The sequence below is a fragment of the Chiloscyllium punctatum genome, chromosome 2 (genome assembly GCF_047496795.1).
Source record: "Chiloscyllium punctatum isolate Juve2018m chromosome 2, sChiPun1.3, whole genome shotgun sequence".
Lineage (NCBI taxonomy): Eukaryota > Metazoa > Chordata > Chondrichthyes > Orectolobiformes > Hemiscylliidae > Chiloscyllium > Chiloscyllium punctatum.
This window is the reverse complement of record NC_092740.1, coordinates 155,162,595-155,234,683: the sequence shown is the minus strand read 5'-3', so window position 1 is coordinate 155,234,683 and position 72,089 is coordinate 155,162,595. Positions and strand designations below refer to the sequence as shown.

At 42.1% G+C, this 72,089-nt stretch overlaps 1 protein-coding gene across 5 annotated transcripts; it reads left to right on the top strand.

The window, feature by feature from the left end:
- Positions 1-34,540: 34,540 nt before the first annotated feature.
- dmrt2a (doublesex and mab-3 related transcription factor 2a) lies at positions 34,541-45,649 on the top strand. Of its 5 annotated transcripts, none has more exons than XM_072590717.1 (5): positions 34,541-34,753; positions 35,378-35,507; positions 39,838-40,309; positions 41,454-41,556; positions 44,372-45,649. In XM_072590717.1, the coding sequence occupies exons 3-5, from the start codon at positions 39,962-39,964 to the stop codon at positions 45,379-45,381; spliced, it is 1,461 nt and encodes a 486-aa protein (XP_072446818.1). In that variant the 5' UTR covers positions 34,541-34,753; positions 35,378-35,507; positions 39,838-39,961; the 3' UTR covers positions 45,382-45,649. The 5 variants fall into 5 exon arrangements, with proteins under 5 accessions (XP_072446818.1, XP_072446801.1, XP_072446809.1 ...); XM_072590700.1 differs by having other exon boundaries at positions 34,541-34,799; XM_072590708.1 differs by lacking the exon at positions 34,541-34,753 and having other exon boundaries at positions 34,899-35,507.
- Positions 45,650-72,089: the final 26,440 nt, after the last annotated feature.

The window sequence follows — 72,089 nt, the reverse complement described above, 5'->3', positions numbered from 1 at the left end:
AATTTAAGACCTGAAATATCAGGACACTCACGAACAAACCCAGCAATACCAGGCTGGAACATTACATACCTTCATAGCCAAGGAATTCTGGGACTATTGGCTATGCTGAGTGTGACATGGATTAAAGGAGATGGCTGGATCATAAAATCATAGTATCCCTACAGTCTGGGAACAGGCCCTTTAGCCCAACAAGACCACACCACCTTCCGAAAAGAATCCCACCCAAACCCATTCCCTTTATTTACCCCTAAGTAACACATCCCTGAACACTATGGACAATTTAGCATGGCCAATTCACCTAAACTGCTCATCTCTGTGGGAGAAAACTGGAGCATCTGGAAGAAACCCATATAGACACAGGGAGAATGTGCAAAATCCACAGAGGCAGTTGCCCAAGGCTGGAATTGAACCCAGGTCCCTGGTGCTGTGAGGCAGTAATGCTAACCACTGAACCACTGAGCCACCGTGCCACCTGTTAAACAGGATGGTGGGACACATCTTCAGGAAACGTAAGACACAAAAACATTTACTCTAAACTATAAGGGCCCCTTCCATGGTCTCAAGGTTTTGGCCCAGCTATCAAAGGCATACAAGATATTATTGGATTTTATTCCACTAAATGTGGTAAATCTTTATTATACAGTATTACTAAGCATTAGGGCACACTCACAACGACACTGGGTGCTTAAAAGTCGCACGAGATATGGTCTGTCTCTGGTGGTCAATTGTCAAGAGATCATCCAGTATGTCTTTCAGTGTAGCCAACCTAACTCTTGCACCCACGTCAACAGAATTACTTTTGAAGCTTTTTGTTCTGTTAGTTTTTTGTCTTGATTGCATTATATATCAGTTTTGACCCATTTAATTGTATTTTAATTACATCGCTAGTTTCATGTTGCTCTTTATTTGTCTAAGGATACCGACACTTATGTGTGATGCTGCTATGCTAGCATAAGTGATGGCCCAGTATTATTCTCATTAGACTGGTAATGAAGAGACTTAGGAAACCATGGTGGATGGTGGAATTTGAATTCAATAAAAATCTAGCATTGAGAGTGTAATGATGACCATGAATCCACTATGAACTGTCAGGAAAACCCATCTGGTTCACTAATGCTCTTGCTTGTTTCCCATGTGACTCCAGACCCACAGCAATGTGGTTGACTCTTGACTACCCCCTGGGAAATGAATGCTGGCCTAGTCAGTGATACCCACATCCTACGAATAAATTGAAACAAAAATGCCGCAGTTGGTGGTGATTTGGGTTTTGTTATATCCGGGAACATTACGTTTTGCATTTCTGAAATGTATCATCAGCCACATTTTCCCTTCTCTCTGTGCAGCCAATTGCTAACTCTCTTTGTAGAGACGAAGATATTTCAGGAAGTCATGAGACTAAAGCATTCTTGGCAGCTGCCCAGAAAGTTCAGCACATGCTTCTATTATCATCTTTCAAGCTGCCTGTTAATGCATTGGAAGGACTTGTAGTTGACAAACACACTTGACAAATGGGATGCCTCAATTGTCACACTTGTTGAGTTAATGACAACCAGCACCCATGGATAACCAGCTAGAGTCATAAACCTCATTCTGACTGGTGTTATTGTCGGCTAAGTTGACATACTGTAAGTATTTGCCCTGACAAACACACTGGCAGGAATGGTGGTGGAAGCAAATACGATAGAGGCATTTAAGAGACTTTCGGATAAACACATGAACATGCAAGGAATGGAGAGATATGGACCAAGGCAGGCACAAGGGATTAACTTAATTTGGCCTCTTGTCAACAGCCCGTTCCTGTGATGTTCAATTCTATTTGAAAAGTCATAGAGTCATAGAGATGTACAGCATGGAAGCAGACCCTTTGGTCCAAACTGCCCATGCCGACCAGATATCCCAACCCAATCTAGTCCCACCTGCCAGCACCTGGCCCATATCCCTCCAAACCCTTCCTATTCATATACCCATCTTAAATGTTGCAATTGTACCAGCCTCCACCACTTCCTCTGGCAGCACATTCCATACACGTGCCACTCTATGCGTGAAAAAGCTGCCCCTTAGGTCTCTTTTATATCTTTCTCCTCTCACCCTAAACCTATACCCTCTGGTTCTGGACTACCCGACCCCAGGGAAAAGAGTTTGTCTGTTTATTCTATCCATGCCCCTCATAATTTTGTAAACCTCTATCGGGTCACCCGTAGGGAAAGAATAGGGCCCCTCAAAGATCAGCAAGACAGCCTTTGTGTGGAACCGCAGAAAATGGGGGAGATACTAAACTAATATTTTGCATCAATATTTACTGTGGAAAAGGACATGGAAGATATATAATGTGGGGAAATAGATGGTGACATCTTGAAAAATGTCCATATTACAGAGGAGGAAGTGCTGGATGTCTTGAAACGCATAAAGGCGGATAATCCTCAGGACCTGATCAGGTGTACCCTCAAACTCTGTGGGAAGCTAGGGAAGTGATTGCTGGGCCTCTTGCTGAGATATTTGTATCATTGATAGTCACAGGTGAGGTGCCAGAAAACTGGAGGTTGGATAACATGGTGCCACTATTCAAGAAAGGCGGTAAGGACAAGTCAGGGAACTATAGACCAGTGAGCCTGACCTCGGTGGTGGGCAAGTTGAAGGGAATCCTGAGGGACAGGATGTACATGTATTTGGAAAGGCAAGGACTGGTTAGGGATAGTCAACATGGCTTTGTTCACGGGAAATCATGTCTCACAAACTTGATTGAGTTTTTTGAAGAAGTAACAAAGAGGATTGATGAGGGCAGAGCAGTAGATGTGATCTATATGGACTCCAGTAAGGCATTCGTATGGCACTGGAAAAGCACAGCAGGTTAGACAGCATCTGAACAGCAGGAGAGTTGACATTTCAAGCATAAGACGTTAGTTGGGAATGCCCAAAAAATCGATTCTCCTGCTCCTCGGATGCTACCTGATCTACTGTGCTTTTCCAATTCCACACTCTTTGACTTTGACCTCCAGCATCTGCAGTCTTCACTTTCTCCTGCACAATTCTATGTTTTAACAACTGTGCGAGTGATTCTCAGGTAATTAAACAGCTTGGAACAAGTTAGAGAGAGAGAGAGAGAAGTGTTCAATTATTCCCCAGCTTGGGAGCAGTCTCTTTGTTCTCTGTCGTCAAAACTCATTGTGAACCTGAAGAAAACCAGATCATCTTTCCTGCAACAATTGTAAATTGTGACTTTTAAAGATAAGTCAGAGACATTTTAGAAATGAACCATCCACCTTGTATCTCTCACCAAACAGTGGAAGCATTCAACAGAAGGCGAGTGAAACAATGATCAGCACTAGAGTCATAAATATGTCAATGTGGAGTCTGCACATTCTCCTGCATGGGTTTCCTTCCACAGTCCAGGTTAGGTGAATTGGCCATGCTAAATTTCCTTATAGTGTTCAGGGGTGTGTAGGTTAGGTGCATTAGTCGGGGGAAATGTAGAGTAATAGGGGAGGGGAATGGGTCTGGTTGGGTTACTCTTCTGAGGGTTGGCGTGGAATTGTTGGGCCAAATAGCCTGTTTCCACACTGTAGAGATTCTATGATTATCTCAATAACAGAACCTAGGAATAAGGATTACTCACATGTCTTCCCAGTTTTTCCCCTCTGCCTATTTTTCTCATCTGTTTTCTGTGTGTATATGTGTAAGGGGCGGGGGGGGGGTGGTTTATAAGGGGGTAGGGCTTTAATTAGTGGTATTATGTGCTGATAGTTTATAATTGCTTACATGTAGCAATACCCTAATTACTGTAATAAATAATGATTCCTGTTCAGTATAGAAATCTGGCCTGTACTTTCTATCAGCCTGGGCCTGAAAATCAGGTAAACTGGGGAACTTTACATACTTTATAAAATATTTAATTTTTGCGATGATTCCAGGGATATTGGGGATGGATTTCCTACATACTACCCCAGGGAGGCAGAGCAACAATTCCAACCAGATTTCTCTTGAATTCTTTGTCTCACAGCTTTGACAACTGTTGTATGTCCTTGAAACATAGTTAAGTACATATTTATATCCTCCCTAATCGAGTTGACTGATGGAGGATGAAGCAATGAACTGGAATATCAAAGCATATTGCTACAAGAGAAGGAAGGTTGAATCAATATGGCATATTCTGTCACCCCTTGATATTTCCTATGTGTTTGTAGCATGCAGACCAGCATTTATTGACTATCTTTAACAAATGAGTGGTTTGCTCAGCCATTTCAAAGAGCAATTAAGAAAAAATTACATTGCTGGAGGTGTAGAGTCATATGTGAGCCATGCAAGGTCATTTTCCTCCCTAAAGGCCGTTCATTAACAAGGTTGCTTTCTTAAGCAGTTTTATAATTTCATGATTATCATTAATACAACAATACTTTATTTCAAACTTACGTTTCCCCACTGCTTCGGTGGGATTTGAATTCATTCCTCCTGCTCCAGGTCTCTGGATCATGAGTCCAAGCAAAAACTCAGCAGGTCTGGCAGCATCTGTGGAGACAAAGCAGAGTTAATGCTTCAGGTCCAGCAACCCTTTGAAAGTTTTCCAAGCTGCCTCACAAAAGACGGTCTTGCACAGAATGTGAAATGCAAATTGGAGGGGCGTGAAAACTACTCGCATGTTTTTCTGTACAATACCAGACACATCAACCGAGAAAATCAAAACAAAATCTGAAAAACAAATACAGGCTCTCAATTAAGGACTTAACAGTGAGGGAAGAATATCTCTATGAACTCCTGAAACAACACCCCAACCCTGTCCCTTCATTCATTTAACTCTGAGAAGACGGATATCTAAGACTCATCAACGCTGGTGATGGTGATGGAGGTGGTGGGTTGGCTGGGGGAATGTGGGTGCCTGGGGACAGGGGTGGGGTGCTTATTCCATGTGCAGCTGTGACAGAACATTTCCAGGTCATGTAACTGCAAGACGCAGGGATGAAACCATTCTGCAAGCTGTAGATTCCAATATGTAGGACTTTATCCCAGAGGATAATGAAGATCACCAAGATTCAGATTTAACTAATTGTCATGTGCAATGATCAAGACCACAAAGATCTTGCACATGGCAGGATTAGGAAGGGGAAAACCAGGCATGGGTCATGGACGATGCATCTCATTGGGTTGAGATGTCTGTAGGGTTTCACCCAATATTTATGCACTTTGGTAAGGACCTAAAGGGTAACTTGGTGTTTGATGGGTATCTAAGATGAGTAGATTAAAGGCTTTCTGAGTGGATGGCTGTCAATATCTGACCATTCCTTCAGCACAGGCACATTCTCCTTGCTCTCATGTTAGCTCACTGGCCTGTTCTGAAAGGGTCAAGAGTCTTACATCAGGCCTCCATGTCTCCTCCATACCCCAGATTGAGCACATTCATGCTTAATGTGCATGTGCTTCTCCAGCAGGAGTGAAGCAGTAAGAGTGATGAGCATGAGTATTATGCCTACAATATTAGGTACAGATCGAGATGTCAATCTCCAGAACTCTGATTGTTCACATGGCTACTAACAAGAAGAATATGGTGGAGGGAAGTTTCGGTGTTCTGAATTAAAGGTGGTTCAGTGTGAACAAATAGCTACAGATGATGATAAACAATGAAGTATTACATGATATGTGTCTGAGATACTTGTGAGGTGTTTGTGGCTTTGACTCATGCAAGCCCTTGGTTTAAATCTATTAGAGATTTATATTCTCGTTGTTGTGAAAAAAGGTCAATGGCCTTAAGATGCATGTTCTGCGATGTGTTGTAACTTCTTTTATAGGTAAGTGTGAACCCTGGCACATATGTGGGACACAGTATTACTGTAGAAATGGGTTAAAAATAGCTACAGGACTGTGAGAGCTAAAATCAACAATACTCAACAGAAAATTCAACAAACCTTTTTTTCTGACAAAACAATTGGTCTTTATTAACATAGAAGCTGCATGCAGAATGGCTGAACTTGCGAGAGAGAGAGAACTGATCGCAGCTCTGTTCTTCTTGCACAAGTTTGCACTTACAAAGAGAAAAGCAGGAAACTTTATACTTAAAACTTATCAATTGCTGTCAGTAATGATCCTAGTGAGATTTACTTACCTTCTCTACTGGACAGCTTTCAGGAGAACTACATCATGAAAGTGTGGCCCTGGGTTTTAGCCTTGTCTCTCGTATCGCGATGGGTGGCTGAGGGTGATGAACAGAGGTTGAGTTGTGCTCCTGGTGCATTTTGAATCTGAAGGTTCGAGTGCGGAAGGTTCTGGCAGGGAAGCAGAACTTCCTGCCCGCCTGTTCATCAAATGTGGCATTTTATCCACGGAGAAATGAGCTGAGAAGAATGTGTTTGTGTGAGAAACTCCGATCTGTCCCAAGTAGATCTACACTGCATTGTTAGGCCTGCCTCCACACCTAGCCTCTACAACAAACCCAAGATTCATATCAAAAACAGTCAACTTCTAGTCCTAAAACAGCACAGTAAGGAATAAAAATTACAAAGGAAATACCCTCTCTGTTATGTGGTACAATATAGTTGATTCATCGTTTCTTCCATGACACCCAGGGCGGCACGGTGGCACAGTGGTTAGCACTGCTGCCTCACAGCGCCAGAAACCCGGGTTCAATTCCCGCCTCAGGCGACTGACGGTGTGGAGTTTACACATTCTCCCCGTGTCTGTGTGGGTTTCCTCCGGGTGCTCCGGTTTCCTCCCACAGTCCAAAAGTGTGCAGGTCAGGTGAATTGGCCATGCTAAATTGCCCATAGTGTTAGGTAAGGGGTAAATGTAGGGGTATGGGTGGGTTGCGCGTCGGTGTGGACTTGTTGGGCCGAAGGGCCTGTTTCCACACTGTAAGTAATCTAAACCCAGTATTTTATCCATGCTTTCTAAGAGAAGTAGTGCTAAATAAACAGAAGGTGACAAAGGATGGTCAATGAGGAAAAGTCTCTCTTTCAGACCAAATCTTCCTCCATCACTTTTCATATATCATTTTCTTCAGATGTATGAATAAACTTGAGGAATTAATAGATTCAGGGCAAAAGGGTAACTAGGCAGAGAATAGGGCCCCTCAAAGATCAGCAAAGTGGCCCTTTGTGTGGAGCTGCAGGAAATGGGGGAGATACTAAACAAGTATTTTGCATCAGTGTTTACTGTGGAGAAGGACATGGAAGATAAAGAATGTGGGGAAATAGATGGTGACATCTTGAAACATGTTCATATTACAGAGGAGGAGGTGCTGGATATTTTGAAACACATAAAAGTTGATAAATCCCCAGGACCTGATCAGGTGTACCCTTGACCAGATGGACCAATGGGCTGAGAAGAGGCAGAAGGAGTTTAATTTAGATAAATACGAGGTGCTGCATTTGGAAAAGTAAATCTTAGCACTTAATGCTAAGTACATTTAATGCTAAGGTCCTAGGGAGTGTTGCTGAACAAAGAGACCTTGGAGTGCAGGTTCATAGCTCCTTGAAAATAGAGTCGCAGGTAGATAGGATAGAGAAGAAGGTGTTTAGTATGCTTTCCTTTATTGGTCAGAGTATTGAGTACAGCAGTTGGGAGGTCATGTTGCAGCTGTACAGGACATTGGTTAGTCCACTTTTGGAATATTGCTTGCAATTCTGATCTCCTTCCTATTGGAACAATGTTGTGAAACTTGAAAGAGTTCAGAAAAGATTTACAAGGATGTTGCTGGGGTTGGAGGATCTGAGCTATAGAGAGAGGCTGAACAGGCTGGGGCTGTTTTCCCTGGAGCGTCGGAGGCTGAGGGGTGACCTTATAGAGGTTTATAAAATCATGGGGGGCATAGATAGGGTAAATAGACAAAGTCCATTCCCTGCTGTTGGGGAGTCCAGAATGAGAGGGCATAGGTTTAGGATGAGAGGGGAAAGATGTAAAAGAGACATAAGGGGGAACGTTTTCATGTAGAGGGTGGTACGTGTATGGAATGAGCTGCCAGAGGATGTGGTGGAAGCTGGTAAAATTGCAACATTTAAAAGGCATTTGGATGGGTATATGAATAGGAAGGGTTTGGAAGGATGTGGGCCGGGTGCTGGCAGGTGGGACTAGATTGGGTTGGGATATCTGGTCGGCATGGACAGGTTGGACCGAAGGGTCAGTTTCCATGCTGTACATCTCTATGACTCTACTGTTGAACATTATTATATAGTGCAACATGCTTATGCCCATTGCAGCAAAATGTCTCAAGAATTATCCATATGTGTTCTCAAAATGTAGTCAGATTCAAATTTGGAAACACTTGCCTAACCGAAGATATTAGATGAGCCATTAGGACCACAAGACCAGAGCTAAGCTACCTTCTTTAGATTTGCAACAAACCAAATGTAAACAGAAACTTGAGAAGCTAGAAATTAAATGGGGACCCTTATTCAGTGATAATGCTTCATTTATTTGGATAGCATCGGGTCTCACCCCATTTGAAGTTGAATTCAGTAACAAGTCTAGAATTAAGAGCCTAAAGATGACTAAAAACCATTGCCGATTGTTGGGAAAACCAATCTGAATCACAAACTTAAGGAAGGAAGCTGGGTTGATTCCAGAGTTGAAGGGGTTTGCTTATGAGGAGAGACTGAATGGACTGGGATTATATTCATTGTCAGTTGGAAGAATGAGGGGGGACTTTATAGAAATATTTGAATTATGAAGGGAATAAATAAGATGGAAGTAGAGAGGATGTTTCCACTGCTGGGTGAAACTAGGACAAGAGGGCATAGCCTCAAAATTAGAAGGAGCAGATTTAGGACTGATCTGAGGAGGAACTTCTTCACCCAGAGGGTTGTAAATCTGTAGAATTCTCTGCCCAGTGAAGTAGTTGAGGCTTCCTCAGTAAACGTTTTTAAAGCTAAGATAGATAATTTTTGAACAGTAAAGGAATTAAGGGTCATGGTGAGAGGGTGTGTAAGTGGAGCTGAGGCCATGAAAAGATCAGCCATGATCTTATTGAATGTGGGAGCAGGCTCAGTGGGCCAGACGGCCTACTCCTGCTCCTGGTCTGGCCTTCATGTGACTCCAGACCCACTACAATGTGGTTGACTCTTAAGTATCCTCTGGGCAATGAGGGATAGGGCAATAAATGCTTGCCTGGCAAGTGACACCACATCCCATGAATGAATAAAGACAAATTTCGTATTTCCAGTGGGCTATAAAAGTTTCTAGAGAATGATAACAGCTCTCAACTAAAGGAAGCACTGTGAGGTGATGATGTATAATGTGGGATGGGGAGTCTCCATTTTCGTAGAATAGTACAGCACAGTACAGATCCTTCAACCCTCGATGGGGTGCCGACCTTCTATCCTGTTCTAAGATCAAATTAACCTACATACCCTTCATTGTACTATCTTCCATGTGACTATCCAAGAGTCACTTAAATGTCCCTAATGTACCTGATGTGGAAGAATAGAACCCTTCCTCTCTGTTAGTCTGGATTTATACATGTCCAACTTATGAATGTTGTTGCTCACGAAATACAATCCAATTTAAGGATGCAATTTTAAAGATCTGACATATGAATATTTTCTCGTACTTATGATTGCCTGCTTTATATTGTCCCGCACTGCGTTCCAACTTGGAAACAGATTGACTTGCAAACTGACTCCTGAACAGGATCCAGTCACATCCCGGGGACTCCCCGTGCAATTTAATAAGTGCTGAGTCATGAACTGGGGTATATTGGTGTTTAAAATGAGCCCAGCTAAAAGCACAGGAAATTAATGTATACAAAATATTCTGTTGTCAGTATATAGGGATGCACACACTATACACTTACATTAATATGATTGGCAGTGCACCTTCAGCTTGGAATGAGAACGCTCTTTCTGACCGAAGTACTGGGATGTTAGGAGGCTGTTTAGCATTTTAAAAAAAGACAGAACATGGTCTAAATTTTAATATATTTAGGATCTTCTTTAGCATTTAGAAATTCAAAATAATAATAAAATATAAATCAAAAATATGACCAAATTTGCTTTATTTTAAACTTATGGAATGTCTTTTATCATCTAACAAAACTCTGTCTGTGCATCATAGAAGAATCTTATAATTGAATTTGAAAAGGTGCAGGATGAGAGTTTACTCAGCTTCCTGAACAGTTGATCTACTGAGCATCTCAGTTAACTGTAAAACTGCCTCCTGCCCATGTTTCCAATACATACACTGTGGATAAATATATATGCAGGTGTGAGGCTGTGTGGTGTAATCTGTGATTCAGTGATAAAAGAAAAGGTCATGCTATGTTTTAACAAGCATTGACTTGGTCACTAACAGACTGAACCATCTGTTAGGAGCTGGCTAAGTAACACTGGGCAGCAAGTTCTGACAACCTATCAAATGAGAATGTAATAGAGATTGGAAACTAAATGAGGAAACAGCTAGTACTGACACAGCAATAAGTAGAATGCTTCCAAAAATAGACTTACTTTGAATACATGCTGCTCTGCTATTACAAAGTACTCCACCTAGTGGTCCAATCGTGATCCTTTTGTATTTAAATAAGGAGATAAAAAACAATCCAGATATGACGAAGGCAGAATTCAATCTCAGGTTTCTAGATTAGACTAGAACTTTATTGTTACAGATAATTGGCTCCCACTAAATCAAATAATTTAATTTATTGTAGGACTTAACCTGATCTTAAACCCAAAATTCAAATGCAAAGCAGACATACCTGAACTTTTCTCCATCTTGTTTTTTTCTGCGTTGCCCTTTTCCCTACCCTGCTCCATGTCTTTTTTAATGGTCCTATCTATTTTCTGTGCCACTGTTATCACTCTGCTTTGATTTTGTTCTGTGGGACTTGTGATCTTTAATCTCCCTCGCCCTCTAATGTTCCCCTGACCTTACCTTCCATTCCATTTCTTCCTCCTCCCTGCTCTGTTTTACAGCATCATACTCATCCCTTTTCCACTTCACTCTTCAATTCTGAAGAAGAGTCATATCAAAATTGAAACATTAACTCTGTTTTTCTGGCCAGAGATGATGCCAGACTCATTGAGTTTCTCCATTGCTTTCAGATTTTCATTTTTGATCTGCAACATTCACATTATTTTGCTTTTCTTTACAATTCACTGCCAGTTTTCTTTCCAGAATGCCTATTTTTAAGATATTCTCCTCTTCTCTCCATCTCTTTGATCTTCGTCACTTTCATTGCTTTCCATGAGGTATTTACCAGCCATGTCTCCCTCCTGAGTCATTGCCTCTGACTCTGACTTACTCCATGTGGATCCCACCTTCATGTTTCATGTTTCACATCCACCCTGGGATTACAGGTGTCTCCACATCATTCAACATTCCTTGGACTGTTGTTCTGACTATATCCTATCAAGAGCCATATGCACACAGTATGAACACACTCAACATCTTTCTCCATTGGCACTAATTTATACCTTGAAGCTGTCTCTATTCCCAATTCCATTTCATTTTTTATCTCATCATCTTACTAAGTTAAGTTTTTGTTTCCTTCCAGGCATTAAAGATTACAAGCTCCAACAACGTATGAGTATCGATGCCTCTTCAGATTCTTCCTCCCATTCTATTTCCTTTGACCCCACTCCATCTTGTAATCCAATCTCTCATCGTGCATTCATTAATTCTCTGACCTTTAACTCTTTGATGCTGTGCTCAGTAATGGACTGCTTTATCACTTTATGCACCTGCTTCGCTGAAGTTTGAGCTTAGCATGATGGGGAGCTCATCTTTTGCCACCTTTGCCTCTATGTTCATTTTGTTGGATGGCAATCCCCTCTTTTCCACAGACTCTTCCTCCATCTCCAATGCACTTTATCCATCAGGGTCACTCCCTCTGGCGTCTGTCTGCATTCGAGTTAGAGTGGGTAGGGGGAGCAGGGAATTCAAGGTGGTCAATGTCATACAGAATGTTCTTAACTCAAAAAGGCAGCCTGGACTGAGGTGATTGTCGAGGTCAGTGCCCATGAGCAACTCATGAGAGGTGGATTCAGCTCCACGAAAGCATTAATGACCTTTCCTTACTCTGCCAAGATATGTACTATTGTCCAATCGATATTTCTTGCTCCTTTGTGTGTGAGATAGCATTGTGAGGTTGTCACTGCACAGGACTGTCACACAGGAGGCTGGGTACCAGGTAACTCCATCAAATGTTTCTTGCACAATCAATATTTGTGACTTCATCATGGCTACCACAGTGGTGCTGCATCTCAGACATTTGCCAGGGTTCCCACTTGAAACATGAAAGAGTTACAATATTTATCAGCTCATGCAGGGTCAGTTGACTGGATATGCATCACAATTAAGAGAACATATATATCTGACAGCACTTCAGCAAACTCTTGCATGTGACAGGGTCACAATAACAGCAGATGGCCTTTTGAATCAAGCCTCTTTTTGACTTCAGGTCTGCCCCTTTCACGTTTGCAAGCATCAGCTAGTATGACTGCCTCACTTGGTGTGGCTGTACGATCCAGTCAGGCTTCACCCCTAACTTTCTAACTGTTTACACAAAGAAATAGTTTCTTTATGGAGGCAGGCAAGCAATGGAAGAAGTTTGACTTAAAAAGAAGTCTTGCCTGCCTGATACATCCTTCAGGTTTGTGAGCATGCTTTCTCTTTTTCTCTGCTGATAAGATTGTGCTGTGAATGTAACTCCAGTGGGCCCAAGCATCAATAGGTTCTCATGATGCATTTATGAATGCAAAATAGATAGAGCAGGGAAGCTCAGCTCCTTGAAAGCTTCTGAGAAATTATTAGCAAAACTTTAACCTATCATTGGGAAACTGTATTCCTGCCTCCTGCCCCATTACGTCTGCTCCTCTAAAGATTCTGGGTAGGCATGAAAAATTCTGCTCATTGTTTCAGACTGTCCTTCCCCTCTTTAATGTTATTTCTTCTTATCTTGACTCTTCTCAGCTTCCCTTGTCTGGTCACTTCCCACCTATATTTGTGAATCATTTAATGCCCTACATCATTTCAACAACTTCTAGTTTCCTGGCCCTAAGTGCCTCCTCTTCATTATGGATGTCCAATTTCACTACCACCTCAATCCCAGCAGGATGGCCTGGGGGCTCTCTGCTCCTTCCTTAAATGGGCGTACAACTCATCCCCATTCACCATCACCCTTCTCTTTCTGGATCAGCTTGTACTTATTGAACAATTTGTCCTTTAACTTGTCTCACTTCTTCCAAATAAAGTGCATGGCTATGGGTATCTGAGTCGGCCTTGTTATGCTCTGTCTTTTTGTGGGGTTTGAGGAACATTCTTTGTTTCAGGTCCTATACGCACCTCATCTAACAATTCTCTTTCCAGTTCACAGATGACTATATCAGTGCTGCTTCAGGTTCTCAGCAAGAACTGAAAAAATTACTCTATTTTGCTCCCAGATTCCACTTCTCCCTCTCTTTTATCTGGTCCATCTCTGACTTTTCCATTCTTTTGCTTGACTTCTCTGCCTCCTTTTTCAGGGCAATTTACTAGTGTCTAACATGAACCTATCAGCTCCTGCAGATTCTTTGACTACACCTCCTAACATTCATCTTCCTGAAAGGACACTCTTCTCTTCTCCATCACTGTCACATCTGTTCTATCACAAGCACGTCCATTACGTCTTCTTGTTGCCTCACGTGTAGATTACTTCAGCATTGTCATGGGCAAGGCTCTCAACAGTACCCGATCTATTTCCTGCACTTCTGTCCTCAATCTTGCCTGTCCCTTGATCTCACTTACCATTTTCCCAGCCTATGTAATCATAGCAACCTTCTCTGCCATCTCCAATACCATGATACCATCACCAAACACATCTTCTCTCCTCTTTGCCTGAGAGAGCATCCTGAATGGACCATTCTCTCTAAGATGCCCTGGTCCATTTCTTTATCAGGCTCAATATCTCATCCCTTTCCCTTCCTCCACGGTAAGTACTGGACACCATTCCTCAACAATAAACAAAAGGTATCTTTCACTGAGATCAGCATGAATACTGTTAGCATTTGCAGCTAACAAATCTAATGCCCCCTTTTGTTGAATTGGTCTATTTTGATTTGTGCCTGAGGCAGTCAGCACTAGCTCTATATGTCCAGCAACACAGAATTAAAGAAAAATTTTGTTTTGACAGCACCTTGATTTCATTTTTTCTCATTCTTTGGGATCCACAGCAAGCAATGTGAACTCATTAACTAAAAATCAAAAGCTGCTGGCAGTTGGGACTAGATTGGGTTGGGATATCTGCTCGGCATGGACGGGTTGGACCGAATGTTTCCATGCTGTACATCTCAATGACTCTATGACTCTATAATAAAATAATAATTTATTTGAATAATCAATAGAAATGAACATTAACAGGTGCCAAGCAGCAAAGTTTAATAATAAAACCACATTTTTAACCTTTGTGATGAAGATGCAAAGCTAGAGAGGGAGAAACAATCAGCTCCAATTCATAATTATCAAGGAAGAGGTGGTGACTGGGCCTGAGCTAAGGAGTTGTGTTTAACTAACACTGGTCTTACATCATCTCTGCTGGGGCACACTCTGAGCTGGCCTCAGCAGAAATCACATGCAAGTTGGGGTCAGACCATGAGTTGAAAGTCAGTTGCGAGTGTGGTGCTGGAAAAGCACAGCAGGTCAGGCAGCATCTGAGGAGCAGGAGAATCGGCGTTTCAGGCAAAAGCCCTTCATCGTGAGTTGAATTTCAGCCTGGAGTTCCCTCCTCCTTAGCCAGCTTTCCCTCTCTTCCTTGTTCATTTCCCTATCCCACATCTTTATCCCTTTTCCCTTTTTCTGGCTCACGACTTTCTCTCTTTTTCTCATCCCTTCTGCTGTCTCTACACCCCTCCCTGTCTCACATTATACCTCTCACTCTGTCTTACTTTTCCATCTTTAACTTCAGGGAAACAATCCATGGGACTTTGTGCTCCAAAGTTTCGAAAACTTTTAAAGAGAATTTCAAAAGAAAAATCAAATCTTGCTAAGGAAATGAATGACCAAACCGGCTTCAGAAATTTACTGAAAGTACATTGCATCCTCATCTCTGGGCCAGGGTAGTGCCCCAGGTCTCTGAGATGACAATCTTTGTTAGAATGTTAACATTTACCACCAAGCTAGCTAACCGCTGGTAGAATATGTAGGATCTCCCGACCCTTACCAGTGGTTCACTGGGCCGGTGGTAGCAGATTCCTGGCACCTTAACAGCTTTGTGGGAAAATAAAACAATCTCATGGTCTGAAATCTATTACCTGATGTCTGAAATTGTCCTTTATCATCTGACACCTGGAATATAGGTGTTGGTAGCCATTATAGGAACACTGGAACTGGATGAGGCCATTCAGCTCCTTGTTCCACCATTCAACGAGATCCTGGCTGATTTGTGACCTGACTCCATATACCTGCCTGTGGCCCAAATTCCTCAATACCTTTGCTTAAAAAATATTTATTTATCTCAGGTTTAAAATTTAGAACTGATCCAACATCCACTGCTGTTTGTAGAAGTGCTTCCAAACATATCTCCCTAATGGCCTGGCCATAATTCTCAGATTGGGCCCCTAGTTCTAGAATCTCCAACTAGAGATTCTAGAAATAGTTTATCTTTATCAGTCCAACCTTTTCCTGTTGCTATCTTAAAGACTTTGATCAGATCATCCCTTAACCATTAGGTCAATGCAATTACCATTTGAATGCTTAACAGACACATATAGTTTGTAGGAACATAAGAACAGAAGTGATTGATTGATCCAAGTTTTATAGATTTTGAAATATGTATCATTGGTAACTAAGGATATGGATTTAGCAGCTGGGTGTTGAATAACAATATTTGTCTCTATGTTATAAAAAATCAGGCTAAGAATATTAAATAGCAGAAGTTGTCAACAGCAGGTTAATCATGAGATTAAAATTTAATGGAATTACAATTATATGATGAATTATATAAAATTCTGTCGTCATTATCATGGTATATTCACAACCACAACACTCAAACAATAATAAAATGAATTAATATTACACTCGCACCTGGTTATGTGCTGATTCACTACCTATCCTAGCAAGGTCGACCTGGGACACCTTTCTGGTTTCCTATGGACTCATGAAGTCTGATCACACAGAGCTTTGCAGTACACAGGAGAGTTACATTGGAGAGGTATCCATGCTTTTTGTTAACAGGGGTATTCTGTGCCCCTGTCGTCCAAAGATGAGGAGGATTTGGAATACATAATCTTTGTCTGTCCAACTGTTCTACTCTCTCCTTGGGCTTTATTTCCACATGTCGTTTACCCCTTACCCACTGTCTCCCCCCCCCCCCCCCCCCCCCCACTCCCCCCCCCCCCCCCCCCCCCCGCCCATTTTCTGCATAAAAACTGACATTTTCCTAATTACCATCAGTTCCAAGGAAGGGCCACTTGACCTGAAATGTTAATTCTGCTTTCTCTGCACAGATGCCGCCAGACCTACTGACATTTTCCAGCAATTTCTGTTTTGGTTCCTGATTTCCAGCATCTGCAGTTCTGTCAGTCTTTAATTAATTTTTGTTAGTGACAAAACCATTGCATGGTAAAACCTCTTGCTCGCTTTCTAAACATCCATTGAGTCTGCAATGTTCTTTAGAACAGACAGATGGGCCACTGTTTGATATTTTAGTAAAGGATGGTGCTTCCAGTGATGCAGCACTTCCTCAGTGCTGTAACTGAACGTTAGCCCATGTTATATACTGGTGAGGCAGTGGATTTCCCAAACCTCTTCACTGTGAAGTGACAGTGCTACCAAGTGAGCCAAGCCGCCACTGCTAAATAGGAAATTGAATAATTAAATGTTATTAGTAAACCCATGAATAATATCCATCAAAAATTGAATATTCCAACCCATGCTGAACCAGACTTCAGTTCTTGGGGATATAGCATTGAAATCTTTCTTTTACAACCCCATCAGTCAGAATTAAAAGAAACCTTACACGGAGTGTTTTTTTTATTTGTTCTTATAAACCATACATTTAGATACATACCCAAAGATCAAGAGCAACAGGTGGCTGGTAAGTTATAAAAACTGAAACCAAAATGAAAGTGCAAAGTTCTAAAAGTGCTGAAAATAATACTCTTCAGTTGATTCAAGGAAATATGGTAAATTCATTTTAAAATGCCTCTCAAATTTCTTCCTCAAGTAACATATTTTAGGGATTTCTAAACTTCATTACTGCTGCCTTTTCAGCTGTTCATGTGATCTGAATTTTCAATGTCTTCTGTGTAAATCTATAGTACTGTCTGATTAAGGTTAAATAAATCTCAATGTGTTTTGATGCAACTTTTGTTTCATATTTAAGATAAAAGGGATCAAGGATATTTTATGGCACAATTATTAGCATCCCTGCCTCTGAGCTAGGCCCATTCCAGGTATTTGATGGGTGATGGAGGTATGTGCATGTGGCCTAACGGGTTAAGTATTAGCTAGTATATTCTTGAAACATTTGGAAGATAAGAATCTGAGAGACTCTTGGTGAACCATTTGTTGAAATAAAATTTGGAATCCTGTCACTGTTTATAGCTCTGCATGTGGAAGAGTAGGATACCACAGCAACTTCGACTACTTTGGTGTTGGATGCCAGTCTAGATTTGATTAGCATCAACAGCATGGTGTTCAAATTCCTTCCATGCTTGATTTGGGACCTGTCTCCATTTCCCAGTTGGGATAACATGGGGCATAACTGCCTTTGGACAGATAACTGAAGTACAGGACTAAAACACCCAATCTCTTTGTTGTATTTTACCAACCACCATTATATTGACAAGATAATCCAGAAAGTACTACATTTGGGTACTGTACTGATTGGAACAAGGGCCAGGTAGATCTCATAGTTAATGAGATTCTTGATTGGGGTTGTTAACCTTGGCCAGTCAGGGAGTGCTGGCTGACAGATATAAACAGGAGAATGGGCGGCACAGTGGCACAGTGGTTAGCACTGTTACCTCACAGTGCTAGAGACCTGGGTTCAATTCCCACCTCAGGCGATTGTCTGTGTGGAGTTTGTACATTCTCATTTGATCCCTGCCCTCCCCTTCACTGTTTGATCACACAGCATTGCCTTTTGTGAAGGGCACAGCTCGTCACTGACCACTCGGGTGTTTCCTTTCTTCCTGGTGGTGGAAATTGAATCAAGATTCTTACACCTTGTGTCTCTCACTGTGTCTCACATCTGCACACAAAAAAGAAGAAGAAAAGATAAGCAGGAGATTCTGAAGGTCTCTTTATTCTAGAGACTGGCTCTAAGCTGGGTGATGCGAGCCTATGTACCATGCACAAGAAAACAAAGGGTGATTTGTTGACAAGATATTGGTTTTTGTGCAGTTATTTCAGGTTGAAATAGTTATGGAGTAAATTTTGATTTTTTTTCAATGATGGAAAGTGCACATGTTATATCTCTCCCAGTCCTTTATTACTATTAATTTCATGGTGAGACATTTAAAAGACTAAGGATAAATATGGAGCAATACATTGGAATATTTGATGTAAACTCTGCTTATCACTTGATTTTCTACTATGGCATAGAGAGACAGGTGATGTGCTGATGAAGGGGCTGAAGCTTATGATGTGATGGCTAACTATGGGCAGCAAACAATTTATATTGGTCATGCTGGGTTTGATGAGATCATTGAGCTGAGCAAATCAAATAACAAGAGGTGACAGTATAGTGAATACGTCTAACTCACAGTTGTGTCTGCTACCCATTGCTATTCTTTTGCTTCAAATATTGGGTCTACAGTGTCAGCTTTGCTTCCACAAGAACCATCAGTGTTTTCCAGATGTAGCAGTTGAAACACCCAACACATTATTACAATTCCAAAGATGATGTTGGGCAAATACTACAAATCACTCTTGGACCAGTCTGGACATCAGACCTTGCTTTGAATATTCCAGCAGAATGCTCAATTCTCTGTGTGATCTTCAACAGCAGCACTGGTCTTTCTACTGTTGGGCATCATAAACCATGGGAGCAGCAGCTATACTTGTCAGCCAACTGCCACCCAGTCATACATTTGTTCATGTACAACTGAGACACTAATTTTCCAACCTCTCTGCACTACTGGTCACTGAGTAAAACAGCACTTACCTGCTTCCATTCTTATCAATTTAGTAATTGTTAGTAAATCACCAGCATGGTCTTACTTCCATGTTCCTGTGAAGTCAACTTTATTTCCTCACAAAGATCCATCCTTTGTTCTCTTTTATTTCTCATGTCCAACATCATCTGAAAATACAGTCTTCACTTTCACGTTTATAATGACAATTCCCACCTTTAACTCACTGCTACCTCCCATGACCATTCACTGATTCAAAGTCACCAGGCTACTTGTCTGACACCTATTCCTGGATAATGGGTAATTCTGCCTGACAAAACATTGGGAAGACCAAATCCAGAGCCCTTTGGTTCTTGCCAAAATCTTGATTATTAAAACAATAATTCCATCCCTCTTCTTGGCAAATATTGAGACTGCCCGCAACATTTGGTCCCTTTTTTAAAATTCCTTTATGGGACTCAGATGTTCTTGGCTAGGCCAGAATTCATTGCTAATTCCCAGTTTCCCATGTGAAAGTGATGGTGAGCTGTCTTCAACCAATGCAACTCACGAGATATAGGTACACCCACAATGCTGTTAGGAAAGGAATTTCATGATTTTGACACAGCAACAGTGAAGGAACGATGATATAGTTCAAGTCAGGATGGTGCATGACGTGGAAGGGTTCGCTGTATCTGCTGCCCTTTTCTTTCTGGGTGGCAAAGACTGTGAGTTTGGAAGATGTTGTTGAAGGAACTTTGGTGAGCTACTGCTGTGTATCTTTAGATGGTTTGCATTGGTCCCATTGAGTGCCAGTGGTGAAAGAACTGAAGGTTGAAGGTGTTGGATAGGGTGCCATTTGAACCAAGATGTTTTATCCCAGATATTAACATAGAACATAGAACATTACAGCACAGTACAGGCCCTTCGGCCCTCGATGTTGCGCCGCCCTGTCATACTAATCTGAAGCCCATCCCACCTACACTATTCCATGTACGTCCATATGCCTATCCAATGACGACTTAAATGCACTTAAACTTGGCGAATCTACTACCGTTGCAGGCAAAGCATTCCATATATTTGTGAGTTTTTTGAGAGTTGTTGAAACTATACTCATCCAGATAGAAAAATGTTTTCTATCACAGTTCTGACTTGTGCCTTGTAAGTGGTGGATAGACGTAGGGGAGACAGAAGTTACTCTTTGCAGAATTCCTGGCTTCTGACCTGTTTTTGCTGCCACATTGTTTATATGATGGTTTTAGTTTAATTCCGATCAATGGTAACCTGTGGAATATTGATTCAATGTATTCAGCAATGGTAACATAATTGATAGTCACTGTCAAGGGAATGGTTCGCTTCTCTTTTAAGGTTATCATTTTCTGGCACTTGTGTAATGCAAATGTTACTTGCCACTCAACGTCCCAAGCCTGAGCTACGATAGAATTGCAGTTAGGGTTGATTAGGGATAGTGGCTACTTATGGTCATGGCTCAGTATCTGAAGTGTTGTGAATGGTGGTCATTAGCAAATATCCCCACTTCTGCCCTGAAGATTGAAGGAAGGTCATTAATGGAGATAGTTGGAGAGCAGGATGCTTGAAAAACGCCTGCAGTGATGTTACAGGACTGAAATCAAACAATCACAGCCATTTTTCTTTCCACCAAGTATGACCCAAATCAACATAGAATTCTTTCCCAGACTCACATTGACTCTCATTTGGCTAGGGCTCCTTACTGCCACACTTGATCGGATATTGCCTCAACATCAAGTGCAGTCATTCTCAATACACCTTCAGAGTTCAGTTCTTTTGTTCATGTTTGCAACAAGGCTGTAATGAGGTCAAGAGCTGAGCAGCTTGGGTGGAACCCAAATTTGGCATCAGTCAGCACGTTATCACCGTGGAAGTTCCACTTGAAAGCACTGTTGATAACTCCCTCCATCATTTTCCTGATGTTTAAGAGTGGAATGATAGGGCAGTGACTTCCCAGGTTTGACTTGTCTTGTTTTATCTTGACAAAACCTACCTGGGCAAGTTTCTACAACATCAGCTAGACACTGTAGCTATATTAGAGTAGCTTGATTAGTGGTATAAGTAGTTCTGGAAGCACGTCTTAAGTACGGGAATGAAATTAACCAGGAGTAATTGGCAGAATGTTGTCAGGGCCCATCGGCTTTACAGTTCCCACTACCTTGATAGCAGATGCTGTGAATCAAATTGGCTGAAGACTGCCTGATGCTAGAGACCTCAGGAAGAGACCATGATGCATCATCTGCTTGGTACTCTGACAATGGTTTTATTTGCATCAATCTTGTCTTTTACACTGTTGTGTTGGGTTCCTTTGTTGTGGGAATGCTTGTGGAGTTTGTGGAGTTTCCTCTTCCAAATGAGTTAATTGCCCACCACTATTCATGAATGATGTGGCAGGGCTGCAGAGCTTACATTTGATACACTGCTTATAGGATCACTTAGCTCTATCTATTACATACAGCTTCTGCTTGGTGCCTTACTAATAGTCCTGTGCTGCAACTTAATCAGGTTCAGACTTCAATTTTAGTTAATGCTTGGAACAGCCCTCGTATGCCCTGTAGCACTCTCAGCTGCTTGGTGATAGTAATAGAGTGAAGGATATGTTGAGCCATGAGGTTTCAGATTGTGATGGCCAACAGCACGACATGGATACCCAGTTTTGACCTGCTCAATCTGTCCTATTTAGCACGATGGTAGTGCCAGACAACACAATAAAGGGTGAGGAGGGTACTTCATCCTGATAAATGTTGCTCGGCAATGAACTGCAAATATCTGCATCTGACTCAACATTAACTGTTTTGGCCAACTATAACTGACCACTTTTGATTGAATCACTTATGAAAGATAAAACTGCACTGGTTCCGAAGGTGCAGATTGAATAAGGACCTCAACACTGTCTGTTCATCTTCAAATTCAAACTGTTTTGTTAACATGCACAGGGGAATTGAGCCTCCAGTCAGGCCAAAACAAACTCTCTACAGTCTCTGTCTCTGAACATCTATAACATTCAAGGCTATGGGCCCAGTGTAGAAAAGTGGGACTAGTGTAGGTAGTAGTGCATCTTTGGTGGTACAGAGTTAATGGGATGAAGGGCCTTTTCTGGGTTGTGTAATTCTGTAATTTATTGATATCAGGTTTCTATACATTTATGCAACCAGTCACGGCTGGATTCACAGGGTTCTTGCAAACCCCAAAAATACCTGGAACATGTTTCCTGAGTTTTACTGTGCACACTGTTCTAACCATTTGGTGATTATTTTTTAAAAAACAAACACAGAGAATGCTGGAGAAATTCAGCAGGTCTGGCATCATCTGTGCAGAGAAATAGAGTTAATGTTTCGAGTCTGGTATGACTCTTCTTTAGAACTGTGGAGAAAGAAAAAAATCTAAAAATGGTGTAAGTTAAGGTGTGAAAGAGAAAGAATTGGGTAATTTCTACTAAATGTAAAGTAAACAACACACAAATATGACATGGCTGTAGGGGGGTGTGGAAGAGAGAATGCAAGAAAAATGGAGAACAGACATAATGCTGTCAGTTTCTGAAGCGATGGACTTCAATATTGAGACCTTGGAGCTGTAAGGAGCCCTCAATGGAAAATGAGCTGCTGTTCCTTGAGCTTATTGTTGTGCTTTGGAACTCTGCGACAAGCCCAGTGCAGAAATATTACCAGGAGAGCAAGGAGGGGGCTGGGGATAGTGTTACTGAAATGGCCAGCAACTGGGAGGTTGGGATCATTCCCACAGTCAGAGCAGAAATGTTCCACAAAGTAATCATCCAGTCTGCCTTTGGTCTCATCACTGTAAAGGAGGTCACATTGCGAGCAGCAAGTGCAGTCGACTAGACTGAAACTCTGATTCTCCTGGAAAATATGTTTGGGACCTTAGACAGTGACAGAGGGAGAAGGTGAGTAAAAAAATGCTACATTCTGTGATTGCATAGGAAGGTGCTGTGGGGTAATGAGGAAGCATGAAGAGTGATGTTGAAGTTGATGAGGGTATCATGGAGGGAACGGCCTCTGTGGAATGCTGACAATGCAGGGGAGAGGGAGTTACATTTTGTGGTGGCATCTTGCTGGAGGTGGTGGAAATGGCGGAGGAATGTTCTGTGTTTGATTCAGATTTCCAGCATTGGCAATATTTTGCTTTTATTCAAGTGATTGTAAAGTCTCATTTAATCATTAACTTGAGCTATTGTCTTCCCATCTTCATACAAAGTAGGGTGCACCTTGCTCCATGTGCTTAACTGAAATCAGTTGGTTGTAATGACATTAGCACACAGTGAAACTATCTTGCTCCTGATTGGTCACGCTTTCTGGTAGCTGATGATATTTGCTTTAATACTCATTGATTCTCTATTACTGAGATCCTTGATTTTTTTTAAAATGAGACTCCTTGCAACTATACAGTTGCCCATACAAAATCAAATGATGTAAATTTTCTTCCCTTTTTCAGTGGAGTAATCTGATTGAAATTATGTATGGAATTTTGTGAGACATTAATTAGAGTGGACATATATTATAGATTAATGTGTCTTTAATACATGCCCCTGAGTTCCTTTATCCTTTCTACACCTTCCAAAATTAATTTTTCAAGTCGGCATAGTCTCAGCAATTTATGCCATAATTTGGCTGGGGACCAGTAACATTTTTTTAAAAATGTTTGATGAAGTGTGTGATCCCAGGTATAATTACTAAGTGAATAAAGTCCCAAGATTCCATAGTTTTGAATGTTCAACCAGAAACTTTACAGTAGAGTTAGAACAGGAATATAAACTGTATATATATCCACGAATCTAAAATCAAAACTTAAAATGAGGCAGATAAAAGTAACTGAATGATCAAACACCACACAAATCATATCAAACAGCAAATAAGGCAGGTCTCATTAATTTTTCAATAAATCGGATGAAATTATGGAAAACTTGAAGAATTTGAACTTTTCATTTCTTTTCCTCTCCCCCCAAACATCAAAGGATGGGAACCAAATGAGGAGGTTAGTGTACAGAAAGGAGGTAGTAACTAAAGCCTCTAAGGAACTAGATAATGAAGTCAGCTTGACTAAGGGGAAGAATAGGCAGGGAGCAGATGATGAATGCAAAGGGACTGGTGGTCTGAGATGCATTTGTTTGCTTGCAAAAAGTGTAGTAGGTAAGGCAGATGAACTTAGGGCTTGGATTAGAACCTGGGAGTATGATGTTATTGCTACTTCTGAGACTTGGTCGAGGGAAGGGCAAGATTGGCCACTAAATATCACAGGATATCGATGCTTCAGGCAGCTGGAGAAGGAAGTAAAAGGGGTGCAGGAGTTGCATTACTGATCAGAGAGGATATCACAGCTGTGTGAAGGAGGGCACTATGGAGGACTCGAGCAGTGAGGCAATATGGGCAGAGCTCAGAAATAGGAAGGGTGTGGTAACAATGTTGGGGCTGTATTACAGACCTCCCAACAGCGAATGTGAGATAGAGGTACAAATATGTAAACAGATCATGGAAAGATATAGGAACAACAGGGTGGTGGTGATAAGAGATTTTAATTTTCCTAATGTTGACTGGGATTCACTGAGTGTCAGAGGTTTAGATGGAACAGAGTTTGTAAGGAGCATCCAGGAGGGTTTTATAGAGCAGTATGTAAATAGTTCAACTTGGGAAGGAGCCATAGTGAAGGGGAACTGGTGAAATCCATATTAATCCCATGTGGTTGCAGAGTCCCAATTTATCTGTCAGCCCCCTTCCTCCCCCCACCCCCGGCCCGCAAGCCGTATTTCTGATGAAGGGCTTAAGCCTGAAAAGTCGATTCTCCTGCTCCTAGGATGCTGCCTGACTGGCTGTGCTTTTCCAGCACCACACACTTGACTCTGATCTCCAGCATCTGCAGTCCTCACTTTCTCCAAGGGGTCATACTGGGCCTGGTGTTGTGGAATGAGTCCGGCCAGGTTATTGAAGTTTCAGTAGGGGGTTGCTTTGGGAATAGTGATCACAATTCCATACGTTTTAGAATTCTCATGGACAAAGACAAGAGTGGTCCTAAAGGAAGAGTGCTGAATTGGGAGAAGGCCAACTATATCAAAATTTAGCAGGAGCTGGGGAATATAGATTGGGAGCAGCTGCTTGAGGGTAAATCACATTTGATATGTGGGAGGCTTTTAAAGAGAGGTTGATAAGATTTGAGGGCAGATATGTCCCTGTGAAAATGAGGGATAGAAATGGCAAGATTAGGGAACCAGGGATGACAGGTGAAATTGTGAGACTAGCTAAGAGGAAAAAGGAAGAGTACATAAGATCTAGGCAATTGAAAACAGACGAAGCTTTCAAAGAACATCGGGAAATTAGAATCAATCTGAAAGGAGGAGTTAAGAGAACTAAAAGAGTGACACAGTGGTTAGCACTGCTGCCTCACAGCGCCAGAGACCCGGGTTCAATTCCTGCCTCAGGTGACTCTCTATGTGGAGTTTGCACGTTCTCCCCGTGTCTGTGTGGGTTTCCTCCCACAATCCAAAAATGTGCAGGTTAAGCGAATTGGCCATGCTAAATTGCTGGTAGTGTTAGGTGTAGGGGAATGGGTCTGGGTGGGTTGCGGGTTGGTGTGGACTTGTTGGGCCAAAGGGCCTATTTCCACACTGTATGTAATCTAATCTTTAGCAAACAGGGTTAAGTAAAATCCCAAAGCCTTTTATTTGTATATAAGGAGCAAGAGGGTAACTGGAGAAAGGGTTGGTCCACTCAAGGACAGAGGAGGGAAGCTATGCATGGAGTCAGAGAAAATGGGTGAGATTCTTAATGATTACTTTGCGTCAGTATTCACCAAAGAAAGGGCCATGATGGATGTTGAGGTTAAGGATAGATGTTTGATTACTGTAGGTAATGTTGGCATAAGGAGGGAGGAAGTGTTGGGTATCCTAAAAGATATTAAGGTGGACAAGTCCCCAGGTCCAGATGGGACCTATCCCAGGTTCCTGAGGGAAGCAAGAGAAGAAATAACTGGGGCCTTAACAGATATCTTTGCAGCATCCTTGAACATGGGTGAGGTCCCAGACGACTGGAGAATTGCTAATGTTGTCCCCTTGTTTAAGAAGGGTAGCAGGGATAATTCTGGTAATTATAGACTGGTGAGCCTGACTCAGTGGTAGGAAAGCTGCCAGAGAAGATACTGAGGGATGGAATCTATTTGCATTTGGAAGAAAATGAGCTTATCAGTGATAGGTCCCATAGTTTAGTGAGGGAAGGTCATGTCTTACCAACTTTATAGAATTCTTTGAGGAAATGACAAAGTTGATGAGAGAAAGGCTGTGCACATTATGTACATGGACTTCAGTAAGGTTCTCCATTGTAGGCTGATGGAGAAAATGAAGTTGCACAAGGTCTAGGGTGTACTAGCTGGATGAACAGAGAACTGGTTGGGCAACAGGAGGCAGAGTAGTAGTAAATGGGAGTTTCTCAAAATGGAGAACTGTGACTAGTGGTGTTCCACAGGGATCCATGTTGTTTGTGATATACATAAATGTTCTGGAGGAAGGTATAGGTGGTCTGATTAGCAAGTTTGCAGATGACACTAAGATTGATGGAGTAGCAGGTAGTGAAGGGGACTGTCAGAGAATGCAGCAGAATATAATTAGATTGGAGAGTTGAGTAGAGAACTGGCAGATGGAGTTCAATCCAGGCAAATGCGAGATGCATTTTGGAAGATCCAGTTCAAGAGTGAACTATATGGTAAATGGAAAAGCCCTAGAGAAAATTGATTTCCCAAGAGATTTGGGTGTTCAGGTCCATTGTACCCTGAAGGTGGCAATGCAGGTCAATAGAGTGGTCAAGAAGGCATATGGCATGTTTTCCTTCATTGGATGGAGTATTGAATACAAGAGTTGGCAGATCATTTTACAGCTCTGTAGGACTTTGGTTCAGCCACATTTAGAATACTGCATACATTATCAAGAGGATGTGGATGCTTTGGGGAGGAGAGGGTGCAGAGGAGGTTCATCAGAGTGTTGCCTGGTATAGAGGGCATTAGCTATGAAGAGAGGTTTTATAGATTAGGATTATTTTCATTAGAAATACAGAGGTTGAGGGGTAGACCTGATTGATGTCTACAAAATCATGAGAGGTACAGACAGAGTGGATAGCAAGGAGCTTTTTCCAAGAGTGGGGAACTCAATTACTCGGGGTCGTGAGTTCAAGGCGATAGGGGAAAAGTTTAAGGGAGATATGTGTGGAAAGTTCTTTACGCAGAGGGTGGTGGGTGCCTTGAACACCTTGCCAACTGAAGTTGTAGAGGCAGGCATGTGGTGTCATTTAAGATGTATCCAGGCAGATACATGAATGGGCAGGGAGCAGAGGGATACAGATCCTTTGAAAATAGGTGACAGGTTTAGATAGAGGATCTGGATTGGCGCAGGCTTGCAGGGCCAAAGGGTCTGTTCCTGTGCTGTAATTTTCTTTGTTCTTTGTCAACTACCCAAGTCTAAATGAGTATAGATCGAAAGAGTGGGTATAGTTCGAAAGAATGTGTATAGATCTATGTACAGAAGTGCTCAGTGTTACAGAAGCCTAGCTGCTCACCCATAAGATTTTAATGTGAATCAGTGAAGTAGAAATTTGTTATCATTAAGAAGATATTTTAGTGAGCAAATGGTGACCAAATAAACTAACTCACTAATCCATACTGAGAATTGATTGAGGTGTTTTCAGTCTATTGTCATAACCTTGTGTAGATATCCATAAATTCTTTGGTTATTTGTCTTGATTCTCCAAGTTTTTGCTGAAGGACATTGAGAAAATGATACTGACACTGTGTATAGATGCAGACTACTCAGGAGAGAAGCACTTCTACAAACAAGGGGTGGGCAAGGTTTGGGACTCTTCCACCAACAGCAAAGGATGCTGAATTAATTGTGTGTGGAATGGACTACCAGAGCAAGTGGGTGGAGGCTGGTACAATTACAATATTTAAAATGCACCTGGATGGGGACATGAATAGGAAGGGTTTAGAGGGATATGAGGCAGATGTAGGCAAATGGGATTAGATCAGTTTAGGATATCTGGCCAGCATGGATGAGTTGGACCAAAGGTTCTTTTCTGTACTGTACAACTCTATCACTCTAATTTGAAACCTAAGGTTGATAAATGTTTGTTATGCTCAGCTATTGAGGAATATAGGCCTAAGGCAGGTATGTGGAGTTAGGTCACAGATCAGCCATGATCTCAATGAATGGCGGAACAGGCTGGAGGGGCTGAATGGCCTCCTCCTGTTCCCGTGTTCCAATGTATCTACTGCCCCAGTTCGTGTCAACTTTGGCTCAAAGCTAACACTCCTGCCCTCTGAGTCAAAAAGCTGCGGATTCTAATCCCGAGCAGAAACATCCCTAGAGATCAGTTAGCACTCGGCAACCTTCCCGTACGCTTCATTTCCTATATTAGAATGGTGACTACATTTCAATAACATATTTTCAGGTGATGCGCTTTAATGTGTCCCGAGGTCCTGAAAAATGTGGGAATTCCCACGTCAATGTGGGGAATTCTGTCTTTAACCAAGCCGTTTTAAATTCAGCTTCCTACAGATTTCCATTTTATTGCATGTGCCAAACTAACATGAGCAAACTGCCCAGACTTGCCATTCGTTCACTCCTGAGGCAGGTCCAGAAGTGACAGAGAAATGATGCTGGATCAGTGCCAGAAACACTTCAGATTCAGCAGAATACATGCAACTTTGATGACCAGCAACTTGCATTGACGCAAAATTTGTAATCTAACTCTCTGCAAAGTGCCCAGATTGATGGAGCTTTACAATGGGCCGTGAAAGGAAATATAGCCGTTGACTTACAGCTGGCAATGTTTCTATTAAATCTTACTCCTGGAAAATTAGATGATGGGAAGGAGGAGGATGTGGCGGCACAAAGTCAAAGATCACAGACTCAAACCAAGCTTTCGCTTGGTTCCAGTTCCAGCCTTGGACATCTTCCAGAGTCAGTGAAAACACAGTGTTAGTTATTGCACTATTACACATGTTGTTTCGTGTTGCCTTATGAGATAACTGAGGTAATAACAGTGTGACTTGCAAGAACTGCGCACTGGGCGCACTACACAATTCATCACCAAGGGGTGATCAGCTGCTGCAGCTTGTTCGAACTGCCTGTGATAATCAATCCTTCCGTTCCAGTCTCCGAGTACGGCAGGACTTTCAGTCCAAATGTTTGAGATAAACCAAATCCCTCCCAACGTTCGCAGGCAACAAAACAGGGAGCACGACATTTATCACCGGGAGAATTCGGAGCGACAGCGGAATGTTGACGCGTGTTTCTCCATGTGATGATGAACACGGGCTGGGGCATGAAGAGGAAGGACAAATCATTTTAAGCGGCTGATTGTAATGATCTGTACAGCGCAATCTGAACGGCATTTGAGAAATAGATAGATGTCCAAAGGAGAAAGGTTTGGACAAAGGGCGCTAGGATTTGACCTTGTTTTTAAAGATCCAACACGGACAGGGTGGGCCGAATGGTCGCCTTTTTCCAAGAAATGCAGAGCAAGTTAAAGACAACAAAAACACGTAGAGTTCAAACGTTGCTGCTCGATCCCACTGAGGTTTCCCGGTGGTATTCTAGGTGTTGTCAAACTCTAATCCCGAAAGAAATGCGGATGCTGGAAATCAGAAACAGAAAATGGAAATCGCTGGAAAAGCTCAGCAGGTCTGGCAGCACCTGTGGAGAGAGATCAGAGTCCCGAGGAAGGGTCACTGCGACCAATATATTAACTCTGATTTCTCTCCACAGATGTTGCCAGACCTGCTGAGCTTTTCCAGCGATTTCCGTTTTTGCTTCTGATTATAAAATTCTAATCAGGAAATGATTGGTGTTTATACCAAATTCAGCAACGGCTCTTCTCTCTTGTAAATATAAACAACAAAGACAGAGAACAAGGATAGGAATTGAGGTTAGGGGTTTACTAGTTTAAAACCTGACCTGGGATCCTAGCACATGGTGCGAGGCATTTTCAGAACACAAGAAAAAACGATTATCGGAATACTCTTATGAATGATTTTTAGATTTGTATATCGCATGACCCAGATAACCGTCTTCTAACGGATTTATTTCTTCAAATTAAATTCACATTCACAGGCAGTTTCCCATCGTTTATGACCTAATGGTACTTGAGATGAATTAATCATTTGTATATTCAATTTGAACAGCCTGAAACGTTAGTCCATTGATCAGTGACTGAGGGTAAACACCATTGAAGGACATGCAGTGTGGAACGAATAAGCTGACAGACCTGACACTGAGTTAGCACTCAGTGTTGCACGTGTTCCCAATCTATCTTGTCTCTCGTGTTGAACAAGATACCAGCGAGCCGGAGAGTGCTGCAGCTCCCATCATAAAGACCCAGCTCGGTTAACCCTGTGGTCCATCCAGTGAGGATCCGCCAGGGAGAGGAAAAGCTGATGGGGTTTTATTGGTTGACGTGTCGCTTGAAACACGCTCTATCTTTGGTGCTGTCGCTTTCATTAATCTCCGCTCTTGATGCGGCCCCTTGCGGGAAACCGATTGGATGTTTACAGGAACACAGTAACACATTCAGTCCCCTCAAACCTGTTCCACCATTCAATAAGATAATGGCTGATCTGTGACCTAACTCCATATACCTGCCTTTGGCCCATATGTCTGAATACCTGTGCTTAACAAATGTTAATCCATTTTAGATTTAAAATTAGAGTGATAGAGTTGTATGGTACAGAAAAAGACCTTTAGTTCAACTCGTCCTGCCGACCAGATATCCTAAATTAATCCAGTGCCATTTGCCAACATTTGGCCCATATCCCTCCAAACCCTTCCTATTCATATACCCATCCAGATGCCTTTTAAATGTTGTAATTGTACCAGCCTCCACCACTTCCTCTGGCAGCTCATTGCATCCACAACTAATGAGCATCTTCTGCTGTGTGTGTAAGACAGTACTAAAGCTCTCCTGCCCTTTGTGTGTAGAAATGCTTCCCAACATTTCTCCTGAGCAGTCTGACCCTAATTCTCAGGCGATGTCCCCAGTTCTAAAACCCCCAACCTGTGGAAATGGTTTAGCTACCTTGTCTTTATTTTCTCCAGTCTGCAACTAAGTGAATCTTCGCGTCTCGCTTTGTTTTTCATTAGTTTTGAAGAGTGTCACAATCACTTTTTTCATGCAATTTTAGTGATGAAAACAGTGTTCGCAGGACAAATAGAATGCAAGACAAAAGCGGGGGGTGGGTCAGAAAAACCCCGGTAAATTGGGAGAAAATCAGTCGCAATTGACTTATTTTTCAAAAGTTTTAAATCTTAAAAAAGAGAGCAGGAGTAGAGAAAATCTAATTTGCGTGAATTCTGTCGCTGGTGCAGTGTCACACTGCCGCTGCTGTTCAGAAGTTCTTGTATGTTTCCGTTATGACAAAATCTATCAAACTATGTTGCCAGACCTACTAGGCTTCTCCAGTGGTTTCTGTTTTTATGTTAAACTGTTTCATCAGCACAAGATAATTTCCAGCATTAGCCAGAGGACCACACAGTGTTGAATTAGCACTTGAGGCAACACATCGCCACTATTTTATTGTGCGCTTGATGAACAGGTAAATTACCTCATTGATTATTTTATGCCATTTTGTGTTAAGAATGCACATACAGAAGTTATACACAGGGCAGCCATTATTATCACCCACATAAATGTCAGCATCAAAGAAACACAGAAACGTAGAAAATAGGTAAGGAAGTAGGCCATTCGGCATTCCAGCGTGGACTACAGTTCAATATGGTAAAAACAATGACTGCAGATGCTGGAAAGCAAATACTGGATGAGTGGTGCTGGAAGAGCACAGCAGTTCAGGCAGCATCCAACGAGCAACGAAATCGACGTTTCGGGCAAAAGCCCTTCATCAGGAATATGATCGTGCAATCTCAGGAACCCACTCCCGCTTTCTCCTCATGCCCCTCGATCGCTTTAGCCGCAAGGACCATGTCCAGCTCCCTCTTGAATCTGTCTAATGAACTGGCCACAACAGCCTCCTGTTCTACAGGTTCGCAACTCTCTGAGTGGAGAAATTCTTCCTCATCTCAGTCCAGGAAAGACTTACCTCTTATTCTTAGATTGTATCAAAGCTTTGTGCGGGGTGCTGTTGATGTCGTGCAGTGGTAGTGTCACTACCTCTGGACCAGGAGATCTGGATTCAGGTCAAGTCCCACCTCCAGAGGTGTATAGTGACATCTCTGAACAAATTGGTTTAGAAAACATCTCTAAGCTTTGCAAACTGTACGAATGATTGGACTTTAAACGTTGTGATTTCCCTAATTTCAATACACGGGTGGAATAAAGTGAAATTGAATGGGTACTGCATAATTTTGTGCAATACCTACTGTAAATGGGGGGTTTAATGTAGAGTCGCTGGGTCCTTGTTTAATCCACGATGTGTTCACACTTCCACCTTCTATCATGTTTTATCATTACTTGGAGCACTGCGCCCCCCGGCGCTGCATGCCTGTAACTGCAGGTCGACCTTTCTGCGCTCGATGGGCAGTGTGCTGGAGAATGAGAAAACATCTGCAGCACTGAGGGCACAGTTTTGAGTTGGAAAGCCGGCCCGAAAGAGTTAAGATGGAAGCTAATGACTTCACCCTGTATATTTGATACAGACAAGAATACTTAAATGAAAACATTTCCATCTGTAAAGATATAGCTGCTTGTTCTGGAATGCAAAGACTCAGTGCTTTATTTCTTGAGTATTTCCTGTCTCGTTTCAATCTCAAATCTTCAATTGTTGCCTTCTGAGGCAACTTTAAAAATAACAATAAGGAAGAGAAGCTTTAACTGACAACAGCATTGAATTATACGACCGATTACACTTTAAATTTATTTTCAAAAAGGCGACAACTTGAGGAGTTCAACAGAGTGTAAACCAGAGTGCGAAATGACTTCCCTGGCAGTGAATTTAATTATTCTCCCCTTAACAAGCTAGAAAATGATTTCTCCCAAAGCAGGGAAAAAAAACCAATTCATATCACAAGGAAACAATGCTTTAAGATTGAGGGTATCTATTGTTATTGGAAAAAAACAAAACCAAATAACCTTGAAGATTCAGCTAGTGGCATTGATAGATATTCCACAACAGGGTAAAGTCCAGGAGCAGGATTAGGCCATTCGGCCTATCGAATCTGCTCCTCCATGGCTGATATATTTCTCGACCCATTCTCCTGCTTTCTCCCAATAACTCCTGACCTCCTTAGCAATCAAGAACTCTGTTTGAAATAAATGCATTGACTTGGCCTCTTCAGCCCTCTGCGGCAGTGAGTTCCACAGATTCATCATCCACTGGATCCTCCTCATCTCCGTCCTAAAGGGTCATCCCTTCACTCTGAGGCTGTGCCTCTGGCTCTTAGTCTCTCCTACTGGTGAAAACATCATCTCCACACCGACTCTATCCAGGCCTGTCAGTATTCTGTAAGTTTCAATCAGATTCCTCCCTCATCTTTCTGAACTGTGCCCCGTACAGACCCAGGATCCCCAACCACTCCTCATATGAGAAATCCTTCATCCCTGAGATTATTATTAGGAATCTCCTCCGGATCCCCTCCAATGCCAGCACACCCTTGGGGCTCAAACCTCCTCACAACATTCCAAATGCGGTCTGCCCTGGGTATTCATGGAATTTGCCATCAAATGTTACGTTTTCGTTTTACCTGGATTTTAACCTACAATGTAGCAAAACTCTCCAGCACATTTCATGAATGACTGTGCTAAGGAGGTGCAAATTTAAGGGAGTGTTACAAGTATACAACAGTATATTAGTTACCTCAAGTGCAAGTCCACTTCCCCCCATATAACTTATGATCATATAAATAGCATTGCATTACTTAAATCATACTCTGGATCAAAGAGACTGCAAAATTTCTTGTTTGAATTTAATCCGTAAATGCACAGACTTTGGTAAAATTTGTCTTCTTTCGAAACAGCTAGCAACTACAATTGCAGTGCGGTAATAGTTTATGGCCTTGGCTCAGTCTTATTGCTCAATCTGGTCAATGAATGGCTGCTGTTCAGTGGGGAATTAGCAATAACAGTTCATTTAAGTATTTCAGCAAAACTTCCTCCACACAATTCTGAACAGCATTCAGTATTGCATCTGTTACTCGGCCATAAAACCAAACCTCAACATCTCAGAAATAACATGACAAAGGAACTATTTATAGGAATATGCAGAATGTAAAATAACCTTTGTAAGAAATACAATTTTACCACTCGCTAAACATTGTACTGTGTCTCGCCCTAAGGCTTTGCTCCAAGCTTAACTGTTACTCCCAGAATCTATAAATGGCTGAGATCCTGGATCTGCCCTTTACCTCAGGGACGGTTGTTCAGTAATTTGTTTCAGGTTAAATGATAAACTCTAGCGCGGAAAAAAGAAACAAGACTGCGTGGTGTCCGCGGTTTGGCAATGCAGCCTGTACAGCAACGCGGTGAGTAGAGATGATCAAAGCATTCTTGATTTGGAAATCGTAGCAAGGGTAGCAGTTTTGTGAGCTTGGCGTAACTGTGCTCATAAATTTGAGCTGGAGTGTGAAGGACAATACTTGCACCTGCAAGCCACAACTCCAGCAGCCATTCCGGCCATCGTCACGACTATCCCACCCATTTTAGGTCCAGCCCGTCTTGAACTTCCCTCGACTATAACTGGAGTTAACAGAAATCCAGGCAGGCGAGCGGAATTCACGAGAGGTACTAAAGCTGCATTTCGGATAAGAAGACAAATAACGGATATAAAGTAGGATGCATTCAATTCTGTCTTTATAAAAGTGATGAATAAAATACAAAGCAGAAGGAGTTGAGATGCCTTCGTAAAACTTAACAAGAAACACTGGTTGTTTGCTGCACTTTAAGCGGGACGTGAGGATGGTTTAAAAGACATTTAGGGAAATGGCTTCAGGCATTAGGGAGTTCGCTTCTGTGGTTCGACTGGAAAGGTTAGGGTTGTTCTCAGAACAGATAAAATTGAGCGGATGTTTGATAGAATTTTTGTTAAATTATGAGGCGTCTAAGCAGGTTAGACAGAGATAAGCTGTAGGTGGAATCAGAGGGATGTGAGGAAAAGGGTTTTGCAATGATTGGTCGGATCTGGAATGCACGGTTTTGAAGTATGCTGGGTACAGATGCAGATAGGTTTTTGATAGGAAGCTGGATAAGGCACCCGAAAATGTGTATACCTCCATAGGAAGGGTGGGCGAGTAGGGCTGGCTGAGTTGCTGTTTTACAGAAAACTAAAAAAAGATGGAAATCACAGCAGGTCAGGCAGCATGCATGCACCCGCTGTGATCTCCAGCATTTATTTATGTTTGTTTTCAGTACAGATTCCAGTATCTGCAGTAATTTGCTCCTGCCGTCACTGCCGAACAGTCACTTTCTGTCCGCAACCACCCTGCGATTCATAGAAGAAAGACAACGATTAACAACTCTGCAAACAATCAGTGTAAAGGTAATGTCGGTCTTCTCAAAGGGAAAGGGTCAGGAAATATATTATGTTGTAGGGGTATAAAATATGTAAGAAGGTATCATCACATTATTTTACTAGTCATTCAGTTGAAAACTTGTTTAGATTTGAGACATAGTTTGGACTTAAATGTAACAGTAATCGTTTGAAGCTTGATTTATTGTATCTGGCCCTATATTGTTTTAATTCAAGCGTGAATGTCCTGGTCGCACTGTTGGATACTCTTTCACCTGGCCATTGTAACTGACTCTTGCAGGAGCTTTGTACCACTGCGTTGTGCCTCTGAATATTCAGCTTCGTTATTTGGTATCGGTTTACACGAAAGGACTTCTGTTCTTCCAAGTAACAAGTCCTCGGTCATGCTTCTGGCTTTTATGTCAAATCCCGGGGGTAAAAAAGGCGAATTCCTATGGTATTTACTTTTTAGCTATGCCTGTGTGTCAAACGGTAGCAAATAGAATGGAGAAAGTCTTTCAAGTGGGATTTTTGATGTTCGTTAGATCATTGTTGGACCAAAACCGTTCTTTTTTTTTAGCATGTCACTAACACCGCGGGCTGGATAAATTCTATAGACCTGTTTGGGTTAACTGCACTTTGTGCTTTTGTTTTAAACGCGATTTGTTATGAAAAACAAACTTTACATTTTGAGGAGAAAAAAAGACCAGGCAGAACGTGTGAACACACAAACCATAATTCCATCCGAATCTGCAACTAGCCTGACATTAAATAAAACCCGAAAGACACGCGGATGCTGTAAATCAGAAACAAAGGCAGAAATTGCTGGAAAAGCTCAGCAGGTCTGGCAGCATCTGTGGAGAGAAATCAGAGTTAACGTTTCTGGTCGAGTGATCCTTCCTCAGAACAAAGACTCGAAACATTCACTCTGATTTCTCTGCACAGATGCTGCCAGACCTGCTGAGCTTTTGCGGCAATTTCTGCCTTTGTTTCTGATTAACAGCATCCAAAGTTCTTTCGATTTTTATGGGACATCAGTTATCAGCCTCTTCTGTTGAAATACCTTAAAAGCTCCTTTAATGTAACTTTCAATCTTGAGAATTGCTTCTCGTCTTTTTTTTTATTTCTCGAAACACATTTTCCCAGAGGCTCACCTGGCGATGACATTGTGTGTCATCAGAGATTGACAAATATTTAATATTTGCTAGTTTCGTTTATGGCTAACTTTTACTTCGTTGGAGCTGGCTATCTTATTGTTAAATTGACAGAATATAATAAACATCTAAAGAGAACTACTAATATATGTATGTTGCAAGCCTCAGTGCACCAGCGAAAACTAGTATGTGATCAGTGATCAGCAATTTCTCAAAATTAGCAGCGACGCTTTTACAGATTTTACAAAATCCCCGATAGCCGAGTGGTACAGTATAAGAGAGTGTATAATGAAATTACAAATTAGTTCAAGATGCCCACTTTTCAGAACCATGTGCGCAAATTTCACTATCTAGATCGTTTTTAAAGATAATCGGAGAATAAGTGGTTGTTTATGTTTTTTTCTTGGCTAACAGTCTCAGACAGGCTCGGTCTAAACTTTGGCAGATGAGGCACGGACCCCAAACCCGTGGGGTCGAAATAAAAAAAAGTTGATGCATAACTACAGTCACAGACTTAACGACCAATGTGAGCCGAATTTGACTATTATCTTTTTTCATGCAAGTCTTCTTTTTATTTTATTACTGTCTCCTATTTATACAGAAAAGCATATGTTCGCTATTGGAATTAGTCCGCGCAGGTCTCCACCTATCACAGCGCTTATCCCACCTCGCAATTAACCCTTCAGATGTTTATTAGCATATTCGTGCTGTTTATTTGTATTCCATCACTGGATTCCTGTACAACAAAAAAATACAGATTTTGAATCCAGGCCAATGTAAAAACAATTAATTTCGAGCCGAGTTTGCCAACTTGGTATCTGCTTTTTAAGGAGCGGGTCTTTGCCATTCGTCTGTCCGTTATTAACGAAGGTTTAAAATTACATCCTCGAGATTAAAACAAAACACTTATCCATTTCCCCCCGAAAGCATTGTCCGCGGTTCTGTTCAATTAGCTGTTGATGCCCGATGCCAAGGAGGAAAAATACCAGATAACAGCCACTTGTTCACTGGGGCTCGAGATCGTTTAAAACATTGTAAGTTTAAATTGGGAAGTAAAACAATCCATTGATTGCGATGCAAAGCCTAATTTGCATCTGGTTCGCGTTTTCCCTTTGTATTTGAATGCACACAATACTCGCTTTGCCTCAGCCCACATAGTGTTTACATTTCTCTTCGGATCTGACCAGTTCTTACTGTCCTCCCATTCAACAGGAGGCGGCTTCTGAAAAAATGGCCTTTCCTTTTGAAAACTAAGGAGGAAAAAAATATTCCAATCTCTTTTGACATTTTGTTTTGCTTAAACTTTGATCGTTAATGTAGTGGACACTGATACATGTCCCTGCGTTTTATTTTATAACATAAACTTTTCTTTCCATTTTAATGTCATTGTTTTCGATCGTAAATTATGAAGCCCTGAACGTTTACATAATAAAATTTGAACGTGATTCGTGATTCGTGATTCACTTTAATTCGTGATTCACTTTAAAGACTTTATTAATTTGCATCTGTTGCTTGCTTCCACAACACATTTGCAATGTATCTGGGCTCCGAAGACAGTTGCTTCACACACAACTTTATACATTTTATGTACATCCTGCAGTTTGCACATATACTGTACTAATCGTTCAGGAGTCGGCGAGAAAGTTAAATGTAAATTCACTTTCTTGTCAAATATCTTGGCAAACTTTCTCAAATACAAGGCATTTCAAAATTAAAATATTATGTTTAAACAGATTACACGTGGTAACAGAAACAAAGCAATCTTGATCTTATGTCGAACAATGTTATTGTATTTAAATATCCCATTATCCTAATCCTTCAACCTCAGACATGGCACTCAGTCTAAACCTGCGCTAGTCTTAAACAAGATCTGCAGCCTTAAACGAACCACTGTTGGCAATCGAATTAGGATTAATTCGATAGGAGCAACCCTAGTTAGCACAAAAAAAATCATTGCTGAACTCGATGAAATGGGGAATTTGCAAGATTAACAAAAAACGCATCATTTATAAAATAGACATCTCCATCCTTCCACACCGGTTTAATTTCTTTTCTGGAACTTCTGATGCTTCGTGTTGACTCTTTCTAAATTGCCCTTTCGTCACTGGCTCAAACCTAGTCATCTCATTCCAATCGCAGCTCAATACTGTATGTGTCTGTACAGAGTACATATGTACAGTGAATTTATGCAGAGCATGTGTATGTACAGTGTGTGTTTGTGTACACATTTTGTATGTGTGTGTTTCCCCTGTATATTTAAATAGTTCTACACTGAAAACTAGGGCCAAGGAGATTGACTTGTCCCCCCCATCTCCCGGAAGCAATGTCCTACCAATCAGCGCCTAGATCCCTTTAGAGGCGGCCAATCAGGAAGAGCGTGACCTTTGACCCCGCGCTGATATTAACAAGCAGGTAATTGACGATGCGCTCGGTCTCCCCTAAAAGGAGCCGAGCCCTGGGACATCAGCGGACCAAATCTCCCTCAGCATTCATCAGCTCACCGCGGCCCGGCTGCTGCTCAACCTCAGACACAAGGTCAGTACAAATGACTTGCAGGTGAAAGTGCTCTGTGGTTTGGACAAGCTGATATAGGTAAGATAAATCTTCCTCAAACATACTGGGGAAAAAACTCGACAGCCCCGTGTGAAGAGAGAAAACACAGGGGGAACCTTTCGTGGGCAGTGAACCCTCCCACACACCTTCCGGACCTCTGTTCAGTCCTTCCAGCACCTTCTGGTTTTTGTTTCGGATTTCCAGCATCCGCAGTTCTTGGTTTCATTTCAACCGCGGATTATCCGCACCGATGGCTCAAACTGAAATAAAATCCCAAGGGCGGCGGGAGCTGGAAATGTGGAAGGCACGCAGCAATTGCTGGCGAAGCTCAGGCGGAGAGAGAGCAGCGTGAACGCGTCGGGTAAAGTCGCTGCAAAAGAGCAGCCAGGGTCAGCGTTACTTTGACAAGTAAAACCGAGAGATCAAGGAAAACCGAGGAAGCAAAATTCAGTTGAAGTTTATTTCCAATAGAGGAAGTGTTTTAAAACTTCCTCACTGTAAGTCATCTAATCTAATCTAAAATTGCTTGGACGTCGGTGGTGTTTGTTCTGAGAGAGCTCAGGTAATCAGATCAAATACTGACAATCCTTTGCACTAATGGAATCCGCGAGTCTTGCTGCGAGTGAAATTCTATCTTGCTTTGTGTTTTGCAGTTTCAAGATCGAAGGTTATCAATTTGGACGGTGCTGCTCCACGTATAAGTGTAAACGGGCCTTGAGCGGGGGGAGTTGATCACACTGCTCTTGTCCGGTGGGTTTCCACGCCTCAGCGTTCAGAATGCAAACCACCGAGCAGCGAGGGGCCGAGCTGGAAATAGACGTGGAGAGTTTGGAAGTGGAGGAGGAAGATCTAGCCAGCTCGCCCCAGGCTGCGCCAGGGCACCACCGGCAAGATGGGTCAGCCGAGAGCGACAAGAAGCAGCAGGGAGCCGAGGGGGATCACAGGAAGCTCAGCCGGACCCCGAAATGTGCCCGGTGCAGGAACCATGGCGTGGTGTCCTGTCTGAAAGGTCACAAGCGCTTCTGTCGCTGGAGGGACTGTCAATGTGCGAACTGCCTGTTGGTGGTGGAGAGGCAGAGAGTAATGGCGGCACAGGTAGCACTCAGGAGGCAACAGGCAACTGAGGTGAGTATGGGAGAGAGAGAGAGACCCAGACCTTGTAAACGGAGCCAAGTTCGCTGCCACCTTCACCCCGATATTAACTTTCATTCTACATTTATATGGCTCGGTCTGTCCATACGCGGAGTTCGTGGAAGGTTTCCTATGAACTCTCGGTATCATGATTTGGAGATGCCGGTGTTGGACTGGGGTGGACAGAGTTAAAAATCACCCAGCACCAGGTTATAGTCCAACAGGTTTATTTGGAAGCACTAGCTTTCGGAACACTGCTCCTTCTTCAGGTGGTTATGACAAACTTACGATGAAGGAGCGGCGCTCCGAAAGCTAGTGCTTCCAAATAAACCTGTTGGACTATAACCTGGTGTGGGGTGATTTTTTTTAAACTTGGTATCATAGGAATCAAGCTGCAGCTGAAGGCTGGTTCGGACAGACGGCGGTGGTTTCTAACAGCGGGATGGGGACGGGTTTAGAAGCTGCAGAGTGGATTTAAAAACAAACGTTTGGGTATGCTCAGCCATCTCTTTGACTTGACTAATAATAGCGGTTTGAATGTTCTGTGTTGAAATATACACACCGTTGGTTTGTGGAGCCACTGGTCCCAGTGAACAGTTTACTGGAACAAAAACAAAACAAAACACCCCAGAAATTGCCGGAGAAACTCAGCAGGTCCTGCAGCATCTGTGAAGAGAGAAAACAGACTTATTGTTTTCAGTCCGGCGACCCCAGAGATTTTCCGGCATTTTCTGTTTCAGATTTCCGGCATCGGCAACTTGTTTTTTTGTAACAGTTTGCTCGGTTCAGTTATTCGCGTTCCTTCACCAAACTTCTTTCTAAATGACTTAGAGCGAACACGTCAAAAACGCCAGAAATACCGTCAAATCGTTCCCCCATGGAGCAAGTCAGTATGGGGATGGCTAATTGTGATCTTCCCCCACCACCCCCCGAACCACCTTGAGAGCAGCTCCTGCCCCTATCCGGTTACCAGAGCTGTGTGGCAGAATAAGGCAGAGAGTAGTTTTGTTTCAATTTATGTTTGTCTACATCATAAACACTCGATATGTCACTAGCACACGGACTGGGGTGACAAATACAATTACTATTGCCCCGAGTTATTGTATTTTGTCTATTTCCTCCCCTTTTTCTTTCCAAGGATAAGAAAGGGATAGCGAACAAACACAACCTGGCCGAGCGCCGAGCCGTTTATCAGAGGCACCTGAGGACGCCGAGTTTGCTGGCGAAGAGCATTTTAGAAGGTGTGTTTAATATCTCTCTCAGCTCCGTTAGCATAGAGGCAGCTCTACCGAAAGTCGTGGGGCAGGAAAGGGAGAATCCGTCCGATCGGGGGTGGGGAAGCGAAAGGACCTGGGCAATTGGAATGGAAATAAAAGATGAAACCACTGATGGGGTGAGCCGACTGTTTAAAAAAGTAACGGAAGTTTGGAACTGCACCAGAATATCCACTGAGCTGTTGTTGCATTTTTGTAAATAAGCGAGTTAATTTCTCAGCAACGTTTCTGTTTGGTGTTTGGCCGCTATTTTCCAAATGTTTAAAGGGAGGAGTTTTTAAAGGATAGAACAAGGTCAGTTGAAGGTCGACCTAATTATTGTCCTGTCTGTGTATCTGAGCAATACTGGCAACTGCAACTCCAGATTGATAAGATATTGAAACTAAAATCTCAACGGGGGTGGGACATACGAATATAGGTTCCACTGAACTTCCGATATTGTTCCAAAGCAGAATAATGCAATTCCTCTCTCTGAATGAATTATTTTATAGCAAATTGTATCTGCCGTATGAGTGTAAGTTACATTCGCGCTGTCAATGCAAATCACAGGGGAGAAGTTACACTGACAGTTTATTGGCCCGTGGTTTTAATTACCCGAAGCAAGTGGGTACAGTCTTAAATTGCTACCCTTGCTTTTAAACGGCTTAACAATTAAAAAAAAAGTTCGTCAAAGCTTCAATACTTCCTTAAAATCAACCGTGGGGGGACAGTGTTAGCAGTCCCTGTCAATTTGCACAAATGAAATATATCTGTATTCAGACAGCCAATCAGACTGAGGTGAGGCATGATCAAATGGAGTGGATTAATATGGGCGCGAACATTCTGCAATTATTACGGAATATAGGATGGGACTGTTTAAAAAAAAATCACTACATTCTGCTCCTGTGTAATCTCCATGTTCTTGTCAAAATTGAACAACCCTTACAATCGCTGTTAGTTTCATTTTTCTAAAAACACTCCTTACCAAGAAAGCGCCTAGTTTATTGTAATGCTTGCATCGTCGGTGCTGCCATAACTGATTTCGTTAAATGAACAGAATTAGCTCCTGGGACATTATTTGTGGGAGACTGGAAGCTGACCTGGTCAGTGCAGTCAGGACCAATGGATGGACCAGTAGGCTAAAGCAAGATTCAAGTTTCGTTTTCATTAAATCTACATGTTGAAGAGTATGCTGAGTAACGGATGAACTGAAATAAATAAAATAACGCGGGGGAAAAGTACACCTTTCCCATCTGATTTCCCAATCGAAATAGACATCTTTTGGATCGTTAAGGATTTATGTTTCGCCCCATTCGAAAACTCGTTCTAATCATCTTAAACCGAAAAGTAGTAATTTTAACAGCAGCCAGTGCTTAGTTAATACTCAATAGGAGGTAAAGTCGCTTCGTCGGTTTTTTTAAATTTCAGTAAACAGTATTTGAGAACCGGAGAGAGGGAGACTCAAAGTGGAATATCTCAGTGTAGAACATGGTTTAAAAAAAAACATTTTAACGTATCTCACAGTCCAATTTGTCACATAATTGATTAGCAAGGTTATGCTCGTGCTGTTGCAGACGACCGTATGATCATGAGCAAATATCATCTCTGCTTTGTTGATTTATAGCGACTCTTTCCAATAATTGAAATCATTGCTCAGCAGCGAGAAGTTTCAAGCCCAGTCTCTGCTCGAACATTACGTGGTCCTGAGCGATCAGTTGCAGGGAATATCTGACAGTCTGCAACTTGAAATGCTGCCCGATTATATTTTAATTGACATATAGTATCTTAATTGACACATATAATTCATAATCGAGTAGAGGATGCATACACACAGATAGCCCTTTGATTTTTGTTGGTAAACATTCATGAGATCGATTTTGCTTCTAGTGTGAATTAGACTGGAGTGATAAGGTTATCCTACTGAAATGTGTAACTTTCAAATAATACACTACAACAACGTGACATTTGGGAACCTGATTTTTTTTCGAATTGAAAACAAACTGCTGGAGAAATTTAGCAGGTCTGGGAGCATCTGTGTAGCAGGGACAGTGTTAAAGTTTCAAGTCCAGTGATTTTTTTTCCAGATTTTGTGAATAACAAGTTCGGTGGCAAATATTACAGATCGATAACTTCAAAGCCAGTTCATTGCCATTTAAAAAAAAAACCTGGCCCGGTTGCAAAACATCAGCCATTTTCTAAATCTCCAAACAGATGATTCTAAAAATTATAAACAACAAAAAAGGACAAATTGCTGGAAACATTAACTCTGCCTTCTTTCCCCACGGATGCTGCCAGATCTGCTGAGTTTCTCCAGCAGTTTCTGTGTGTTTCACGTCTCCAGCAAGCGTGTTTCTTTTGATCCTCACGATAATATAAGACAATAAGCATTTTGCCTCCATGTCTATCTGAGGCGATAAGTGGCTTGGAACCATATCCTTTCACTTTTGGGACCCGGAGCAGAGTTTAGCTCAAAACGCCTTGTGTAATTTAGTCTCATGTGAAGGAACTTTCAGCTGATTTTTCGCCAGTCGATTTTCTAACGGATGATGCATGTTAGAATAGTTCCCGTTCAGTGATGAACAAAACTGAAGGAAATGCTTTCAGTCTGGAGTGTATTTTACCCTGTTAATAGTTCGAGTTGAGAACACTTTAGGATTTCGAATGGACTCACGTGGAGACAGTATTAACACAATCCAGTCTGACCTTGTTCATTTAGCTTTTAGTTTTGTGCTGATTGTTGGATTTCCATCACCTTGAGTCGTGCTTGAAATGCTCACCTTCTGGATGATTCCTGCTTTTGTAGGTTACCGGCCAGCCCAGAATGAGCCATACCTGAGAGGAAGCCCACCTTTACCCCCTCCCGTGAGTGACCGGATGAGGAAAAGGCGTGCTTTCGCTGACAAGGAGCTGGAGAGCATCATGTTGGAGAGGGAGTACAAGGAGAGAGAGATGATCGAGGCTGCACAAGCCGCTGCTGCCTTCTTCCTTCCTAACGGCATGGTGCACGCCGCCGAGTACAATTCCTGCAAATCTAACTACAGCCCGCCTCAGCTGGAGAGACCCAGCAAAGACATCGCCCAGCAGTGTAATCTGATGCCTTCGTGCCTCGATCTAACCATGCAGTACTCTGGCTCAGATCGGGCGGTGGAGCTCATTTCTTCCAACGTTAGTGTAGCCACCACCTACAGGCAGTACCCGCTGAGCCCCAGGCTAATGGTCTGGCCAAAGTGTGGTCCCCTCAGCGATGCCCTGCTCTACCAACAGTACGTACTGAATGCCAGTAGCGCCATCCAGACTCTCAAGCCGGGAGCCGTCTGGGACTCCAAAGGGGCAACAGTGCCGGAAGGTCCATTGGCCAGTGATAGTCGGGAGTCATCCAAAAAATCAGCGAGGGAGTTGCAGCCCGTGGCAAGCAGCCACCTGCCAATCTTGGAGGTTCCCTGTGACCGCTCGGCGTTTTCACCACCAAAGAAAGGTTCCCCCCAGCTCGGGGAAAGTGACTCGCCCTCTCCCTGCTCAGCCCCAGCCAGCGGCAGGTCCTTGTCACATAGTCACAGCCAGCCTCAGGAGAACGCTGCCTCCGAGCTCAAAACATTCCTGAGTAAAGGCATCCTGGAAGAGGCAGCCAGGAAATACCGGGAATACGCGATCAAGGAGAACCAGCTGTACAAAAACTCCACCGAAAGATACATGAGCAACCTGATCGGTTCGAAACAGGCCGGGCCAAAAATCTCACCTCCCGAGACACTCTCCTTTTCAGTTGAATCAATTCTGAAGAGGTCTTCACATTCTTCAAGCCGCACTTATCAATAACTGTAACATTTCCTCTTCAATTGGAAACGCTTCGAATTAATATCACTTATGGTTACATTTCGAGACCAAAGCTGCCTTTTGTATAAAATGTCTTTGATGTATATGGTTTGGGTATTATCTTGTACAGATATTAGCATGGTTCCTTCCTGCCAGAGTATATTTAAAACATCTTGAGTCTTTTGTTTTCTGGAGAACTGCAAATGAGCAAATGTTTTCTGCACTGAGAAGTAAATGTAAAGCTAAAAAATAAAGAGATTACAGAACCAAACAGTTGCCTTTTCTTAAAGGGCCCTGTCAGCATCCATGCATACCTTTGTGATTGCAGCCTTCAAAACCAATATTCATAGATACACTTCCCCAGGTCTTTGTCAAGGTAAACAGTTTCGGCTGAATTAATATTATTCTCTTTCTGTTCTTGTTGGGAGGGTGTAACTTCACTTCACCTTACCCAGGGTCTAGAGTGGAGATCCCGTCTGGAGTATTGTGAGCAGTTTTGGTCCCCTTATGTAAGGAAATATATCATTTGGTGGAGGCACTAGGCTGGTACTGGATTAGTGGTGCTGGAAGAGCACATGGTGTCTGGTATGGAGGGATTGTCTTAATGAGCAAAGGTGACACTGGTTGGGACTTTAATTAATTTAGGAGAATGAGAGGTGATCTCATTGATACATATCAGATTGTTAAGGGGATTGACAGGGTCAATGCTGACAGAATGTTTCCCCTCATGGGAGAATCTAGATCTAAGCGAATAGTCTCGGAACAAAGGGGTACCAATTTAAGTCTGAGATGAGGAGGAATTTCTGCTCTGAGAGTTGTGAATCTTTGGAACTCATTGCCACAGTGAGCTGTGGAGGCAGAGTCCTTATGCATATTTAAGACTGAGACAGATAGGTTCTTGATCAGTTGGGGAAGGAAGGGTTATGGTGAAACGGCATGAAAGTGGATGTGACAAATGTTGGATCAACCGTGATCCTATTGAATGGCAGAGCCAGTTTGAGGGGATGAATGGCCTACTGATGTTCCTCTTTCTTATTGTCTCATAGACCAATGGTGTGCAAGACTGTGCCATGGACGCCAACTTGTATCACCCGTTTTCCTGTTCTTTTTCTCCCCTCCCCTTCATGCTATGTATCTGTCCCTATGATAAACAGAGTGGCAGAACCAGTTTTGGAGTGAGGACCTTCCCAGTATGGTCTTCACATAATCACTAAGGGAATGTATGATTCAGCTGAAGCTTTGCATCTGCCCCCTCATTCCTTCCACCCAGAATGAGCATCTTTCCTTCATGCACTCCAGGATATGAACATTGCTCTCTCGGCCAGCATTCATTGCCCATTCCGAAATGTGCAGAGGGCAGTTAAAAGTCAAATTGTTGTAGATTTGGAGTCGCATCTAGGTTAGAGTAAGTAAAAGCTGCAGATTTCCTTTCTTAAAAGGGCACTAGTGAACCACAGGACAAAGATTATTCATTATCACTAATAATCTATAAATTCCAGATTTTTAATGAATTCAAATTCCACCATCTGTGATAAGATTTTCCAGAAAAGTACCTGGGTCCCTGGATTATTGGTCTCACAATAATATCACTAGGGCCACCGCCTCCCCCTATAATGTCAGCTGAGTTGAACAGTAACATCGTGTAACTCTTCTCTTACCATATATCAGGGCAGGTCATGCTGAAATGTCACATGACCGTACTCCGCCATTCAGCCCTTTCATAAACACCTTTCCATTTTCTTCAAAAGTCCTCTTTGTCTTATCAAACTGAAATTAGATTGGGAATCTAGAATTTGATTTTTAAAAATGACCATTTACTTATCAGTGACAATTTCACGCTCTTTTACACAACAGGAAGGAGAAGGGGGAAGGGTCAGTTGGAAAGTCATCGAGGTTCATTGATGGAGTTGCCTCTGTTATGAACACCATCATTGGGTAATGTGAATGAGGCAGGACATGTTGGGAATGCCCAACACACCGCTAGCAACTAACAGCTGACTTCATATCGGTGTTCGGTAACCTCATAAGGGTTTCTACCTGAAGGGTAGTCTCTTACCCTTGTAACTGATTACTGTAATTCACTGTGACTTTCCAATAATTTCTGTCCTTACGTTACTAACTATTGCAGTGATTTAAATATCAATGAACGGGAATCACTGCAATTTTACATTTCACAGTATATTTGTTGCAAGTTAAAACAAATAAGATATTTAATCAAGTATTTCCACACAACACCAGCTCTGAAATAATAAAATTCTGAAAATAGTGTGCTTCCTGGTAAACTTTAAGATATTTTCTAACCAGTCAGTTCAAAGATGCTGTGAACTCCGTTTGGAGCAGGTGGAACATTAACCCAAGCCATCCGGCTCAGAGATAGGGACACCACACAAGAGTACCAAATTGGAATGCTTATTGATCTGCCTTTAGCAGTAGTGGAGAGGGAGAAACAAAAGCGCATCAAATTTCAGTGGAAATTAAGTTTGTCATAGTTACAAAGTATGAGGTAAATTTCAATGCTTTCCAATTGTATTGCTCGATCTGAGATTTTCTTTCCCACTGCATTTATTATCTATTAAACAGAGACAAGAGAAGATTTTCAGATAAATGTATTACTCTTTAGTGTCAAAATGTTCAATATTGTGATTTCACACTCAGTTTCCAACTTCAAATAAAGGAAATCAGTTCTCACAGTTATCCAATGCTTTCTTGAATGCCTGTATTGAACCTGCCTCCATCACATTTCCAGGCACTAATTACTTACTGTGTCCAAAATGTCTTTTTTCTCACTACATGTTTGCTTCCATTGTAAATTACTGTAAATTTATGTTTTGTGATCTTTTCACAAATAGGAAATTCTCTTTGTAGAGACCTCTCATAATTTAGAAACTTTGATCAAATATCCTATTAACCTAGTGCACTCCAAGGAAATTGCTCCCAATTTTCCAGTCTATGCTCACAACTGAGAATTCTTCCAATGCCTTAACATCTTTCCTAAAGCCTGGTGTTTACATCTGTACACAATACTTCAGCTAGGAGAAAGTGAGGACTGCAGATGCTGGAGATCAGAGTCAAGAGTGTGGTGCTGGAAAAACACAGCAGGTCAGGCAGCATCCAAGGAGCAGGAGAATCAACGTTTTGGGTATAAGCCCTTAATCAGGAAAGAGGCTTGTATGCCAGGAGGCTGAGAGATAAATGGGAGGGAGGTGGGGTTGGAGGTAAGGTAGCTGAGAATGTGATAGGGAGATGAAGGTGAGGGAGAAGGTGATAGGTTGGAACGAAGGGTGGAGCAGATAAATGGGAAAGGTGATGGTCAGGACGTCTACTATAAGCCCACTGACTCCCACAGATACCTGGACTACACCTCCTCCCACCCTACATCCTGTAAAACGCCATCCCTTATTCTCAATTCCTCCATCTCCACTGCATCTGTTCCCAGGATGACCAATTCCACTTTAAAAATCCCAGATGGCCTCCTTCTTCCAAGATCACAATTTCCCTTCCCACATGGTTAACAATGCCCTCCAGCACATGTCCTCCACTTCCCGCACCTCCTCCCTTGAACTCCACCCCTCCACTGCAACAGGGACAGAACGTTCCTGGTCCCCACCTTTCGCCCCACCAACTTCCGTATACATTGCATCATCCTCTGCCACTTCCACCCCTATCAACGGACCCCACCACCAGATATATTTTTCCTTCCCCACCCCTATCAGCATTCTCTCTGTGACTCCCTCGTCAGATCCATATCCCCCACCAGCCCACACATCACTCCTGGCACCTTCCTCGACCACTGCACAAAGTGCAAAACCTGTGCCAACACTACTTTCCTCACCTCCATCCAAGGCCTCAAAGGATTCTTCCACATTTGGAAGAAATTTATCTGTACCTCCACCAATGTCATCTACTGTGTCCATTGTGGTCTCCAGTATATTGGGGAGACAGGATGCCAACTTGCAGATAATTTCAGAGAACATCACTGGGACACCTGCACCAACCAACCCCACTGCCCCATGGCTGAACACTTCAATTTCCCCTCCCACTCACACTCCGCCAAGGACATGCAGATTCTGGGCCTCCTCTATTGCCAAACCCTTGCCACTCGATGCCTGGAGGAAGAACGCCTCACCTTCCATCTTGGGATCCTGCAGCCACAAGGGATTAATGAGGATTTCACCAATTTCCTCATTTCCCCTCGCCCCACAGTACCAAGCCTCCAACTCAGCACCACCCTCCTGACCTGTCCATCACCTTTCCCATCTATCTGCTCCACCCTCCTTTCCAACCTATCAGCTTCCCCCTCACCTTCATCTCCCTATCACATTCACAGCTACCTTCCCCCTAACCCCACCCCCTCCCATTTATCTCCCAGCCTCCCAGCCCAAAGCCTCTTTCCTAATGAAGGGCTTATGCCCGCAACATCAATTCTCCTGCTCCTTGGATGCTGCCTGACCTGCTGTGCTTTTCCAGCACCACTGTCTCGATCACAATGCTTCAGCTGATGACTGACTAGTGTCTCATATTGCTTTAGCATAACCTCTCAGGTCTTGCATTCTGTGCCCCCATTAATAACGCCCATGATACCAAAGACATTTTAACTCAAGCTATTCAGACATGTAAGTAGGACTTGAAGCTGAACTTTCAGACCCAGAAGTAGAGACACTATCACTGCACCACAAGAATCCTTGGGATACCATCTGCTTTAATAACTCTCTCCTAGTGTCCTGCCAACCTAAATAACTGATGCACATTATACACCAGATCTCTCTGCTCCTGAACACTCTTTACAATGGTCATCTTCATTTTATACCATCTCCATATTTTTGGTACCAAAATGTATCATGTCAAACTCCTTCACTTTGGACTTCATCTGCCACCAATCTGCAAACTTGTCCTATCCTTTGGAATTCTACACTGCCTCCCTCATGGTTTACAATGCTCCCAAATTTAGTATCATGCACAAACATTCAAATTGTCTTCTGCACTCAAAGACCTAGAACATTAAAATAAATTTAAAAAGTTAAGGGTTCCAAAACGAGTTCTGAAAATTAAGAGAGGTATGTACAAGTAGAAGCCTCCTACTTGTAAAAAAAACTTGAGAAAGAGGTGGTCACAGAGTCACAGTAATTTGCAAAGGAAACAAGCATGAGGTGAGGGAAAACAGACAAACCATGGGGAACTCCAGCCCCAAAACAAAATTCCATTAACCATTACTCTGTTATTATTCAGCCAACTTCACACCAATGTTGCTGCTCTACCTTTAATTTTAGAGCTACGCATTTCCTCACAAGTCTCTTGTATTGTCAATTGTCTATTTAATGCAGTCTGTGAAAATGCAGAATGGGATTGGTGTCAAATTACTGTTCACTTGAGTGTGGAAAAAAGCAATGTTACAATAATTTACAAGGTTGAATCCCACTGACGAATTCTCTCGCTGTACATTGGCTGCGCAAAGCGAAGTTTAAGAAGTATCCTACCAAAGAGACAATAACATGATGTGTTTACTCGATTGATTCCTGACTTGTAACACTGAAGTATGAAGAAGGATTGAATCAGTTCGGACTATATTCACTGGAGTTTAAGATCAAAAGGCCATAAGAAATAGGAACGGAGTTGGCTATTCAGACCTTCAAGTCTTATCTGCAAGTCACGAAGATCATGGTTGATCAGACATTCCTTACGCCCACTGGTCCCCCGAACCCTCAATTCCCCGATTTGACTGATCAAGAATGCATCTCAGCCTTAAATATACTGTACACAAGGACACAAGGACACTGTCCCTCCAGCTCACCGTGGCAAGGAGTTGCAAAGACTCACAAACGACTAAGAGAAGACATTCCTCCTCATCTCAGTCTGAAATTGGCGTCCCTTTATTCTGAGACTGTGCTCCCTGGTCCTAGACTCTTCCATGAGGGGAAAGCATTTCGAAGAATGAGAGGGTGATTTCATACAAACCTATAACATTTAAACAGGACTAGATAGGATAAAAAGATGTTCCCAAAGATCACGGAGTTCAGAAACAGAGGTTCTGATGGAAGGGCAGGCCGTTTAGGACTGAGATACAGTGAAATGTCTTCACCCAGGGAGTGATGGTCCTGTGGAATTCTCTGCCACATAAGTAGCTTTGGCCAAAACATTGTACGTTTCCAGTAGGAATTAAATACAGTTCTGAAAGATCAAAGGTATCAGGGAGGAAGAGAGGGCAGGGATTGAGTTTGATGATCACATTGACTGACGGATCAGGCTCAAATGGCCGAATGATCTCTATCTGAGCCCATTTTCGATATAAGCCGAGTTTCTGCATAAGGAGAAAGTGAGGATTGTAGATGCTAGAGATCAGTGTTGAAACGGGAAAAGTACTGCAGGTCAGGCAGCATCCGAGGATATTGCCGGACCTACTGTGCGTTTCCATCACCACACTTTTCGACTCGCGTTTGTGTGTAAGACGAGATGGTAATGGTAGTGTATCGATTCTGCATCGACACTAACTAACATTTGGTAAAGTTCGATCCCGACACCATCGTTTGATTGCCCTTGAACAGAGTGATAGCTGAGAAGACAGTAAAGTCTAGTTTTGCCAATTTCTGATATACTCTGACAATGTTTTCCTGCACATCCCTGCTCAGACTTTGGAACATCAAAGTGTAGATTAAAGGGCGTTACAACTATCAGCATGTCCCCTAAATCTGCACAAGAGAAACTTCAACAACTTATCGCGAAGTGTAACCATTTATTGAAATACTTCTCGATATTATCATTTTGAAATAAAGGCCATTCAATTCAAAGAAAATCAATAATCTCCTTCCTGAAGAATATTGCCTTTCTGGACCAATGGAAAATGTGTGTAGGGGGAGAGAGCTGGTGTCGGTACATGAAAGGACACTTGTCAGGCCCGGATATTATTGCCTGGACATGTGTGACTCTCTGTCCATGGACACCACAACATTGATACGAAAATGAAACACTGCGCTCGGTGGAACTCTGTAATAAAAACAGAAAGTGGATGCTGGCTGATCTGCAGTAAATCGTTGCTTATCGGCAGTCGGATTTTTCACTTCAAGGTAACACTTGAGCAGATAAAAATCATAGCCTGCACATTTGCACGAATCCCACGGAATTTTTACTCGCAGCGTTAACGAACACTGAGTTCAGAGTGAATTGGGTGTGAAGCGCGAATTAGCGATGTTTCCAAACTGGAAATAGATACTTCGTATTTGCAAGGGCTAAGTGATGTAACGTCGGGAGACCAAGGTTTCCATAAGCGTATTGAATTCAGGACATCACCCAGTATATGCAGAAACTATCCGTTCTCTTCGGCGATTGTTATATTTAATGCCTGTTCTTTCCCCAGTATAAATGGAGCAAAACATTATCCTATCAATTACATTTCTGTACAGGACAGTTTTCCAACAACTGACAGTAATGAGAGAACACACAATCCATTCGGTAAAAACAAGGATTGTAGATGCTGGAAACCAGAGTCTAGATTAGAGTGGTGCTGGAAAAGCACAGCAGGTCAGGCAGCATCCGAGGAGCAGGAAAATCGACGTTTCGGGCAAAAGCCCTTCATCAGGACTAAGCCATTCGACTTAGTCATCGTCCGAGTGCAGTGTAGCAATTAACTACAGATAGCTTTTAAAAAATATTTTCTAAGCAGTCTGTTAAAAGACAGTATTGCACAGCTCAGGAATAGTTGAGACCTGAACCCAGACTTCGTGTGCCTAGAGGTAGGGACACTAACACTATGCCACAAGACCCCCTGCAGCAGCTGCCTTTAGTCACCTTGGGAGGAGAAGCTAGGCTGACAACTCCATTTACGAGTTCGCTGACACCGCTGTTGTAGGTTCAATCTCCAACAACAAGATCAAGTACAGGAAGGAGTGTCAGCAGCATGGTGTAAAGGCAACAATCTCTCCATCAACATCAGCAAACTGAAGGAGCTGGTCATTGACTTCAGGAAGGAAGGTGGAGGGCACGCCCTTATCTACATAAGTGGAGCTGAAGTGGAGAGGGCTCAGAGCCAAGTTCCTAAAAGTGAGCATCACCAACAATCTGTCTTGGACCCCCTACATTGGCGCTAAGTCAAGAAAGAACATCAATGTCTCTACTTCCTCTGGAGGCTAAGGAAATTCAGCATGTCCATAAGGACTCTTACAATTTTTTTAAAATGGATGCACCATAGAAAATATCCTGTCTGGATACATCACAGACTGCTAAGGCTAGTGCTCTCTCCAAGGATTTAAGAATCTACAGAGAGTTGTGAACACAGCCCAGCCAATCAGGCAAACCCGCCTTCTGTCCACTGACTCCATCTACACCTCAGGCTGCCTGGAAGAGCAACCAATATAATCAAAGACCCCGCCCACCCCTGTCATACTCTCTTCCCCCCTCTTCCGTCTGGCAGAAGATATCATTATAAAAAGCCGACAGTGTGGAAACAAGCCATTTGGCCCAACAAGTCCACAGACACCCACCTCCCTACATTTATCCCTGACCTGTGCATCTTTGGATTGTGGGAGGAAACCCACGCAGACACAGGGAGAATGTAAAAACTTCACACAGTCACCCAAGGATGGAGTCAAACCCGGGTTCCTGACGCTGTGAGGCTGTAGTGCTAACCACTGAGCCACAGTGTCGCCCCAACATAAGCGATTGAATATACATACCAATAGATTCAAGAACAGCTTCTTCCCCACTGTTATCAGATTTTTGTACGGACCTCTCAATGTTGACCTCTCACTACATCTTCCCTGCAACTGTAACCCTTTATCCTGCACTTTTCCTTTACCCTGATGCACCTGTAAAACACGTAAGACAGCACGTTCAACTGTACCTAGGTACAGGTGACAGTAATAAATCAAATCAAGTTAACTTTCAGAAAGTGCTGGAGAAATTCAGCAGGTCTGGCAGCATCTGTGGAGAGAGAAACAGCGTTTGCAGTGAAGTGACCCTTTTTCAGAACTCTCTCCCTTTGATCTTTTTTAGTCCTAAGAGTTCCATCCGATGGATTCCTGCTTGAAACCTCTGAAGAAGGATGGCTGGATCCCAAAAGCCGACCCTGCTTTCTCTCTCTCACAGATGCTGTCAGACCCGCTCAGCTTCTCCACCAGTTTTTGGTTTTGTTTCAGATCTCCAACATCCACGGTTTCATCAGAAGTTGACTCTCAGTTGTCCAGGATTTAAAAAAAAGACAAATGAAACAGAAGAATTTATAAAGCAACCATTCCAGGAAATGGAACAATAAGCAATTCCACTGTCGATATAAAACCTGCTCTTTAGTTGGATGCTCCCGGTCATGAACCGAGCAGTAAGCAGCTGGGAGAGAAAGTGACTTCAATATTATAACAGATCCCTTCACTCCATCTGTATAGTGCATCGGTGAAGGTTGGTGGCTGAATGGCATTATACAGTAACCCTATACTGGAGGAGCAAGAGTGAAAATTGTTTTCTTGTAAGAAGTCTGATTGCATTACGCAAGGATCTTGCTAAATACCAGGGATAATTCTTTCTGTCAGGGAAGGAGTTGCTTTCAGATCTCGTCTACTCGCTGAGGCAGACTCTCAGCGGAAGTTCAGATATAATCTACTCTCGCTTTTGAACGATTTGGAAACATTTTTTTCAAAGCATTTACTGCAAAAAACGGTCTATCGGAGAATTGCTCGAAAACTCAGCAATCTCAATTATCACTAGGGTGGAGACCTGAACTCATTCATGAAAAAGGGGAGTAGGACAAAAGGTGATGGAGAGGAGCTGAGCCCGAATCTCTGACATTTTGTTGCTCATGAAGCGTACAGCAGGATTCACTTTGATAAATCATTTCTCACAGGAACAGTAGCAGAGCCGAACACAACCGAGGGATTTTGCCTGGTCTTAATCCGGCTGGAGGTTAAAGGACTGGGGCAGCCGGGGAATGCTTCAGGTCAGGAAGAGGGGTCAGTTACGAACAACCTCAGCGACTTAAGTCACAGATCCGGGCCAGGATAGACCGTCACTATCACTATCGCCCCACTCTCTCGTTACAGAGAGATCACAGGCGGTGGTTTAACTTGAGGGACACTATTCCTCAGGCAAGGGGAGAGGTTGAGAGGGAGAGCCCTTCATGGTAACCTCAACTGATGTGGAAATTGAGCCAACACTGCTTCACAAACCAGCCATCCAGTCAACTGAGCTAACAGATAGGTACAGGCCACGCACGCCCATGCTTGAAAAGTATCACAGAAATATAAAATACTGGGACTTCTGAGCAAGCCAGGTATAGTCTCTGGAGACAGAGAGGGAGTGAACTTTTCAAAACTGTGTCCTTTAATCAGAAGACACACAAAATATCGGGTTATCATCCTCCAAGAGCGAGATATTGAGCAGAAGGCAGGTACTTCTACACAGGGAGAGAGTAAATCGTAACACCAAGTTATAAGATCAACTGCGCATATTCAATCCCAGCGCTGTAATCACAGACAGGACTATGGGAAATATTCAGCCGTTGCTCTTGACCAAAACAGAAATAGCTGGAGAAACTCAGCAGGTCTGACACAACCTGTGGAGAGAAAAACAGAGTTAATGTTTCAGGTCCAGTGATTCTTTTTGAACTGATAAGTGTGACACTAAAGAGCGATAATATGGGAAAGAAAAGGTATGTTAAGTACAAACACAATCTGAAGTATTTACTGGTTCAGTTGGGGACAGTATAGTACATTGTGATAACTTAAATAAGACGATACTGAATGAATGGGTGGAGACTGGTCATTCAGGCCATATAAAGGCAAAATGGGCTATTTGAATTTATGTTTAGAGGCGTGGGAACACAAAGGGAAAGGAGCCCATATGGAAACTGTGGAAGACCTTACTCAGGTCATAGTTGAGGTGCTGTGCAGCATACTCGGTACCATTACAGTGTTCAATCCAAAACAATAAAAAATGTTCAGTGCAGATTCACTAGATGCTGCTTACATTGTTGAAGCAAAGCAGAACATTAATTTCACCAGGAATTTGTTGCCTGTTTGAGAAAGGAAAAACCCACTGGCTGTGGGGATGAGCAGAAAAAATGAATTAATCTAAACGGCTTATGTAGAAATTCACTGGCACTAACTTCGTGGATGAACTGGCCTGTTCCAGTAAATATTGTACAATTTGCAGTGGAGCCAATTGGTCTGAGGCCAATAATACAGTGTTGACCTGGGAAGGACATGTCACTGATAGAAGTGGAAATATCTGAGAGTGTTCCATGCATTTTAAATTTAAAAGCTAGAAAAAAAAAATCGAAGTTGAGGGTTCTTTCTAAGTTCCATGATCACAATACTTACATTTCATTTGCTCTCACATTTATAAAAAATACTTCTGGAGATTAATTTTCTTAAAATGAAAGATACCAGTGCTATAAAATAGTCTTCTAAGTATTGCCATCTATTCCATTGCATACTGATGGTGGAAAAAAGTATATCTAACAATGAGCAATGCATTGTGAGAAGTCAAATTTGAATTTCTTATGATCCATTATATTTACATAAAATGGAAACACCTTATATCCATGGATATCAGAAGAAATTATTGCTTTTACATGAGATAAAAGGTCTTATAACATGAATAAAGTCAAAGGCAATTTTATCAAGCATTGAGGTAACAAAATAAAAGAAAAGTTGTCATGACATTTAATCATTAAATATCATAGGCTTTCCGTACTATCTCAATTTTTCATGATTGACTTTAGCAGTGAGTGTCAGTAGGTTATTTCATTGCAAAGATATTATGACACCATCCTTCCCAACAGGGCTCACTGCAAAGTGTGCAAAGATAGGAACTCAAATTGCTTTATACCTCATGAACTTAGCAATGCTTAGGGCAAACCAACATTAAAACACAACCATTGAGGTAAAACTCATACTTTATCAAATAGATCCAATGCAGCCTTTCATTTCAGAATCTCCCTTTATCTTTCAGTCCATTCTTACTAATTGGATTATTCTGATTATATTTGAATAGAAAAGTATACCTGAAGGAACGTAGTGAGTGGTGAGCTGTTGGAAATGCTGGAAACAATTCCATGAATGATACTATTGCACACCTGTGTTAAATGCTGTGTATTTCAGGCAAAATTACTCAAATATATATTTGACATGGAAACATGAAAATATATATTTTTGAATGTTATTTTGAAACCTAATTTGGATGTAGCATAGTTGTAGAGTCAGAAATGGTTAAACTTCAGAGTAACAAATGAGATGTAATAAGGAAAAAGCACCATTTCCCTCACTCAGAACAGTGCAGTTTGAGATCCACAAGGAACAGCTGGTACAAATGTTTCTGTTCTTAGCAGCTGTTCATTTAAAAAAAAGACAAAAACTCTGCCATTGCCCATAAAACTCTTGTGTCATGTACTATTTATGGGATGAAAGTGTTTGGAAACAGCTAACTAACAAACCTCTGCTTTAGCTCTTCTGTAATCAGGAGGAGTGTGAAAGGGAAAACAGAGCTCCCCCCCTGTGGGCATTGTGGGACTACCTGAAGCATGTGGACTGCAGCGGTTCAAGAAAGCAACTCATCACCAAGGGCAGCCCGGGAAGAGAAATAAAGGGCTGACCAGCCACCGAAACCCACATCCCATGGCGAATTAAAAACAATTACTGGAGAAACTCAGCAGCTCTGGCAGCATCTGTGGAGAGAAAGCAAAATTAACTCTTCAAGTCCAATGATCCTTCTTCAGAAGAAAAGTCTGTGTTCAGATAAACTCCACTGAATTCAAAATCTTTCCTTTTTTCTCTCCACAGATTCTGCCAAACTTGCTGAGTTTCTTCAGCAATTTGTCTCTGTTTCAGATCTTCAGCATCTATAGTTCTTTGTTTTATTATATTAAGATGTGACATTAATGTTATTATGCCTGAAGTTTTAACTTTTAACTTTCAAACTCCAACTTTTCTGTATGAAAGTCCATAGAAGGGTTTTCAGCGTTCATTCCTGAGACTGAGCCATGTTTGGAATAGAATAAATGATCTGAAACAATCTCCAATCTAGCTTGCACCACACAATAGCCATTCTCCCCACAAATATTGCTGACACTTCCTAATCTACCCACCTTTCTCTATGTGACTACTAATCCGATCCCAAACAATTGCTTTGAGAGGTTTCTACATTGCCAAAGTTAAACTGACTGGTCCGTAATGCTGGGATCATTCTTAGAACTTTACTTTAGCAATGTTGTAATATTGGCAATCCTCCAGTCTCCTAGCACAGCCTTTCAGTCCAGGGTCTTTAAGATTGTGGCAAGTGCCCCCACACTCTCACTTTCTTCAAAATTCTTGGATGCATTTCATTTGGTCCAGGTACCTTTTCAACTTTAAATGCAAATAGTCTATTTTGAACCATTCAAGTAATAGAGTTTCCTTCTCTGTAACTATGGCCCAGGCAACATCCTCCTCTTTTGTAAACTGACATGCAAAATATTGATTTATCATCTCAGCCATGCCCCCGCTTTCATCGGTATATCCTCTTTTTTTGTTTTCAATCAGCCCTTCTGCTCCTTTACTGTCTTTTACTGTTTCTATGTCTATAGAAGACTTTGGAATTTCCTGTTGTGTGTGCTGCTGACTGTCTCCTGACTACTTAACACTCTACCAATTTTTGTTTTATCTGTGTACCTTTTGATTGTACCCTGTATGTTTAGGTGCAAATCATTAATATATCCCACAAGCAACAAAGGCCCCAGCAGAACCCACTGGAAACAGACTTCTAGTCATAGAAACATCTCTCTCTGTCATTCTCTGCTTCCTGTCTTTCAGCCAGTTTTGGATCCAACATGACACTTGCCTCGAATCCCATAGGCTCTTACTTCCTTGACCAGTATGAAAGATGTTAATAAGGCCTTGTTAAATTCCATGTAGATCACATCAAATGCATTACCCTCATCAACACTCCTGGTTACCTCTCCAAAACATTTGGTAGTTTTATGAATAATGATCTTCCCTTAACAAATCATGCTGACTATCCCTGATTAATCCATGTCTCTCTGAGTGCAGAGATATTCTGCCTTTTCAAATTCTTTCTAATAACTTCCCCACCAATGAGATTAGATTAGATTCTCTACAGTATGGAAACAGGCCATTTGGCCCATCAAGCCCACACCAAACCTCCGAAGAATAACACACCTAGACACATTCCCCTACCTATATTTACTCCTGACTAATGCACCTAACACTATGGGCAATTTAGCATGGCCAATTCACCTGACCTGCACATTGTTGGATTGTGGGACAAAACCGGAGCACCCGGAGGAAACCCATGCTGATATGGGGAGAATGTCGGTGTGAAGTTTGCACAGTCACCCGAGGTAGGGATTGAATCTGGGTCCCTGGTGCTGTGAGGCAACAGTGCTAACCACTGAGCCACCCCACTGGATTGACTGGCTTGCAATTTCCTGGTCAATCCCTCCCTCTCTTTTTGAATAATGGGTCAAAGGTACCAGGCCCTCAGTCCTCTGCCAGCTCACCTGTGGCGAGAGAAGATTTAAAGCTGATTGAGTGGGGCCCTGAAATCACTTCACTTTGTTCCCTCAAAGCCTGGGATGCATCTTTTAAGCTTGCTCCATGTTTATATCGTTCTCTTTCTCCATGTTAATATCCTCCAATATTTTACACTTGTCCTCCCAGATGTCTCTACCATTTTGCGATCAAAACTGGCCTTTTAAATTTCCTGGTTATAGGTTTTCTGACAAGATATAGAAAAAGAGAGAGATAGAAGGGTTGAGTGAGGTTGCCATATTGACCAAGTAATCAATTCTAGTGGTGAAGAGAGATGGTGACTTGGAAGGATCATCAAATGAGGTCATATGAGTAGAAGCAAAAAACACCAAATAAAATGTAGGGGAGGCGATGGCCTAGATGTATTATTGCTGAATGGTTAATGGGGAGACCCAGGTAATGTTCTGGGGACTCAGGCTCATAATCCCACCATGGCAAATGGTGGAAGTTGAATTCAATAAAAATATGGAATTAAGAACCTAATGACTACCTGCTTTACTGTGATTTCACACTTTGGTTTTGAAGCAGCTTCACCACCACTCCCCCACAACAACTGGCACTCCCCCACCCACCACTCCACCCACCCCCTACTTGGTCAACCTTTGTCTGAGTCTTCCCTATTTTCTCCGTTCCTTTTATTTTCATTACCTCCAGCCCTGACTGCACACTGACCCATCACCGATCTGTCTCTGAGTCCTCTCTGCTCTCACTGCACTTTTTGCTATCATTGCTACTGTTCCTGGATCTCACACACATCCATCCTGGCCTGTCTCATTGCTCCAACTAACCTCACTCACTACAGTTTTACTCAAGTCTGCTGCTGGTTTGCCTGCTTCTCTGCGAGGGGCTGCACTTCACCGCCCCTTTGTGCTAAATGTCTCTTGAATGAGATGTTAAAATATTTATCACATAGTCTTTCTGCTAAGTCAATGTTTGTAGAACAAGGTTAGAATAGCAGCATTTGCACAATTACACAAAATTGAATGCATTCCAGGTAGTTCGAGACAAAATGTTTTATTTTGTGTTGCTTTCAACTGAGCAGAGATGAACTGAACCAGAATGTTATCACTTGATGGGCTCCCATTGATCCGTGTTGGAGGATGCAACCTGTTGATGTCAGATAATAGTGGAATCAAGGTCAGTTCTAACGTGTATATCATTGACAACATTCGTCAGCACAAGGCTGTATTTTTCTCTGCTGTGCTATTTTAATGGAACATGTAGAGAAATCACTGAGAAGGGCAAACATGCATCTACACTCCTAAGTGTATATTTCTTTCAAATTCCCACTACAGGAAGGCATCCAGCCATTCCTTCACCATCTTCCTGTTTGTAAATAGTTTGGAGGTGCTGGTGTTGGACTGGGGTGTATAAAGTTAAAAATCACACAACATCAGGTTATAGTCCAACAAGTTTATTTGGAAGCATTAGCTCTCGGCATGTTGCTCCTTCATCAGGTGGTTGTGGTTCACACATACACCCCCACACTCACACATGCACACGCACACTCTCACAGACTTAAACCCTTTTACACTCACACTCAGACACATACATACACTCTCTCACAGACAGTCATACACCAACCGCCGCCACCCCCCCCCCCCCCCCCCCCCCCCCACCGACACCCACACCCACATATACATGTAAGTTTGTGGGGTGAATTTGTACTTGCAGAATTACATTCAATTTGCTCAAAAACTGCATGAATCCATGTAAGATTCTGTAAATCCCTTTTTAAAATTAGAATCAGTCTGAACATTGGGGCACAAACAGCCTCACACAGGGCACCTCACACTTTTAATGCATTATCTGAGCTGAACCTATTGTTAAAGTTCACTTGAGAATGGAACTTTGAAAAAGTCCTGGGATTTACATATGAACGAACTGAAACCAACATGGTCATTCTAAAACATGAGAGGCTTAACAAAAAATCCAGGTCTTTTTCAATATATAATTTCAGTCATACCACACTGTAAACCTTTCCTATAAATTCTGTGTCTTATGATTTTATAATCCACAACCACTTGATGAAGGAGCAGTGCTCCAAAATTTACTGCTTCCAAATAAACCTGTTGAATTATAACCTGGCGTTTTGTGATTTTTAGCTATTTGTAAATACTTTAGTGTTGGGAGGGAGGATGGGGAAACCATGCTTGTAGACTGATGGAGAGGGATAGCACCAGGTCATGGGCAGCAACCACCCCAAGGAATGACGCTAGGAAAAATCAAATATGTCTCTAATAATTATGTCTAATAATTCTCTCCCTAGCTGTACCTCTCTCTTCAAGTTTCACTTATCCCTTTCTCCCAGTCTTATGGAAAGCTCTGATTTGGATTATTTTTCCCCTTTAATGGCACCTTCTCCTTATTTGCAGGCTCCATCAAGGAACCTAATGAGCAATACCAATTCCTTTCAGTGGTGTAGACTTTAATGAAAGCCTATCCTGCCTGAGAAATTAGTCAAGGTCCAGGAAAAGGGATCAGGGATGAGGGCAGAATTCATCGTCTGGTTTTCCTCTGGTCTCAAACCTACTTGCAGGAACACTTGTGTCTTGAACCTCAGGTGAAGTGTTGCCAGTTTGACAAGTTGCTGGGGAACTGCCAGTGCTCACAGAACCATATTTAGTAAGAAACAATACTTTCAGGTAGATGAGGGCAAAAGTTGAAAAATTGTTTACATTTTTGTTAGCATCAAGCAGTGAAAACAAAATGTCAAGGTTTTATCCTCAATTTACTTAGCTTTCCTATAATGGTCGGTTGCATTTAAAAAAGGCACCTTTGTGACATTGTTAGCTTCTCAATATTGAGATCATCACCTTATCAAAAGACTTCACTCTGAATGGGCACTAGAAAAGCTTACCTGCTGTCTGACTAAGTGCAAAATCTTTAATGATTCCCATAGGAAGGCAATAAGAATTCACCTTTATTTCTCCTTTAATCTGCATGAAAGCCTGGTTTTCTCTGTAAACAGATTTACTAAATGGAAATAACTGAAAAATATGCCCGAGGCATTAATTGTAATGCCCATCACTATGCCTGTAACTTAATCAGGGTTTCAGCTTAACACTGCAGTCAAGTAAAAATTTGTTCTTCTGACACTCCCAACTTCAGAGTTGTCAATTCTCACATTTCCAAAGACAATCAACATGTTTTTTTTATGTGAAGAAATATAACCTCTTACCGTATGTGCCACAATTTAAATAAATGGATTTGTAATCCTTGTCATTGTTGCCTGAAAAAAAATCAGTGATCTGATTTTGGCAGCTTCTTTACTTAAAAGGAGATTGCCGAAGAGTCAGAAAAGATTATACTTTATGATAATGCTGTATACGTTTTCTCACTCCTAGGATATGGGTGCTTGTAAGACTGGCATTTATTGCCTATACATATTTGACCTTGAAAGAAATGTGGTGAGGTCTCTATAATACCAAAAACAACATGCCTTTCTATTGCTCCTTGAACATAGTGAGCTCTCCTAATGCACTCATGGGAGTGTTATCAGGACAAAATTTGACACTGGTCTACAAGATATATTAAGATGGGTGACTTAAAAGCGAGGTCTAATTATTAAGGTTTGAAGTGCTGTGGTCCAAACAGCAAAGGAGCTCTTGCGACATTGTTAGGTATGGAGTTCTTGGAATTTGATTCACAGATGATGTAAGAAATGATGACATACTTCTGTGTTTGCATGCCATGTAACTTGGAGGTGATAATGTTCCATCCAACACTGGTTGAGGTTGTAGTTTTTGGAAGTACTGCTATCGAAACCTTGGCCATTCTGCAGATTGCATGTACTAAGAGCCTCATTACATCAATGATAGACAGAACGGGTTGTGTAACTGGTACATATATATTTTTGGTCAAACAAATTGCCCAGTTCTGGATGCTCAAAAACAATCCTCTGATTATCTGATAGCAAATTTTATTAGTCTTCACTTTTTAAAAATGGAAATAATATTGCTTTATGTCGCTACTTTCATTTATATGAATTACAGTTTTATGAAAATGCTATTATTCCTAACATCCCAATATAATTAAAAACTCAGGTGCATTCTAAAACTTTCACAGGAGAGGCTGAAGATAGAAGAAAATAGCTTTTTCTCCTGTTTTACATATTAAAAACCTACCTATTATTACAGTCTGAAAACAATCTTCTTCAAAACTAAACTAAACAGGCACTGACATCTGATCAGACAATATCCTTGATGAGGGAGATCAAAAAGTTTTTAGCCCATTGCATGAAAAAGTATCTGAAGTAGTGAAGGAGAATTCTAAAACAACATTTTGAATCTGAAAAGGTCCTTTAAATCCCTTTTCTGCATTACTTATTAACAAGTTAGCTTCCAAGTTAGCAATCTAGGGCAGAATCTTATTGACTCATCAGAAGAACTGCCTGCTGACTGGGGAGCTGTCAACTGACTCGTGCTGCTTCGTCTGGGAAGGCCCACAAAAGACACAAGCCTGAGCCCAATCGCCACTGGCTAGGTCACCAGATGGCCTTCCCCTGGAATCAAGTCATCAGGGACAGGGCTCTTGCACAGTGGGAGGTGGCAGTGTTCAGTTTAGTTGAGGGTTTGGAGCTGATGCAGGATAAACACCGCATCGGTGTGAGCCCTGTCACAGCTAAACAGCTGCTTGGGGCCACCAACAGAAGGGGAGGGATTTGGGCAAAGGTGCTCGGGGTCAGCAGCAAAAAGCAGGAGATTCCCCGTCAGTCATTTGCTCCTTTGCAATATTCAGTGGCTCAAGCAGAGTGCCTTAGGTTAAGGTGTATAGCTGGTTCCACACAGAGTTGACAAACTGACCATATTGTATAGCTACAGTGCACATTGAAGGTCACAGGTCCACTTACAGTTGGATAATAACAGGGTTGGTGGAATGAGGTCCTTAATTGGCCATTTAGAGGCTCCATTTGACAATTGGGTGGGGAGGGTGACCATTGGTCCAGAAATTAAGTCAGCTAGAGGCGGAAAGCAGGAGCATTAAGGAATACCCCCGTCCCACCGAATTAACTGCCGTTCTTGTCTCCAAGCTCACCATCAGGAAGACAAGATTCTGCCCCGGAATACTAATTCTGATTGAAACGTTCCCCTCTCACCCAGAAATTGTACAAATTCTGTCAAATTCTTATTTTTAAAAAAAGCAAAAGAATTATGGATGCTGTAAATCAGAAGCAAAGACAGAAACTGCTGGAAAAGCTCAGCAGGTCTGGCAGCATCTGTGGATAGAAATTAGGGTTAATGTTTCAGCTCGAGTCATCCTTCCTCAGAACCTGTGGTAGCTAGGAAAATGTTGGTTTAAATGCACAAGATAGTGTGGGAGGAGTGGGCAGGGGTAAGGAGTAAATGATAGGTGGGGATAGAGCACAGAGAAAGAGAAGAACAGTTAATGAAACAAAGGATTCCCATCCCACCAATCAGAGAGTGAATCGCTATTAATGGAGACTGTTAGTGGCTAACAATGGCTACCCATTGTCAAACTCTTACTGTTGCGCAAGTTACAAGTAGGTAACTTTTGACACAAGAGGCACTGAACTTCAATATTTTACGAACGTATGTCTTAGCTAGGCACAAGATAAATTTACTGAACAGCCTTCACACATTGGCAATGATTGACTTAATATGTAGGTGTCTGGCCTGGTAAGCATCTTGTACTTAAGACTAATCATTCTCTTTCAGTATACAGCAGGATAATGACAATGCACGTTTACAAATAATGGCTGAGGAACTGTGCAAATATAATACTACTGGTAAACAAAGGTTACTTCACTTTTTCTAGTGATTTTACATATGTAGAAGGCAGTGGTTAGAAATAATTTGAATTAAACAAATACCAATGATCTTTTTAACAGAACTATTTGGATATTCAGACTTTAGCAAAAGGCCCAGAGAGCAATGGTTACTGAATTGCTATCTAATTAGTATCAGACTTATGTCAATTGGTATTGAATCAAACTTTTTCAGTGTGGAAAGATCTTTTATGAACTACTTATATCATGCTTTGTAGGTATGGTAGCTCATATTTAGGTGCTGTGGAGACATTTGAGATATTTAGGAAGAAACAGGCTAGATTTTATTCTTGAGGGAATATGAGACCATAAGACCATAAGACCATAAGACCATAAGACACAGGAGTGGAAGTAAGGCCATTTGGCCCATTGTGTCCACGCCGCCATTCAATCATGGCTGATGGGCATTTCAACTCCACTTACCTGCACTTTCCCCATATCCTTTAATTCCTTGTGAGTTTAAGAATATACCAATCTCTGCCTTGAAGACGTTTACCATCCCGCCTCCACTGCGCTCTGTGGCAATAATTCCACAGGCCTACCACTCTCTGGTTGAAGAAATATCCCCTCATTTCCGTTTTAAATTGACCCCCTTTAAGGCTGTGCCCACAGGTCCTTGTATCACCACCTGATGGAAACAAATTCCCAGCATGCACCCCCAAGCCATGCATTATCTTGTAAGTTTCGATTAGATCTCTCCTCAACCTTCTAACCTCTAATGAATACAATCCCAGGATCCTCAGGCATTCATCGTATGTTAGGTCTACCATTCCAGGGATAATCCGTGTGAATCTCCACTGGACATGCTCCAGTGTCAATATGTCCTTCCTGAGGTGTGGGGCCCAAACCTGGACACAGTATTCTAAATGGGGCCTAACCAAAGCTTTATAAAGTCTCAGTAGCACATTGCTGCTTTTACGTTCCAACCCTCTTGAGATAGATGACAACATTACATTTGCTTTCTTAAACATGGACTCAACATGCAAGTCAACCTTTAGAGAATCCTGGACTAGCACTCCCAGATCCTTTTGTACTTTGGCTTTATGAATTTTCTCATCGTTTAAAAATATAGTCCATGCTTGTATTCTTTTTTCCAAAGTGCAAGACCTCGCATTTGCTCACATTGAATTTCATCAGCCATTTCTTGGATCATTCTCCTAAATTGTCTAAATCTTGCTGCAGCCTCCCCACCTCCTCAGAATTACCTGCCTGTCCACCTGACTTTGTATCATCGGCGAACTTCACCACAATGCCCCCAGTCCCTTCATCCAGATCAGTAATATACCAAGTGATCAGCTGCGGCCCCAACACTGAGCCCTATGGGACACCACTTGTCACCAGCTGCCATTCTGAAAAATAACATTTTACCCCAACTCTCTGTCTTCTGTCAGACAGCCAATCCTCAATCCATGCCAGTAGCTCACCTTGAACAACATGGGCCTTCATCTTACTCAGCAGCCTCCCATGAGGCACCTTATCAAAGGCTATTTATCAATGAATATGTAAAAATATTTGTGATAAAATTGGTGTGTATGTTTGTGTGTGGGGGAGTGTGGAGGTGTGTGTGTGGGGGTGTGGAGGTGTGTGTATGCATGTTTGTGTGTGGAGGTGTCTGTGTGTATATGTGTGGGGGAGTGTGGAGGTGTGTGTGTGGGGTGTGGAGGTGTGTGTATGCATGTTTGTGTGTGGAGGTGTCTGTGTGTATATGTGTGGGGGTGTGTGGAGGTGTGTGTGTGAGTTTGTGGAGGTGTGTGTATGTATGTTTGTGCGTGGAGGTGTGTATGTGTGGGGGTGTGTGGAGTTGTGTGTTTGTGTGTGTGGCGGGGGAGGGAGGAGTGTGTGTGCATGCGCTTGTGTGCACCATCCACAAGACACATTGCAGTAACTCTTCAAGGGGTTCTTTGACACTCTAGTGCAAGTGTGTGATCTCTACAGAACACTGATAGCAAACACACAAAAACACCATCATCTGCAAGTACCTTCATGTCACTTATCGCCCTGACTTGGAGCTATGGCAACTTTTCTTCACTTTTGCAGGATCAAAAGCTGTGGAATTCATTTCTTGTCAACACTGTGGGTGTACCAACAGCACACAAAATGCAGCAATTCAAGATGGTGGCTCATCACTATCTTCCCCAAGGCAATTATGAAAGGACAATAGATACTGACCTTGTAAATCATGTGCACATTGCAGGAATGAAAAATTGTTTCTGTAACTTCCAACTTCTCCAAGACGGCTCCAAGTGCATAACTCTTGGGTGTTTTCTGGCTTGTGTTCTCCAACTCCAAAATACATGTAACAAAGGAATAAATCAAAATTTTCCAATACAGAAGCAATGCATGTTATTCTCAATTGCATTTCCATTCAATGTCAAAAGTTACCAATATTGTGAGAGAGCATTGAAAAGGATAGATTTCAGAAAGTAAAATGTGTTCATTTTCACAGGTGATGTTGTAATTTTGGTGGAGCTAGCAAGATAGTAAAGATTTACGTCATTAATAGACATGGTTGTTAGAGTCTGCATAAACAGTATTGCTTTATATGGCTGCATATGGGATCTTGTGTAGAAATTGCTGATAGAATGGGACCTATTCTAATTGTCAGTTTGTTTCAGTGATCAGGAAACATAGTTGTACCAAATTCATCTGGACACAATCCTTTGCAATTAGGCAGAAATGTTAAATGGCTTCTGGTTGATAATGACATTGCTGTTTCAGCTATGTCTGACCCATGTCTCCACTCCAGGCCCAACTATCAACAATAAATGACACATCAGGCTGACATGACACATTGATCTGTGCCAGATTACTCAAACTATCCATTCACAAAGTTAAAAATCACACAAAACGAGGTTATAGTCCAACAGGTTTATCTGGAAGTACTAGCTTTCGGAGTGTTGCTCCTTCATCTGGTGGCTTTGGAGCAGTGCTCTGAAAGTAAGTGCTTCCAATTAAACCTGTTGGACTATAACCTGGTGTTGTGTGATTTTTAACTTTGTACACCCCAGTCCAATACCGGCATCCCCAAATCATATCCATTCACAAAGCTGTGAAAACAAACCAGAATAAAAATGAATAAACTTTGGCCATAGTTCACAATATTCATCCCTGAGGTTTCTGTGGCTCAGCAGTTTGAGTGGAATTTCTTGAGAAATTTAACCAAGTAACATATTAATTGTTTCTTGCACGGTTAATTATAGAATTTTTAATGCATCTTCAATTAGTTTCCATTCATTTGGCTTGACTAGGTTTAGATTGCACTTTGAAATCGCTCTCTGTGCTGACTGAGATTCTTAAATCCTCAAATACCTTCATTAGGAATAAAGTATCTAAGAAGAATTGATTAATCTATCATAGAGAAAAAGTGCTTAAGTTTTGTCACAATGTAAACATGATGACACCTTTCAGTCTTGTACCACGATGGTTTGCACTGTGGTAGCTAGCTCTGTATTGGGCATCATCTGGTCTAACTCAGAAGCTATACTGTGGCAATGGCAGTTTCAATCACACATTTGGCCACTTTTGCCTCTTCTTGACCAACATAGCTTTGTATCTCTGTTTTCCTCTTCCAATGCCTTTCCAGTCACCACACCAGCAGTGACTGTCACCCAATTCTCATTTCAATATGGGAAGCTGTTAATTTTGGAAGGGAGGACATACAAGCAAAATGCTATCTAAATTAAGAGAAACGGGAGAAAGCTGCAACACAAAGGGACTTGGGGGTGTTGTGCACAAACACAGAATGTAAACACAGGGGTGAAGCAGGTAATCAGGAAAGCTAATGGAGTGTTGGCCCTAATTTCAAGGGGGTTGGAGTGTATATGTAGGGAATTTTGAATGTAACTGTGCAAAGTGCTAGTAAGATCACATCTGAAATACTGTGAGCAGTTTTAGTCCCATTATTTAAGGCAAGATATTATTTCATCGGAAGCACTTCAGAGAAGATTAACCAAGATGGTCCCTTGTATGGAGAGATTATTTCATGGGTAAAGATTAAGTCGGTTGGGACTCTACTCACTGGAGTTCAGAAGAATGACAAGTGATCTCATTGAAACATATAGACTTCTTAATGGGTTTAACACAGCAATACTGAGAGGACGATTCCACTCATGTGAGATTCCAGGACCAGACATCATTGACTCAGAATAAAAGGCCAATTTAAAATTGAGATGAGGAAGAATTTCTTAGATTCAAAGAGTCATAGAGATGTATAGAATGGAAAAAGACCCTTTGGTCCAACCCGTCCATGCCGACCAGACATCCTAACCTAATCTAGTCCTACCTGCCAGCACCCGGCCCATATCCCTCTAAACCCTTCCTATTCATATACTCATCCAAATGCCTTTTAAATGTTGTAATTGTACTAGCCTCCACCACTTCCTCTGGCAGCTCATTTCATACATGCAACACCCTCTGCACGTAAATGTTGCCCCTTAGGTCCCTTTTAAATCTTTCCCCTCTCACCCTAAACTTTTGCCCTCTAGTTCTGGACTCCCCCACTCCAGGAAAAAGACCTTTGTCTATTTACCCTATCCATGCCCCTCATGATTTTATAAACTTCTATAAAGTCACCCTTCAGCCTCCAACGCTCCAGGAAAAATAGCCCTAGCCGATTCAACCTCTACATATAACTCAAATCCTCCAATCCTAGCAACATCTTTGTAAATGGATGGACTGGAGGGCTTGCCATATGAAGAAAGGTTGAATAAGCTCGGACTTTTCTCTCTGGAGAAAAGGAGAAGGAGAGGAGACCTGATCGAGGTATACAAGATAATGAGTGGAATAGATAGAGTCAATAGCCAGAGACCTTTCCCCAGGGCAGGATTGACTGGTACGAGGAGTCATTGTTTGGAGGTGTTAGGAGGAAGGTATAAAGGAGATGTTAGAGGTAGACTCTTTATGTAGAGAGTTGTGAATGCATGGAATGCATTGCCAGCTGTGGTAGTGGAAGCGGAGTCATTGGGGACATTTAAGTGACTGCTCGACATGCACATGGATAGCAGTGAGTTGAGGGGTGTATAGGTTAGGTTATTATATTTTACATTAGGATTAAACCTCGGCACAACATCATGGGCCAAAGGGCCTGTTCTGTGCTGCACTTTTCTATGTACTAAATCTTTTCTGAACTCTTTCAAATTTTCTGATAGGAGGGAGACCAGAATTGCACACAATTTTCCAAAAGTGGTCTAACCAATATCCTGTACAGCCGCAACATGACTTCCCAATTCCTATACTCAATGCTCTGTCCAATAAAAGAAAACATACTAAATGCCTTCTTCACGATCCTATCTACCTGGAACTCCACTTTCAAGGAACTATGAACCTGATCTCCAAGGTCTCTTTGTTCAGCAACACTCCCCAGGACCTTGCCATTAAGTGTATAAGTCATGCTCCAATTTGCTTTTCCAAAATGCAGCACCTGGCATTTATCTAAATTAAACTCCATCTGCCACTCCTCAGCCCATTGGCCAATCTGATCAAGATCCCATTGTACTCTGAGGTAATCTTCTTTAATGTCTGCTTCACCTCCAATTTTGGTGTCATCTGCAAACTTTCTAAATATACCTCCTATATTCATAGCCAAATCATTTATATAAATGATGAAATGCAGTGGACCAGCACCTGTTCTCTCAGAGGGTTGTGATTCCTTGGAGCTCCTCTTCACTGAGAGCTGTGGGGGTAGAGTCCTTATGTATACAGTCAGTTCTTCTATAACATGATGGTTGCGTTCTTGTGCAACCCCACATTATAGAAAATCATGCTTTGGAAACAACACTTATTGTTGGTGATGTAATTGTGTTACAGCCAACACATGTTTTAAAATTTGCACGGTTTACAAATACAAATCTCCAATCACGTTACAGTGAATTTGCGTTGACGAAATGTGCATTATAGCAGAACGACCTGCATTTAACTGCCGTGGTAAGTAGATCCTAGATGAGTAAGGCAGTGAAGGATAATGGGAGAAGGGCAGGAAAGTGGCCATGAGCAGCATTGAACATGATCCTATTGAATAGCAGAGCTGGTTGGAGTGGCCGAATGGCCTACCTCTGTTCTATTTCTTATATTGTAAATATCCACTATCTACATATATCGTTTGTCGGTGTTCTGCTAGTGGAGGGATGGACATCCAACAGATTGTGACTCCAGTGACCAGTTCACCATATGGAAGATCTTTGGGTACCCGGCCATCATCAATCTGATGAACACATCTGAACCAGCGCAGACATCAGTGGCTTAGCAGTGAGTGTATGCTGATGGAATTAGCAAGCTCAGATGACCTTGGCCTGTCAAGAGATGCTGAGGATATGTCTGAGGGAGTGAAGGTTACAATCGATCAATCTTTTCTCATGCCCAGATGTTACCACTGTAGAGGACGTTGACTGGGTAACCTCTCTGTTTAATATTTCTCAGCCACT

Excerpts from the sequence above, each read along its gene's own strand:
- dmrt2a (XM_072590717.1), top strand. The coding sequence starts at position 39,962 with ATGCAAACCACCGAGCAGCGAGGGGCCGAGCTGGAAATAGACGTGGAG. Across the intron at positions 40,310-41,453 it reads GGAGGCAACAGGCAACTGAG|GATAAGAAAGGGATAGCGAA; the intron begins GTGAGTATGGGA and ends TTTCTTTCCAAG. Across the intron at positions 41,557-44,371 it reads GGCGAAGAGCATTTTAGAAG|GTTACCGGCCAGCCCAGAAT; the intron begins GTGTGTTTAATA and ends CTGCTTTTGTAG.